The sequence below is a fragment of the Halichoerus grypus genome, chromosome 3, assembly GCF_964656455.1.
Source record: "Halichoerus grypus chromosome 3, mHalGry1.hap1.1, whole genome shotgun sequence".
Classification (NCBI taxonomy): Eukaryota; Metazoa; Chordata; class Mammalia; order Carnivora; family Phocidae; genus Halichoerus; species Halichoerus grypus.
Genome location: NC_135714.1, coordinates 182,918,184 through 182,990,093, shown reverse-complemented (window position 1 = coordinate 182,990,093; position 71,910 = coordinate 182,918,184). Strand labels below are relative to the sequence as shown.

The following is a 71,910-nucleotide window of genomic DNA, read 5'->3' as shown; positions in this document are numbered from 1 at the left end:
GTCAGCCTCCTCGCTGCTGCCCTGAAAGAAAAGGACAACACAAAGATGGGGAGACCCCAACCACCAAAAGGTGGGAAGCCCAAAACCCCCTTGGCAAGGGATAATGTGCCTACTGTAAAGAAAAAGGGCATTGGAAAAACAAATGTCCCAGCTGGGGAAAGGCTCAAAAGCTTAGCCACTAGAAGGAAGAACCATGAGAGGAGGACATCATAGGCCTTGCGGGAATGGACTCAGACTGAGGCGGACTGGGCTCTTTCCTCCTTGGCCCCCATGAGCCCACGGTCAAAATGAAGGTAGAGGGCCAACCAGTGACTTTTATGGTTGATACTGGGGCAGAGCACTCTGCTGTTACCTCCCCAGTGACATCTTTCAGCAAAAGGACTGCAACCATCCTCGGGGCCACCGCGATGCGGGTGATACAACAGCCCTTTTGCCAGGCTTGCTAGTGCAAACTCGGGGACCACAAAGTCCAACATGAATTCCTTTATCTGCCTGATTGCCCCATCCCTCTCCTGGGCCAAGACGTACTGTCTAAGCTTGGGGCTCAGATAATCTTTGAGCCCACTGGACACATTAACCCCCAACTGAACCCAAGGCAAGAGGAGATGCGGTCTCTAATACTAGCAATTACCATGCCAAGGGAAGAAAAATGGAGGCTATTCTGTGCCCAGGCCCAACCAAGCAGCCCGCCGGAGTTCAGACCCGCCTTCCCTTCAGTATGGGCTGAAAACAACCCACTTGGACTGGCCTGGAATCGGGCCCCTATCATTGTTGAACTAATCCCAGGAGCCCAACCTCAGAGGCAAAGGCAATACCCCCTTCCAGAAGAAGCTAAGATCGGCATCCAAGAACATCTGACCAAACTCGAAGAAGCAGGAATTCTAGTCAAGTGCCAGTCAGCCTGGAATACCCCACTGCTGCCAGTCAAGAAGCCAGGAGGGGGATACCAACCAGTTCAAGACCTGTGGGCCATCAACAAGGTGAGCATCTTTCTACACCCAGTGGTCCCGAATCCATACACCCTCCTCGGCCAAATCCCAGGGTCGGCCAGATGGTTCACTTGCCTAGATTTGAAGGATGCCTTCTTCTGCCTCCGCTTAGCTCCCCAGAGCCAGCCACTCTTTGCCTTTGAATGGTCTGAACCTGATACAGGCCGCCAGGTGCAATTGACTTGGACGCGCCTCCCGCAGGGGTTTAAAAACTCACCAACCCTCTTTGGGGAAGCACTGGCCATGGACCTCGCCAGCTTCCCGAGAGAGGCCACATGATGCACCCTCCTCTGGTATGTGGATGACCTCCTCCTCACCAGTGACACACAAGACTGCACAAAAGGCACAAAGGCCCTCATACAGCTCCTGTCAGACTCGGGATACCGAGCCTCATGGAAGAAGGCACACATCTGCCGACAACAGGTCCAATACCTTGGTTTCCTCCTCACCCAGGGGAAGAGAGAACCAGAACCAGAGAGGAAAAGGGTCATCATCTCCCTGCCACTAATCCAGATGAAAAGGGGCCTATGAGAATTCCTGCAGGCTACAGGATTCTGCCACACCTGGATCCCTGGGTTCTCGGCAATAGCAAGACCCCTTTATGATCTCTTAGGGGGACCAGATCAAGAATCCCCTATCTGGACTGAGGAAGCAGAAGCCGCTTTCACAGAGATAAAGACTGCCCTGGGGCAGGCTCCAGCCCTGGGCCTACCAGATGTAGAAAAACCCTTCAAACTCTTTGTGCATGAAAAGAAAAAAATAGCACTCGGGGTACTCACCCAGACTGTTGGACCCTGGCAACGGCCAGTTGCTTACCTGTCAAAGAAGCTGGACCCCATGGCAGCGGGATGGCCACCATGCCTCAGGGTGCTGGCAGCCACAGTCCTACTCATCAAGGAGGTGGACAAACTTATCCTGGGGCAAAAACCTAATGTCAATGTCCCTCATGCAGTTGTGTCCCTCATGAACGCACAGGGACATCGCTTCCTTTCCAACTCTCGGCTAGCACAATACCAAGGGCTCCTCTGCGAAAACCTGTGGGTCACCCTCGAAACAGTAAGGACATTAAATCCCGCAACCCTTCTCCCCACAGAAGAGGGGGAACCACACCATGACTGCTCTGAGGTGACTGATGAAGTCTATGCGAGCCGTCCAGATCTGCGGGATCGAGCCATAAAGAATCCAGAGCTCACGCTGTTCAGCGATGGCAGCAGTTACCTACAAGAGGGTGCCCGGAAGGCAGGTTATGCAGTAACCACAACCACTGAAGTCCTAGAAGCTGAGGCATTACCAGCTGGATGATCAGCTCAATGGGCTGAATTATATGCTTTAGTCCGAGCCCTCACCCTTGGTGAAGGCAAGCAAGTCAACATCTATATTAACTCTCAGTACGTCTTTGCTATTGTACATATACATGGAGCCATCTACAAGGAAAGGGGCCTCCTAACTGCAGCAGGAAAAGCTATCAAGAACAAAGAGGAGATCCTGAGACTCCTTGAAGCCGTCTGGCTTCCAAAGGAAGTAGCAATCCTGCACTGTAAGGGACACCAGAAAGGAGACGACCCCATAGTGTGGGGAAATCATCTGGCAGATGAGGCAGCCAAGACCGCAGCCAGTGAGGACATGGACAGAGCCCCTTCCCTCACCATGGCCCTGACACCCCCGGAAGAAGTCCCTCCGCCCAGTAACACTAAAAAGGAAAAGGAATGGGCCGTGGCTGAGGGAGCCACCCTGACTGAAAAGGGATGGTGGATGATGCCAGATGGGTGCATCTTCGTTCCAACAGCAACTGGAGGGCATCTAGTCAAGGAACATCACTGACTCACTCATCTGGGAAAACTGCATTAGAGGCCCTTCTCAAGAAGCACTACTACATCAGTCAGCTGCCGGCACTATGCCGAGCAACGTGTGCTAAAAATAATGCTCGGTCTGCACCACAGCCCCCGCCAGGTGTCCAGAGGATGGGAGCAACCCCCTTCGAAGATCTAGAGGTAGACTTCACAGATGTGCAGCTGAGCAGGGGGTTCAGATATCTCCTAGTAACAGTATGCACATACTCTGGGTGGGTTGAAGCCTTCCCAACCAGGACGGAGCAAAGCTGGGAAGTAGGTAAAGTCCTCTTGTGGGAGATCGTGCCCCAGTTCGGCCTGCCATTAACAATCCATAGTGACAATGGACCCGCATTTGTGGCAGACATTGTACAGGTCTTGACCAAATCTCTCAACATCACCTGCAGACTCCACACCGCTTACCAGCCCCGAAGTTCAGGGAAAGTAGAGCGAATGAATCGCACCCTCAAGGGAACCTTAGCAAAGTTTTGTCAGGAGACTAACCTCCCATGGCCAGATCTGCTACCCCTAGCTCTCCTGCGTGCTCGCTGCATGCCCAGGACATCAGGTTTCCCCCATTTGAATTAATATATGGATGGCCTCCCCCGTGCTTGGGAAGCCTTCCAGAAAACTTGCATCAGGTTGGAGATAAAGGGATAAAGGAGCAGCTTCAGACTCCGGGGGCCACCCTAAATAAATTACAAAAGTACACCATTGAGAGGGCCTCGATCTCCTTAGGGTCTCAGGTACACTCCTTCCAGACAGCGGACTCAGTTTGAGTCAAAGATTGAAAAAAAGACCCCCTCAAACCACAGTGGACAGGGCCTCACACTGTTGTTCTAACTGCCCCTACTGCCTCAAGGTCTCAGGTGTCACCCCGTGGGTCCACCACTCCAGAGTGAAGAAAGTTCATCATTCGGACAAGGAGCCGTGCCAGTGGAGAGTCCAGCCAGACCTCATGAACCCATTCCGGCTTCACCTTCGATGAGACCCTACCGACTGATGGACACCTGCTCACCGTGGTCCCTGGCTCTCATTGGTGTGATTTCCCTCATCTTGGGAGTCAGACTCTACACTGTTGCCCCTCCTGACTGGACTTTCTCCCAGAGGCTTACTATTGTCATTGCTTATTGGGTGTCCCTAGGGTGTATTACTGCACTCACTTGTCCACGGGTTTCATCTGCTGACGGGTTAGCCATGATGGCTTCCTCTACCTAAGGTCATAGACCCCACTTTTACTGGCCCTCTGCTGTGTACTCCAGAGGGCATTTCACCATGGTTTTCCTGGCCCCAGTCAGTCCTGGTCTTCTGCTACCTGGTGTGTGGTTCCTCCGCACTGCCTCTAGCTTGCCCGGCCAGGCAAGAGGGGCAAACTCTCATATCACCGTTACTGGCAAATGGACTTTCCAGCTTATCCCCTCAATCCTGCGCCAGCACCCCCACTGACTTCTTCCACCTGGGATGGGCACATACAAAAGTTTAACCTCCATTTTGATGGATGCCTGCTTCTTGGTACCTCCTGGGCACCTCATAGATGGTGTTCCTACCATGGCCCTCACTCAGGTAACTGGCTGGTAGATATCTACATCTGTGGGGGTCCTACACCTCAACAGCCAAACACCTGCCCTCAGTTCTGCTTGCAAGCCTGGGGATGTGAGTTATGGGTGGCGACTTGGCCAGGAATGGAACGATGGTCCACCAGATGGTGGCACCTCAAACAGCACAGTGACATCCGGATTTCCTTGTCACACAATGCCACCCCATCCTCTTGCTCTAACAATCACTGCATACCACTCACCCTTTCAGTCTTAGAACCCAATGCCTCATCATGGACTACAGGAATCATTCTCCTGTTGGGCCAATATCACCCTATGGGAACCAACCCCATGGCCAAATTTATGATTAAGTCTATGGTCACTCCAAGCCTTAGAGTCAACCCCCAGAGTCAGACAGAAAATAACTCGCCCTGGAGCATCCCTGGGTCCCCCATTCACACGTAGCAAGCATCTATAGCGCAACTGTTAGGTATGATTAACGCCTCCCACCAAGCGCTTAACCACTCAAATCCATCCCTAGCGTCTGACTGCTGGATCTGTATAAATCCCGGTCCCGTCCAATACCTAGGTGTCATCCTTAACCAATCTACCGTGTCACCTCCCACCTTGGCACCGGGGACCTCAGATTATCCCTTTCTGGCTCCGGTACCTCTATATGGCAATCTTCCTCTCCCATCACGGGCCACAGCCGGGTCTGTGCGCCTAACAACACTTTTCTGGCTTGTGATCAAGGTGTATACATCTGCATCACCCGCACAATCGATCATGCACACTTGTCAGTCTCTTACCTGATCTTTCAATCCTCCCCGGGAGGTCTCAGGTTCAGTACCAGGGGTTAACAACTCATGGTGGATTTTTCCACCCTCACTCAGTCGGCCCTGGCCCTGCCGCGCCAACTCAATTCACTGGCCTCAGTGGTCCTCCAAAGCAGGTGCGGGCCCGACTTACGGCCGAGCAAGGGGGGCTCTGCCTCTTCTTACAGGAGAAATGTTGTTTCTATGCTAATGAGTTGAGGGTGGTCCAAGAAACTCTGACCCAATTACAGGAACGAGTACATCGCCCGTGGGAATCACTCCAGCGGACAACTTGGTGGGATACCCTCTCACAATGGTTCCCTTGGTTCCGCCCCCTTGTCGACCCCTCCTAATGCTCCTCCTCATAGTAGCATTTGGTCCTTATATTCTTAATGCCCTTTCTAGGTTTATCACTACTCAAATTGCTAAAATCAGACTCCAGCACTCCTTACTCACTATTGCCCCTTAAAAGATGAAAATGAAGCCTCTAAACTAGGTGTTTAAAGGAGCATCAAAGGGGGGAATGATAAGGAAAATCTGTGACCTAAGGTGGCTGATGGAGCCAGTGAGAGAGTCCCAGTCCTTGCCCCTGGGTTCTTCTCCCGGCTCTGTTTCCCACGCGCACCAGTCCGGGTCCTTCTCCCTGCCCCGCTTCGCGCACATGCCCAAAGTGCCAAGTATGCGGAAGTAGAAGTGTATAAATTGTCCCCTTGGTTTGTGCTCGGGGCTCAGACCTTTGGAGATCACTCTCCTCTGAGTCTGCCGGCATTAAATAAACCTCCTGTCCTCCAAGATCTCCGGGTGCCGCTTGGTTCTTCCGTCAGGCGATCCAGCCCAGGTTCCATAACACAAGTGCTATACAATTTTGTGAGGCTTGTCCGAGTTCCAGTGGTTAGGACTCTAAGAAAATGACCATTACTTCTTTCAAGCCCTGACTCAGTACTGACTTATTTTGGCCATTGTTTCCTGACTATCACTATCTTAAGCCAACAATCTTTTCCTTGCTTCGATCAATCTCATGTATAAAAGTCACAGGATGTGGGCATGCCTTTGATCTCCAGTTTTTTCCCATAGGGCCACCCTGTTCCTTATATAAGGTTGCTGGACAGGCGGTTCACAAATGAGAGTTAGTAAGTCTTACCTGGGTGTAAAAGTGACTTAGGGAAACCTAAGATTTTCATAGCTCTTAGTAAGTGAACATTGCTACAAATGTCTATCAATCAATCAGTGATTAAGGAAATTGCTTAGGGCTCCGGACATCAAACAGTGATCACATTACAGCTCAGTAATTAACAGAGAGAAACTTCTCACCACTGAGTCCACTGCAGTCAGCCCCTGGCTCAGGATGCAAGGAATATAGTTGTTCGCAGCCAAAGTAAACACTTCCCCATCTGGGAGGCCCACTGAGTGACATGCAGCTTTGATGTAGACATCACTCCCCCCCCACCCCCCCACCCCCCCACCCCGCCCCCCGAGAGCTATTTGTTTGGAGGCAGGGGTGGGGGAGGGAAGATGTTTGTCTGCTAAGATGTCCTGCTAGCATATTTTTGCTTCCTGCAATGCGATCCTCATGAGTTTGGGTGGAAGTGATTACCCTGGCACTTTAAAAGGAAAGTTGCTTCTGAAACCAGATTCTTCTTGGCAGCGTCCTGACATGCCTTTATTAGGGCTGATGAAATAATCTGCTGAGGATTTAGCTCACTTTCACAGACCCTTCTGACCCGGAATGGAGAGAAACCAGACAGAGGTCTGAACTCCACCTGGGGTAACTGTCAGGGACCCTGGGATAGGTTCATGGGGTTTGTGGATCCCTTTATCCCAGGATAAAGGTACATTATTTTGGAAAACTGAATTCCTGTCATAAAAACAGAACACTGAGAAGCAGCTCAAAAACAAGGCACCCTCAGGCCATTGCCGAGAACGAAGAGTGTGTCTTAAAGCTCATCCAAATCTGGGGAAACCTAGAGTGCAGGGCCCCGTATAACAAAATTTTTCTCTCAACAACATTCCTGTAAAATCACTGACAAACATTTCAGTAATTCGTAAACTTATGTCCACTTATGGATTTAGGTGGTTCTCATGAAATTTCATCCTAATTTTTGCCTAACCATTAAAGGAAAATGTGCTTCTCATAGAGGGAGTCCCATGTACAGCGACTTCTGGTGTAGGGAGTTCTCTACTGCAAGTCACTTAGTAAATGTGCCGCACAGAGACCTAAGATCACAGTGTGTTCACCATGCCTTTCAGCACCGAGCCCCACTATCCAGAGCCCCATTGAAGAGGTTCAATTGCTGGGAATGTTGGGACAGCCTCATTACAAACCAGAGATGTCCCACCCAGCTGGTATCATACTAATATTCAGACTTAGCCTTAAGACCAAAAAAAAAAAAAAAGAAAAAACCAAACTCACAGTACAGAGTGAAAAATCAGCAGCTTGGGAAATTTGAAGATTCTTGCTCCTTTTCTGCCCCTGTAGCCTCAGTTTGGTGCAGAAAATGAAATTTCGTGTCTTATAATGGCCTGGCAAACAAAACAAAACAAAACAAAACAAAAAATAAACAAAAAACCAAACCAAACAAACAAACAAAAAATTTATACTACTTCCTTTGTCCAGCTGTCCTGCTTGAGGTTGGGCACCAGGCTGACAAGACTGAGGGAGGGAGACAGCTCAGGAGGGTGACCACGGAGTCACAGCTATTTCAATGCAGGCATGCTGCCTGGGGGCCCAGAAGCAGGGCCTGGTGCAGGGCCTGAGAGGGGCTCAACTGGGCGGTCACTTTGGACATCCCCCGTGTGCCCAACTGACAGGCCCCATGAAGCTTCCGCGAACTGGGAGCCGGCAGTTTGGCAGAGCCAGTGGCCTGGGGAAGAGCAGACGGTCAAAGAGAGAATGTGCTCCCTTGGGGTGGGGGTGGGGGGTTCTGCAGGAGGCATCATTACTCTGGGAGTGCATCTAGGGTAATTCAGTGGAAAATGGTTCTAATAAAACTTGTGTGCATCTGTTACTACCCACCTCATCACCACACATTTCAGAGAGATGGATGGTGTTTGCATGACATGCCTAAAACATATAAAATGTTCCTTTGAATTTAACTTTTGAAATTAATAACGGAGCACTACGCAGTCATTATTGCAGTGGAAGCTGCCCAACATAGGACAAACAGAGCAGCTTTGATGTGGAAGACAGAGACTGTGGGGGTCCCAGTGCAAAGGCAAGAGCACGGTCCTTCAGAAACCATGGGGTGGCTGTGTTGTGGGGGGGGAGATCGCTGGGCTTGAAGACAGATGAGCTGGTTCCAGTCTGAGTCCCGTCACTCACCAGTTATAAGGACTCTCTGGCAAATCACTTAGTCTCTCTGAAGCTCATGGTCATGCTCTGTGCTTGGGGATATTTATGACCCTGGAGGGGTGGTGTAAGGTAAGCTGTGTTAAAGTGCTTTACTAACTGTAGAGCCCTGTGTGATTTGTGAGGCGCCATCTTTCCAAAGTGGTGATCAGAGTCATCAATTGTAAACCATGCATCATCATAAATGTTATTGACACAGTTATTAAGGACCTAATGTATACAACATAAGGGGATAAGGAATGGGGAAACAAAGTGGTTTCAGACATGGTCACTGCCCTCAGGGGGCTCATAGTCTACTTAGTGAGGAAGAATACACTACACTGCCACTCTTATTATAACAAGATAAATATACAGTACTCATCTCCCCAAAACTGATCAGTAGTGGGTCAAGACCCAGAGTACTGGGTCAAGAATGACCTAGAAGTGAGTGAGCACAGAGGAGAAAGGGACCCTAACTTTCATGGGCAGGGTAAGACTTGAGTTGAACACTGAAGGACAGCCAGGATATTGATGGGTCCCCAGGGGACAGCTGACCACACACATGGTAGAGTGGTACTTGGTGGAGAATGGAAGGCATGCAGCCTAGACGCTAGTCCTGGGTTTACACTTCACCTATTAATTCATCTTTCCAGACCTCAATATTCTCTTAAAATATTGGTCACCTCTCTGGATTCCTACATATATCAGAGAAATGTTGTAAGAAGGTAAAGTACTATTTCAAATACCAGGACTTTAAGTCCTTTGGAACAGAGAAGTCAGGCAAACAAAAAGACTATTATTATGTCATTTGTTGTTTTCTGATATTTTCATTAGATGCCAAACCAGGGAGTATATAAAAGAAAGTTTGCCCATTATGTCAAAAGAAAGCCAGAATAGCAATTCTTGTATCAAACTAGATTTTAAACCAAAGACTGTAACAAGAAATAAAGGGTACTGTATTGTTATAAAGGGGACTGTCCAAGAAGAAGATCTAACAATTGTAAATATTTATGCCCCCTACTTGGGAGCACCCAAATATATAAAACAATTAATAACAAACTTAAAGGAACTAATCAATAGTAGTGCAATAATAGTAGGGTACTTTAACACCCCACTCACATCAATGGACAGATCTTCTAAGCAGAAAATATACAAGGAACCAATGGCTTTGAATGACACATGGGACCAGGACTTAACAGATATATTCAGAACATTCCACCCTAAAGGAGCAGAATACACATTCTTTTCAAGTGCACATGAAACATTCTCCAGAATAGATCACACACTAGGTCACAAATCAGACCTCAACAAGTACAAAAAGATTGAGATCACACCACGCATCTTTTCTGACCACAATGCTGTGAAACTTAAAAGTTGACCACAAGAAAAAATTTGGAAAGACCACAAATACATGGAGGTTAAGGAACATCCTATAAAAAATGAATGGGTCAACCAGGAAATTAAAGAAGAAATTAAAAAATACAAGTAAATAAATGAAAATGAAAACACAATGGTCTAAAACCTTTGGGATGCAGCAAAAGCGGTCCTAAGAGGGGAGTATATAGCAACACAGGCCTAGCTCAGGAAGCAAGAAAAATCTCAAATACACAACCCAACCTTACACCTAAAGGAGTTAGAAAAAGAACAACAAATGAAGCCTAAAGACAGCTGAAAAGGGGAAATAATAAAGATTAGAGCAGAAATAAATGATATAGAAATTAAAAAAACAACAACAGTAGAACAGATCAATGAAAACAGAAGCTGGTTCTTTGAAAAAAATTAATGAAATTGATAAACCCCATCACCAGACTTACCAAAAAGAAAAGAGAAAGGACCCAAATAAATAAAATCACAAATGAGAGAGGAGAAATAACAACGAACACCACAGAAATACAAACAATTATAAGACAATATTGTGAAAAACTATATGCCAACAAACTGGACAATCTGGAAGAAATGGATAAATTCCTAGAAACATATAACCTACCAAAACTAAAACAGGAAGAAATAGAAAACTTGAACAGACCAATAACCAGCAAAGAAATTGAATCAGTAATCAAAAATCTCCCAACAAACAAAAGTCCAGGGCCAGATGGCTTCCCAGGGGAATTCTACCAAACATTTAAAGAAATGTTAATATCTATTCTTCTCAAACTATTCAAAAATATAAATGGAAAGAAAACTTCCAAACTCATTCTATGAGCCCAGCATTACCCTGATTCCAAAAGCAGACAAAGACTCCACTTAAAAAAGAGAACTACAGGCCAATATCCCTGATGAACATGGATGCAAAAATTCTCAACAAAATACTAACAAACCAAATCCAATAGCACATTAAAAGAATCATTTACCACGATCAAGTGGGATTTATTCCTGAGCTGCAAGGGTGCTTCAATATTCACAAATCAATCAATGTGATACATCACATTAATAAAAGAAAGGATAAGAACCATATGATCCTCTCAATCAACGAAAAAAAAAGTATTTAACAAAGTACAACCTCCATTCTTGATGAAAACCTTCAACAAAGTAGGGATCGAGGGAAACTACCTCAACATCACAAAGGCCATATATGAAAGATCCACAGCTAATATCATCCCCAATAGGGAAAAACTGAGAGCTTTTCCTCTACGGTCAGGAACAAGACAGGAATGTCACTCTCAGCACTATTATTTAACACAGTACTGGAAGTCCTAGCCACAGCAATCAGACAACGGAAAGAAATAAAAGACATCCAAATTGGCAAGAAAGAAGTCAAACTTTCACTCTTTGCAGATGACATGATACTCTGTACTCTAGTACACTCTAGTATACTCTATTTACTCCAACAGACTCCACCACGAAATTGCTGGAACTGATACGTGAATTCAGTAAATTCACAGGATACAAAATCAACATACAGAAATCTGTTGCATTTCTATATATCCATATTGAAGCAGCAGAAAGAGAAATCAAGGAATCGATCCCATTTACAATTGCACCAAAAACCATAAGATACTTAGGAATATACCTAACCAAAGAGGTAAAGGACCTGTACTCTGAAAACTATAAAACACTGATGAAAGAAATCGAAGATGACACAAAGAAATGGAAAAACATTCCATGTTCATGGATTAGAAGAACAAATATTGTTAAAATGTCTATACTACCCAAAGCAATCTACAAATTTAATGCAATCCCTATCAAAATGCCACCAGCAATTTTCACAGAGCTAGAACAAACAATCTTAAAATTTGTTTAGAACCACAAAAGACACCAAGTAGCCAAAGCAATCTTGAAAAAGAAAAGCAAAGCTGAAGGCATCACAATTCCAGACTTCAAGTTATATTACAAAGCTGTAATGATCAAAACAGTATGGTACTGGCACAAAAATATATACATAGATCAATGGAACAGAATGGAAAACCTAGAAACGAACCCACAACCATATGGTCAACTAATCTTCAAGAAAGCAGGAAAGAATATCCAATGGAAAAAAGACAGCCTCTTCAACAAATGTTGTTGGGAAAACTGGACAGTAACATGCAAAAGAATCAAACTGGACCACTTTCTTACACCACACACAAAAATAAATTCAAAATGGATGAAAGACCTAAAGGTGAGACAGAAAACCATCAAAATCCTAAAGGAGAACACAGGCAGAAACCTCTGACATCTACCATAGCAACTTCTTACTGGAAAGGTCTCCTGAGGCGAGGGAAACAGAAACAAAAATAAACTATTGGGACTTCATCAAGATAAAAACCTTCTGCACAGTGAAGGAAACAATCAACAAAACTAAAAGGCAACCAATGGAATGGGAAAAGATATTTTCAAATGACATATCTGATAAAGGGTTAGTATCCAAAATATATAGAGAACTTATAAAACTCAATACCCAAAAATCAAATAATCCAGTTAAGAAATGGGCAGAAGACACAAATAGACATTTTTCCAAAGAACACATACAGATGGCTAACAGACACATGAAAAGATGCTCAACATCATTCATCATCCCAGAAATGCAAATCAAAACTACAATGAGACATCACCTCACACCTATCAGAAGGGCTAAAATCAACAACACAGGAAACAACAGGTGTTGGCGAGGACTGTTGGTGGGAATGCAAACTGGTGCAGCCACTCTGGAAAACAGTATGGAGGGTCTTCAAAAAGTTAAAAATAGAACTACCCTATGATCCAGCAATTGCACCACTATGTATTTACCCCAGGGATACAAAAACACTGATTTGAAGGGATACATGCACCCGGATGTTTACAGCAGCATTATCAACAATAGCCAAATTATGGAAAGAGCCCAAACGTCCATTGACTGATGAATGGATAAAGAAGATGTGGTATACATATATATATATATTTGTGTGTGTATAATGGAAAAATACTCAGCCATAAAAAAGAAGGAAATCTTGCCATTTGCAATGACATGGATGGAGTTAGAGAGTATTATGCTAAGTGAAATAAGTCAGGTAGCAAAACACAAATACTATATGATTTCACGCATATGTGGAATTTAAGAAACAAAACAGATGAACATGGGGGAAAAAAAGAGAGGCAAACCAGAAAACAGACTCTTAAGGATAGAGAACAAATTGAGGATTGCTGGAGGGGAGGTGGGCTGGGGGAGGGGAGAGGGACTGGATGGGGGATGGGTATTAAAGAGGGTACTCGTTGTGATGAGCATTGGGTGTTATATTTGAGTGATTAATCACTAAATTCTACACCTGAAACTACAAAAAAAAAAAAAATAGTTTGCCCATTAAGGCTTTCCTTTCTTGGTGCTCAGACCTCACAGGTAGAGAGTCAAAACTAGACAAAGCACCTGGATTACACGCCAATTTTTGTTCGCTAAACAACGTGGTGTCCATTTACAGACACACAGCAGAGCCAAGCCATAGGGTTCTCAGGGCTTGTGGCATGCTCTTAATAACATCACTCCAGGAATATCAAGTGTCTCCCTCCTACATCCTTTCTTTCCCTTCAAGGTAACTTTAGAGGTACCACCAAGGAGACATTCCAGACCTTACAAAGCTTGTCCCCTGGAAGGTGATAATCCCAGCCGCCTGGCAACCTGATCCTGGAGGCTTGCATGCACCCTTGTAAAAGTCCTTTTCAGGAACACTCGTGGGCTGGGTGTTGTTTAGAAATGGTTATCCTACCAGAGCTGCAGTCCCCATGTAACAACGCCCTTGGTTGTCTTCATTCCAGTGCTTTCTCCAGTAGGCCGTTGCCTTTTCAGAGTTAAAACAAAGGGGGCTGTCGGGTGATGAGCCAGGGCGCAGCAGCAGGCGCATGCCCAGCCTGTCTGCGGCATGAGGGCTGCTATCAAACGTGTGATTCATGGCTGGAGGAGGCTGCCAAACCCAGCTGCAGGGTGCAGTCGGCACTGACCGAGGAAGGCCCTCTCTGCTCTGCACCCTTGTGTGCCTTCCGCACCCCACGCCCCTCCCCCAACCCTTGACGTCCCAAGAAACCTTTCCACGGGACAAAACGCCCAGCAAGTTCCTTCATTCCACCCATATTTAATCAGGTACTTGAAACAGCGCATGACTCATGTTGGCCTCTGCCAAGACCAACAGCATCAGGCTTCTTTTGTGTAAGAGTTAACTCCAAGTTCCAGAACCGATTTCTATGAGTGGAGTCCTTGTTGCTTACATTGCAGCGCTCTGAAGTCAGGGAAAGGGAGGACCACACTGGAGTCCCCGAAAAGCCAAGCCTCGGAGAGTCACATTATCTCTTTCTTTTTTAAACACTTTCTGGGAGATTATCCCGGAAGTATTTTCCTCAAAGACCTGGCCATCGTCTCTAGGTTGGGTTTGGCCTAAGGGATCAACGCAGAGTTATCAAAGAAGCGTTAGGTTCCAAGGGCAAGGACTAGCAGAGTCACTCCACAGAGGCATAAGCTGACTGCAGTTTGGGACAAGTCTCAGGGTTTCCATCTGGGAGGAAAAGTAGTCCGTATCTCCCAAGGAAAATAAAATGGGTTGTCCTAAGACAAGGGGCAATACCAGTAAGGGATCATTAAAAGGTTGGCGAATTAATGCTCTCCAAGCAGTGCAAATGACGCTTTTACCACCTCGGGGTGTGATAAAACTGTGTTAATTCTCTGAGTCAAGCAAGAGATCGATCAAGTCACCTCCTTGCTTTAAGAAAATTTTTGTTGAGGGGTGCCTGGGTGGCTCAGTTGGTGAAGCCACCGGCTCTTGATTTCGGCTCAGGTCATGATCTCAGAGTCCTGGGATGGAGCCCTACGTTGGGCTCCACGCTCAGCACGGAGTCTGCTTGAGGATGCGCCATATCTCTCTCCAACTCCCTCTGCCCCTGCCCCCACCCTCTAAAATAAATTAATAAATTTTTTTAAAAAGATGAAAGTTTTTGTTGACACACTGCTAAGAGAGAAAAGCTAAGTGCTCTTCTCTCTGGTGTACCAACATTTGTGTAAGAAAGAAGAAATAGTCTTATATCTACTCATTTGTGCAAAAGAAACACAAGAAAGATAAAGAAGAAATTAGGGCGTTTGGTTACTACAGCTGATAGGCGGAAGCCAGGGAAAAGGGTGGGAGAAGGGGACTGGGTTTGGGGGAGGGATATTTCTCTGAGTATATTTTTTTGAGTAGTTTGGATTTTAGTGCCTGTGATGTTTTAGGTACTCAAAAGAAATGAAACCAGTAAGAGGGAGGGGTAGGGGAGAGGAAACCTCTGTTACTTCTTTAGGAAAATAGAAAATTGTCTCCATCATCATGGTGATGGGAATGGTCAGTAAAGAAAGGACATAAATAAAAGGTACAGTTCTTAAAGTCTTTCTGACTTCTTAAGGAATCTGTTACAAACTGAAACTGAACTCTATACCACCTAGAGTTCTATAGAGCCTCCACATCCCTGGAGATCTTTAGGAATAGAATAGAATAGATCATGTTGGATGATTCCAGGAAAGGGCTGATAAGAGTGATACCCTAGACTGAATGTTCATTCCCCCAAAATTCATACATTGAAATCTAATTCTCAAGGTGATGGATTAGGTGCTGGGGCCTTTGGGAGGTGCTTAGGTCATGAGGGTGAAAACCTCCCCGTCAGTGCGATTAGTGCCCTTAAAAAAGAGACCCCTGTGAGCTCATTTGCCCTTTCCACCAAGCGAGGACACAGCAAGAATATGGCCATCTATGACTGGGAAGTGGATCCTCACCAGAACCAGATCTATTGGCACCTTGATCTTGATCTTCCCAGCTTCCAGAACTGTGACAAATAAATTTCTGTTGTTTATAAGCCACCAGTCTATGGTACTTTTTTGTAGCAGCTTGAGCAGGCCAAGGCTCATGAATCCCCTTCTGGGGTTGTGGGAAATTATCGGGGATCGTGCCAGGAAAGTAGTAAAGCAGGTGGTTTGTCTCTGAACCTTGCTTTCTCATTTCCTGTCTTCTCTTCCCTCCTTACATCTCCATGCTTCGTTCTGTCAATCTGTTTTCATACCTAATTATCCCTGATAAGGCAGTAAGTCAGAAGTCTGAAGAATAAGCTTTAAGAAGTCCTAATATGAAACATAAATGTTTTCATGGTCTAAGCACATCCAGTGTTCAGGACAGTGGTTTTTGTTGTTTTTTGTTTGTTTTTGAAATAGCTATACTCGTTTCTGGTAAAGGATCTATAAAGATTTGAACCCAGCACTTTATAACGTATGATAAAACTGTATGTTCAAATTCCCACTGGTATAATTCAGTACCAAGCTAGTTTGTTGGCCTGCCGAAAGCTCCTGAGTAAGCTTGACTTTGCCTTCCCTACTCCAGAAAGCTGGAACCGGTGTCGTCAAGCTCTGGGAGGAAAGATATGGATCAGAGAAGACTGAGCATCCAGGACTCAGGAAGGTTCCAAATGGATCATGGAAGTTCTGGCTGGACCCCAGTTCTCTGTAAATAAATGACATCATTTTGGGGTTAATTTGGACTCCTTTCCTGAGGCTCTGGAACCCATCTGGCTACCTCCTAAATAACCTTCCAGAGTGCAAGTCCTTCCAGAACATCCTTAGTCTGGAGTAGGTCTCCTTGGCTGTCCCTTAACCCGCATTAATTAGCACTGGAAAAGAGAAGAGTAATTTAAGATATTCGCCCCATGGAACTTGCCCCAATCATTTTATTCTTGTCTTCTATTTTTAGCAATGACATCAGTCGGGTTAAATTTTGGTTTCTAATGAATCAATTCCATTCACATTGCCCTCTATTAAATATGCCAAGCAGATTTTACATGACAAATCTACTACTTTTAATGAGATTAATAAGCTTATCCTGAGATCTTCAAAGATTTATAGATAGTCAGCAGAGTGGGAAAGGCCTGCCTCATTTATTAGCTGTATATTTAAAGAATGGATTTGAGAGAAGTCATTAAAGTAACATGTGTCTTCCCTCTTCAAAATAGTTATAATTGTTTGTGTGCAAGTGCATATCACAAAAGAATTTTCTCCAGCCCCGAGCTCTTGAAAACCAGGAAGTGTTACACAGACTGGTAACTACAGCTCCCCGGAGCCCTGTCTTTTTAGATCTGAGCCATGTGTTATGATAAATAAATAATCCCCTGAAGTGCATATCTTGCTTCTGGTAAGGATATAACAATTCAGAAGTACGACTTCATAACGCCTACAGGAAAGAACTGAGGAGAAGAAAAAAGATTCCACATCTTGGCATGAAAACGGGAAAGGCCCCGTTAACAAAGATTACAAATGTGAAAAGGATATGGGGGCGACCTAACTCAGAGCTGGAAAAAAAAATTTGGAGATTTAAATACCAGTAGTTGGGTCTCAAGCCAAGCAAAAAGGAGATGATGAGTCCACAGATGCCAGGAGTATTGAATAGCCAAGGGTTAGGAGCCCGGCATTATACCAAAGTCCCTGCTTGTTCTGAACCTCAGCCCTGTGGAACAAAATAATGTTTCTGGATGTTATCTACTTAGTGCTTGAACTTTCTGGGAGATAAAGATGTGCATTGCAGGTGTATTTTGAGGCAAAAAAAAAAAAAACACACACACACACAAAAAAACACAAAAACCACCCAATTATATTGAGCCCCTGAATTTAGAGTGGCTAAAGCTATTTGCCCAACCGAAAATATGTATTCACATGACTTACCATTTATGGAAAAGGCCAACAACCCATGGAGATGAATGGGTGGCAAGTATCCTCTATAATCACCTCGATGGAAATAGGCTTGAATGTTACCCACTTGGATTTCACCAATAGTGAATATAAGAAATTGCCCTATCTAGGAAAATGTCTTTAAAAAAAAACAACAACCAAAAAACAAACACTGCTATTGGGGACATTATCCAGTGTCTTTAAACAAGGAAATCCTTGACAAATTCCCTTCAGAAGCACACACTGGAAAAAGGCCTGTTCCTCATGACGAACTGAACTGTCCCCTGAAATTCCACAAAGAATTCTGCAAGCCCCTGTTTTCTGCTTTTTCTACGTTGGTAGACAACTCAGAAGTAAGTTTGGTGTTTGTTATTCTTCTTCTCAACTGGACTATTTTGCGATCATTTCGTCTCACCTTTACTTTTGGAATCATTTTGGTTTTAAAACCTTCTCTACAATCTCAATTATTTTTTTTCCCCTGAAGTGGGTGGCATATATAAAAGGTGTCATTCATTCAGAGATTTAAAATGTGCCTCGAGACATGCGTTTCCAAGTGGCACTGCATTCCCTTGGCAGAATGTTTATTTCCTCCCTCCCCATTGTTTGCTTATTTACTTGAAGTGAGAAAAGACCAGAAAGCAAACGACAGCAAATCGAGGGCGGAGGGTGTGCCCGGAAAATTCCCAGGAATAAACCACTGACAAAATATCGCCCCCGAAACAGACAGGTCCTATGAAGAATTATGATTTCCATGTTCGAAGGCTCTTTTCTCTTGTCCAAATAGAGTTGGAAGCTGGCTTATTCAGTTCTTTCCTCAGTGCTCAAGCAGCAATTGACAAGGCAAGTGTGCTGCGCAGGCGCTCTCTTCACAGCTGTCGCAGGGAAATGGGGGCGTATTTACCTGTAGTCCGAAAGGAGTGAAATTAATATGCAGAAGGGGACCCGCGAGATTTCCCTGTCCTGGTTGCTAACCACATTCCCAGATTTCTAGGACATCCGTTAAGATCTTTGCATTTATTTTACAATTGTCCATAGTTATTAACAAGGTTTTAGAAATTAATTAGCTCGCAAGGTGGAAGATTACCATTTAGGTAGAAATCCGAGGGTCTTGGGGCTGTCTCCCTTCAAATGAGTAATTAGTAACATTTTGTGTGTCTAGTTTGAAGAGAAAAGATCCGGTGCTTCCTAAGTCTCTCCACGTGCTTTAAAGGCATAGTGACAAATACTGACCGCGGTAGGTAGTAGGTGCCAGTAAGCGTGTTGAATACGTGTTTTACAAATGGAAACAGGAAGGAGCTTAGGACAGCAGGGAAACTACTGGTCTGGGAGCGGGAACACCTCTGTTTTATTCTGGTACTGCTGTTCTCTAGCACAGTCCAGGCAAGAGGCAGCATGCTGCCCCCCCGCCTCGCCCCAGCCCACCCCATCTTTCCCCATTCCCTGCCCCAAGGAGGAGGCCATTCCTGCGGACTCCATCCCCTGGCCCCTCTTGGGCTTGGCCTGGGGATGACAGGTGGGAGATGGAGGGTGAATATAGCTAGTTCTTCCACGTCAGCTCCATGCTTTTGCCTCATCATCTTTCCTTTTTGCTCTTAACCCTGCCCACACCTTTCTAAGTGGCCCGGTTAAATTTTCTTCATTTGAACCATCTGGGGTGGATTCTGCTTCGGCCAGGACTCTGACCCATACAAATGGCAACCAGCTTTAGCACACTGGAAACGGAACCTCTGCTGGGCTCACAGTTGGGTCCGGGTTCTTTCTAAGAGGCTGCTGGGTGGGGAGGGGAGCAGGGAAGGTTAAGTGGTGGCCACACGCCCGGGGCTGAGTGGCCTGCTGCTCTATCTCAGAAGTGTGAGATACGGACCCCTCAAGTGGTCTTGAAGCCACGGCTCAGAAGCTTAGATGCAATTTAACCCACCAAGATATTAACACACCCGGGCACTTGGCGATAAAAGAGTTTTGCTAATGACTCAACCCCCAATTTTTTTTTAAATTCAGGTTTTTTGGTTTTTTTTTTAAATAGCCATTTGACCAGATGGTGAAGTGACCCCATGAGGAGGCAGCGAAGCCAGAATGCAGGCTTCGCTCTGTTGGCAGAACTGTCCCCAGGCCCTGGCGCCGAGCCAGAAGTGGACATGATTGCAGGAGGAAACCGGGGGGACCTGGGGACGAGGGGAGGCCAGAGTGGGCAATGACAGCCGCAGTCTTTCATATTTAGATATTTTTTATATATATTACATCCAAATATGACAGTCGTTTGTACCATTTCCCAGGGGGAGGTGGGCGTGTCCAGGGCAAGGTCGGGCGCGGGGGGGGGGGGGGGGTGCTCTGGGGTGAGGCAGGGAAGCGGGCCGCTCCAGGACGGGGCCCGGGGCTGCGCTCACAGAAGCTGCAGGAGCTTCAGCGACTGTAAGAGGGCCCCCGGCTCCGCGGACGCCAGATACTGGCAGCACAGCCAGTCCTCCAGCTCCACCCCGCGCCTGCGGTCCACCGCCCTCTCGGCAAACTTCATCATCATCAGCGCGCGCTTCATGTCGATCCAGTTGTGCAGTGTGCCGCACAGCACCTCCTCCGACGTGCCCGGCGGCTCCACCAGCTCCCGCCGCGGCCCCCACAGCAGGCACTGCAGCACCCGCTTGGCCTCGCCGATGCGGATGCGCTTGATGGGGTCGGCCTCCAGCAGCAGGTGCGCGAGCTGCTGCAGGCCTGGCGAGTAGAGGGACAGGGTGGGCAGCGGGGGCAGGTCTTCCTGCCGGTAGTCCCGTTCCCGCAGCTGCGCGCGCACCTCGAAGGGGTTGGGCTGGTGGAGCAGCTCGTAAATGAGGATGCCCGTTTGGAACTCATCGAACTTGCGGTACTGGGAGGCAGACACGATCTCGGGGGCCAGCCGGGCCTGGCTCTTTTTCTGCTGCAGGTTGGCGGTGCCGCCTGGCTTCTGCTTGGCCTTCAGGAAGTTGCTGATGATGAGCCGGGGCAGGTACTTCTCCCTGGGCCCTTCCTGGCAGGCGGGGGCAGCCGAGGGACTGGGAGTGACACTGGCGGGGGGAGCGGCAGCGGGGCAAGGCGAGGGAGCGGCAGCAGGGGAAGGGGATGCGGCAGGGGCCGGGGCACTGGAGGTGGCAGAGGAGACAGGGGGCGTGGGGGTGGCAGAGGCGGGGCCAGGGGAGGCCTGCGGGGAGCAATGCACCAGCAGCAGGTTCTCCAGGCACAGGTCCCGGTGGATGATCCCGTGCTCCTTCAGATGCTCTAGCCCGTTGCAGAGCTGCAGAAGCAGGAAGCACACGCGCCGCTCGTAAGCCTCCGGTTCGGACTGATGGCTGGTGGCTGAGTCCCGCACAAAGTCAGAGGCGGTCTGGTGGGGCACCTCCGGGGTGATGACCACCACGCAGTCCTGTTCCTGGGCAGGGGGGTGTGAGGGCAGCGCAGGCAGAGGGTCCTTGGGTGCGTCCGGAGAGGTGAGCATGCTGGAGGGCACCGAGGCAACAAAGTGGCCACAGTCCTGCTGGATGTTGAAATGCACGGGCACAGAAGGGCTGCAGTAGGAGGCTGTCTTGGGCTCAGGGGTTTTGCAGATCTGTGGGGAAAAGGCAAAGTCAGGTCAAGAGTGGACTCCATCATCCTGTTCAACAAACGGTGTTGGGACATTTGGGTATCCATTTGCAAAAAGGTGAACTGAAACCCTTACACCGTACACACAAATTACCTCAAAATGGATCACACTGACTTCGGTGTATGAGCCAAAAATGCACATTTTCCAAGAAAACACAGGAATCTTTGAGACTCTGGGTTGGGCAAAGAGTTGCCAGATACCATACCAGAAGCACGGTCCGCAGAAGAAAAAAGTAGATAATGGTCAAAATTCTGCTTTTGTGCTTCTAAAGATACCATTAAGAAAAGGAAAAGACAAGTCATAGGCTGGAGAAAACACAAAGTACATAGCTGATAAATGATTTTTTTAATAAAATTGAACAGAAAACTCTTACAACTCAATAATTAGGTGATAAGCTACCCGATCAAAAGTGAGCAAAAGATATTAATAGGCATTTTACCAAAGACATATATAAATGGCCATAGGCACCTGAAGAGATGCTCAATATCAGTAGCCATTAGGGAGATGCAAATCAAAACCACAGTGAGGTTCTAGTTGACGCCCACTAGAACATCTATAATAAGAATGACAGACAATAACAAGTGTCTGGAAGAATGTAGAGAAATGGGAACCCTCATACATTGCTGGTGGAGTGGAAAATGGTGCCATCACTTTGGAACACAGTTTGGCAATTTCTTTAAAAGTTAAACATAGGGAGTGCCTGGGTGGCTCAATTGGTTAAGCGGCTGACTCTTGATTTCAGCTCAGGACGTGATCTCAGGGTCCCGGGATCGAGCCCCAGGTTGGGCTCCATGCTCAGCAGGGAGTCTGCTTGCAATTCTTTCTCTCCCTCTGCCCACCCTCCCCCTACCTCTCCCCCCCGCTTGCTCACTCTCTAAAATTATTAAATGAATCTTTTTTTAAAAAGTTAAACATAAAATTACTACATAACCCAGCAGGAGTGGGGTTCCTGCAGAACGACATGCAGGGTGGCACCTGGGTATCAGTAGGAAGACATCCGTCTGCCCACGGTGTGGACTGGACAAATTCTCAGGAAGCCAGACAGGAGTTTACACAGGCTGTCAGCCTGACTCCCCATCCCTTGCGCTCGAAGGCAGCTACCTGACAGTGGAGATGGCTGACCACGGGGGTGCTCCCTTCTTAGGGAATCTGAGAGACAGAGGCAGGCCCCTCGAGGATGTGGCCAAGTTCCCTCAGGCTGCCCCAGTTTCTAGATGCCATGGCCTGCAGGGCCAGCCAATTTCATTGGCACTGCTAGAGGGAAGCCACATGCAATATCCTCCGAGGGTGAGTCACAGAGCCGAAAGAAAACAGAAAGGTCTCCAGGGTTAGGGATGCCAAAGAGCCCAAGGCACCCTCGAAACTGAAGGTAGGAATAAACAAGCAGATGATCTCAAACTCCTCTGGGGAATCCCCACGACCACCTCCTTCCTGCCTCTCCAACATCGTCTTGTACTAATGACAGTGCCAGCCCCCCTCCCCCCCCCCCACCGCCCCCAAGCATCTCGAGCAACGCTAACCCTCCTCTGGCTGCCACAACTGGAGAGTCTTGAGCCAGACATAATGGCCCTCGGTCAGGCCTCGATTTCCCTGTAATTACATGAAAGGGACAGAAGATGGTCTGTGGTCTCCTCTCTCCAAAGGATACAGTGCAGCCTCGGCCGCGCTTTACAGAAAGGTAAGGGTCGGTGTGCGATCCTGCAGAGAAGGGCCCCTCGCCTCTATAACATGTCATCCTGCAGACAACCCGGAATAAGCCTTCGGACTGCTGCGTTGCCACACGCGACGGACTACAGCAGTGTTTGTGAGGGGCCACCTGCTAACAGGGGACGTTTTCAGGAGTTCTGTCGCAAGCATCTTTTCACGGAGATTTATTTAGATTGCCGCCACACAAGCCTTCTCAGCATAAGAGAGTCCAGCCTCTGAGGAAACTTTTAAAAAACGATCATGGGGAGGGGGGGAAGGAAGGAGGTAACACATCAATGTAGTCATCTCTCTATTACAGAAGTAAAACAGAAATAAAATGGCAGCACATTTTCTCCCAGACACTGCTCCCTATTACACTAACAGAAATGACTCTGGAACACATATCTGAGGGGCATTGTTGCAGACTCCTCGTTCTAGTCCACCCAACTGTATTTGTTTTTTTAATTTTTTTTAAAGATTTTATTTATTCATTTGAGACACAGAGATACAGAGAGAGAGAACATGAGTAGGGGGAGAGGCAGAGGCAGAGGGAGAGGGAGAAGCAGGCTCCCCGCGGAGCCAGGAGCCTGATGCGGGGCTCGAGCCCAGGACCCTGGGATCATGACCTGAGCTGAAGGCAGACGCTTAACCAACTGAGCCACCCAGGCGCCCCTGTATTTGGTTTTTAAATGGCAGTCTTCTGAAACGCTATTAAAGGAAGGGAGGGGCACCTGCACCTTTTCTCTCTCTCTCTCAAATAAATTTTAAAAATCTTAAAAAAAAAAAAAACGAAAGGGAATTTACAGTCCTCGAAAAGTGGTCTTGCATCTCGATCCCAGCCACTGTGTACAGACCTGTCTGCCGTGCCACCTGGGGCGATGTGGGCAAAGCGCTGCTGAGGTCGAGGTCACTCTCCTCCCGTGAGAGCTGCTCGGCCATCACAGACACCCGCCTAACTTGCATGTGAGGCACTGTGCCTACCAAGCATTTTTCACAGTGTCTCGGTACATCTCAGATAACCCGATGAGGAAGGAGGAAGTACAGGCTGCTACAGAAGAGGAAACAGAGGCTCCGAGGGGTTAAATTATTTGTGCAAGACTGTACCAGTGAGATGTGTTCCAGGGGCCAAAAGTATGGGCTTGGGAGTGAAAAAGACTTTGGCTTAACTCCGAACTCTGCAAACACTGGCAAGTTGCAATCGATTCTTGTGATTTGCAGTAGTTATGTTCTATTAAGCAGCCACGAACACGTTATGAGTGAATACTGACCCACTGCTCCGAAGGGAAATAGAAGGCAGAGTTCTACAAGCGTCTGGTCACAACATTTTTACCAACGGGGCCAGTACAGAACCTCGTTTTGTGGGTGTTTCTGTTTAAAGACGCCTTAGCAGCAGATATTGTTGATTCGCTAACCCAGAACTCACGGCCGACGGCACTGTAACTCAGGCCCGAATGAAGCTTACCTAACACCCGCCCAGAAGCACATTGCAACCTTCTGGCACTCAGGAATACCAGGGAGCGCTCAGCCTGGTCATTTTCAACGGTGAAATCATCAACACAAACACAAACGTGGGAAGAACGAGGCAATCAAGATACCACAACAAGGACACTTGTTCACAGATGAGTGCTGAGACAGGAAGCCAGAGACTTGCCTTGTCGCACCTGGGCTGGGAATTCGTACCTCGGGTGACTCAAATCTCCCCCTACTCTGTGCGGGCAGCGACCACAGAAAATGATTTGGGGTTACAAATAAATTTTAGTGAGTGAATTCCAAAATACAGAGTCCACAAGAATGAGGATCGACCTGACGTGTCTCAGTCTGGTTTCTCCTCTGCAATCGGGGCAGTGATAGGTGCCCTCTCCCCCTGGGGCCACCGTGAGCAGTCCATGACACAAGGCAGGCGTGGCTCTCAGCCCAGTGACCAGCCCACGGTGAGCACTCACTGGACAAGGTTGCTATGGTGATTGTTCTGCAGGTCTGGCTGGAGCCCTGTGGTGAGGCCATCCAGAGCCGGCTTGCAGGTTATTGTACCAACCTGGATGGTACAGCTGGCCAGGGCCTGGGAAGTGTTTCCAAGGATCCCTTTTCTCAAGGCTGTCAAAAACCTGGGCCCAGCAAACACCACTGACAGTTTGCACAGACATGTAAATGAAGGAGCAGAGTAAATGGCAACTGGGCTGGATGCATTTCAAAATCAGTGAGCTGGTCCTCTGCTAGCAGTCGCAGCTTCCTCGTGCCCTGCATCTGAGAGTCAGCAAAGCTGGGGGGGGGGCCTGGGCGGGCTCCCCCTGAGATCGTTTTTAGGGTGCTGCATGGTGGGGGTGGGTAGAGGAAGGGGCGCAGGCGCGGGGAGGCTTCTTCTCCACCCTCACCCCCTCTACCTCATTTTCAGGGAGTGTGTGCTCGGGTTTTGGTGCAAGACCACACAAACCTTTGGTTCAGCTCAACTTTCAAACGTTTTGCTGAGCCAAGTCTCACTTTAAACTTTGGAGCCACAGCCTCATTCATGGTTAAAAATCTGGGCGAAGTCACGTTTGTTAAATAAAGAAGGCCCAGCTGGCTTAACGCAGGTCCCTAATTACCCAACTGGGGTTGGAGCTGACTGAGGAATAAAGCAGCTCTGAAAAGGCACACACAGCTGATGATTTTTTTCTTTTTCCCCTACCACGTATGCCCGGAGCAGGGCTTCAAGAGCTGGCTTTAATCTCCTGGCGGCTGCAGGGCGCTGAGCCCATAAACAGGAGGGCCCGGTGTTTAGTGGGAGCAGGTGCGAGCCTGCTTTGGCTAACGGGGACTCGCCAGCAAGGCTCCTGCTTCCCAGGCACAGATGAAGCGAGGCCCGCGACAGGGTGGCGGCGCGGGGGGGGGACCGCTCCGTCCCTCGGCTTCCAGATGACTGTATTCCGTCTAGACTGCAGCGCTAATGAAGTGGACCAGCTGCACGTGGGAAAGGATGCTCCAAAAGCCCCCGCCCCACAATTACCAGGCCAGGCGCGCTTGCAGATCGATACCCTTGTTCTCTAGACTCTGAATATTTGAAGCTCTTCTCCGAATTTCCTTTCCGTACATGACAGAGATAGTCCTTGAGCTGCCAAGTCTCCGGCAAAGTCAAATAGGACACCCGGGGACTTCTTCCTTAGAGGGCCAGGGCTATGTTCCTGTCTCCTTCTGGTTCACATTTCTAATGAAATGAGGAGGGACGCTTGTTTTTTTACCTCCTCTGGGAAAGCTGGATGTTCTGCTTTGTTCTGCAGAGAACATGGCTAACTCTGCATTATTATAGGAGGTCCTAGATCCGAGCTGCCCATGACAAGTACTTAGAAATATAAAAACCATGGGGTGGCTGGGTGGCTCAGTTGGTTAAGCATCTGCCTTCAGCTCAGGTCATGATCCCAGAGTCCTGGGATCGAGTCCCACGTCGGGCTCTCTGCTCAGCAGGAAGCGTGCTTCTCCCTCTCCCACTCCCCCTGCTTGTGTTCCCTCTCTCTCTCTGTCAAATAAATAAATAGATAAATAAATAAATCTTAAAAAAAAGAATGTAGCTGCTGGGTTTAGATAGAAAGAGATGATGAGATTCAAGAAATGCACAGACTCTCCCACAGGACGTTGGCGTTTGCCTCCATCTAGCGCCTGCCATCTTAGCCATTCCCGCCTCATCTTTGGGGGCCTTGATTTCTGGACCATCGGCTGGACCCTCCTTGTAGCCGTACAGCCCCCACCACCCTGTTTTTTCCTAGGAAGGCAGCAAATAACTATATATAGCCCCTGAACATATAAATCAGGGGTTACCCATCTATCTTTTATGGTTGTGTCACCAAGTTCTTCAGAGAAAAAGCTCAAAGTAAAAGTCACTGCCATTTTCCTTGGCCAATAATCGTAATATTAAAAAAAAAAAAACCTCCACTGGTAAGCAGGAAGCTACCCTTCCTCCCCAGACCATTTCATGTTAGTTCACTATTTGCATTTCTTTCTAACTGGAAATAAAAGAATATCTGGGGACAGGTGATAGAAGAAAAGAGCTCAGCATTTCCTTCCTTGCTCACCACAAAAGCTTGCATTTATAGAAGAGCTGCAGAACCACCAGGTATTCAAGGGATGCCAAAGAACATGAGAGAAGGGGCCGCCTGGAAGGACCAGAGTGTGTGTCGGAGACCAGAGTGGCCGGATGGGTGCAGACAGCTTGGCCAGCTTGCTGAGAGGCACGTCTTGAGAGAGCAATATGGGGGGGGGGGGGGGGCGGGTAGCAACAGCCCTGATCTGGTGGCAAAGATTCAGGAGCTGTGTTACCTTGGGCTAGTCACTTAACTTCTCGGAACTTCCTTTTTCTTAACTGACAGGATGGCAGCAGAGGTGTTGCGGGCAAAACAAAGCAGCATTCGCAGCCATCTCAGCCACCAGCTAGCCGTGGGCAGATCACTTAATCATTTTGCGCTTCTGATTCCCCACCTGTAAAACCTATCTGCGCTGTGACACCGTGAGGTCATGGAGGGAATACACCCGAGAGGCCTGTTGCATAGCAAATGCGTAATCGATGCAATTACTCTCATTGCTCACGATGATGCTTAGGCCTAGCTCTCTCCAGCTCTAACATGTGCAGAACAGTATCTTCATTGGCTATCTCCCTTCCTAGATTATAAGCTCCATAGGAACCTTACGTTCACCTCTATCGACTCATATCTTTACAAAATACCTGGCATGCAGTAGGCCCTCCGTAAAAATGTGATGAATAAATGAATGAACTCTCTGCTGCCTTAAATTTAAGTCAACTTGTTTTCCAACTAGATGACACAGGTTCATTCCTGAATGCAGAGGACGAATGTCACATTCACACTACAAATCTCACCACACTGGGTCCCAGGCCGGGCTGAGGGAGAAATCGGTGAGCACTAAGTGTTAGCAGGAAGCTCAGGCTTCTAGCCTGTGCCGACAGCCCGGTCACAGCTGGGGCCAGCTGGCTGCAGTGCAGAATGGAAGCAGGGTGGGGGGAGGGCGGGGAGGTACCTACTTTCACAGCGTAGGTGCTGCCGGGGTCCTCGGAGCAGGTGGCGCAGTAATAGATGGCATCCCCCGAGTCACAACAGGGCTTGTTACAGGTCAGTTTGAAGAGTGACCAGTTATTCTCGTTGAAGTGCAGCTCCTTTTTCTGGCCGCCCATGAAGAGGTCCTCGCACTTGGCCGCGAGGCGGACCAGGGACTGGGCATAGAGCCCCCCGAGCTTGGCATAGGTGCCCTCCTTGCTGCTGATGCTGCTCAGCAGGCTGTGGAGCTGGAGTTGGGTGCTGCTGGTGGATGCCTGGCTGGACACGCTCAGCTGGGAGGACGAGGCCGAGGGGACCCCTTTGCACTGGAGGCTGGGGCTCCCGCACCCGCTCTTGCTGCCCGCCAGCCCTGGCACTGGCACCCAGTGGCCGTTGCCTTTGAAAGTTTTCTCCAGGGGTTCAGAAGAGGAGATGGTATGATGATGGCGGCTCCCGGGGCTCGAGGAGTAGCTGAAATGGGGCTCTTCGTGGGCACAGACGTTGGTTTCTGAGTGGCTGAGGTTCAGCTTGGGACTTGCTGTTCTTGGCTTGGGGGAGCCCTGGGTCCAGAAGAAGCCGTCAGGTGAAGAGGCTGCCCGGCTCACTAACTTCTTCTGGGGGAGAGGCGGGGGCTGTAGGGAGCCGCTGGGGGACACATCCTCAGTGGAGCCCGAAGGGAACGGAACAGGAGCAAAGAGCTTCTTCCCACTGCTGGTGGGTGAGTGCGCTGGCTCAGATGGAGGGCCTGAAATTGAGAAATAGCAACAATCAGGCTAGAGGCCAAAGCCAATCAGTTCCGGGGCCCCGAGGTCAAAGCAATTCATTTTATTTGTATCCATTTTCTAGAGACAACAGATGCACAACGAACAAAATTCACAATGCAAGAAAGGTATACGGTGCCAATGAAGTCTTCCTCCTCCCCTGTCCCTTAGCACCCTGTCCCCCTCATCGGAGGAAACTGCGGCTGGTAATTTCCAGGGATCCTTCTGGAGATTTACCAAACAACCCAAACAAATGCACAGCACACATTTACACAAAGAAGATATTTCACATCAGATGTACAGATCTATCCAATTCTTTTTAACAGCGATCCCATAATATATCATCCGTGCAAGTATAATTTATTTAACCGATCCTCTCGTGATGGGCACTTCGGTTGTTTCCAACATTTTGCAAGCAATGCATGCAACAGCCACGGCAAACCTGACTGTGGGCTTTGAATGGATTTTTTAAAAGTCAGGTTAATAGAGGGTACAATTTACCGACAGCAAAATTCCCCCTTTTCAGTGTGTACTGCCATGAGTTTTGACAAACACCCTGGTGCCTTGGGGGGCAGGGCAGACCCAGAAATATCTTAGAAGGCGGAGGTACGTGACTTTATAAATGAAGAAACAGATCTCTAGGGAAAGCGAGTCTTTCCTAGACCCCCAGTTCCCAGAGTGGGGCACATGGATGCTGACCTTGATGGGGGGCAGGGTGGGGGAGACTCCATCACGGCCTCAGCCCCCTTCCCCACCCCCAGAGCATGGGGATGTTCAGAAGCATCACAGACGGTGAGCTGGAGGGCCAGTCTAGACAGGATGAAGACTGGACTTCACGCTTTATATCAGCATAGAAAATGGAGGTTTCACAATGAAACAGGAGTTCAGGTAAAAATAGGCAGGAAAAAAGGCAGAGCCACTGGGCACGGGAAAGGGCAAACTGAAATAGTCCTCATGTCCTTCACTCTCAGAACTGACTGGAGGATGTCCCCACTCTTTTGATAGCAGCTTTGAGGGCAATAACTGAAGTATTCATAGGTCGTAAAATGCCTCCCAGTATCCCGAAGGTTAAAAAGTGAGAGAAATATGGGTCTTACATTCAAGGACAGAGGCACGGGGACATGCGCCCCTCATGGAGTTCCCCAAGCTGTGTCATCCTAACACAGGGCGGGGCATGCGGTGTCTCTCTACACCTCTCTACACCTCTCCCCACCTCAGCAGAATGACCGGAAGGCAAGAGCTACAGCAAACATGGGTCCCAGGCACGCAGCGAAAGACCCCCAAGGAAGCAAACTGTGAGTTCTGTCTCAATGCACAGGATCTTTCTAGGGCTGCTCCCGCAGAGTTAACAACTTTCTCTGCCCACACTGAGGCCCCCTCTGCTTTCTTCAACCAAAGTGGGGACAGAAGGGGCCCCCGAGGAACAAGCATGGGTACCAGGCCCCTCGGATCAACACTGGGTCTCCTTACTTGGGATACCCCATAGGGAGGAGGGTCCCTCTCGGGGAGTAAGGGGCATGCGCACGTCATCAGGGCTCCCCTTGCCCTGGGCAGAGCGGGCACGGATGTCTGTGCCTCAGCTTCACTGATGAGAGCAGAGTCAGGGAGCTGACAGCAGAGGCCTCCCGTCCAGGACAACCCCAAACGCAAAGCTCACAGCACGGTAAGGTAGATGCATGCAGCTTGATGAACGCACGAGCCGGGGACCAACAGGCTCGTGCAGGGAGAAGCCTGCGCGGCACAGGGAGGCAGTCGGGCCCCACACCAACACCTTCCCTGGCTCTACTCCCTCTCTTCCCAGACCCCGGAGAAAGCACAGTGCTCCTCACGTTCCCACATCTGCACTAGGCAAGCACTCTTGCTGCCCAGTGGCTTCACAAGATCACAGTTTTCCTTCCCCTCACCCTGCGTTGCTAATGACAGGTGGGGCGCCTGCCAGCAAGGCTGAATGAGTGATTTATACCCTTCCAGGAGGCCAGGCTGATTATAAACCAAGCCACAGTGGCACGGTCAGGCCAGCCAACTCTACACACCCGTGTATTCTCCCCTCTCAGTCAGAAGGGTGGCAAGCGAGAGCCAGGCAGCCAGAAGACGGGAGATCCTGATCGCAGCTGATCTCAGCAGGTTCTGGAACCCTGGGGTCCTGGGTCCCCCATCCCATACTCTCCAGGAGGAACCTTTTCTCCTCTCAAGTGTATAGTCAGCAATGGGGGCAGCTGAAGTCTAGGGCTGTACATTCACTTCCTCTCTGTGCCTCCCTCTAGCAGAGGCTGAGAGAGCAGGGGGAGCATCCCTCACCAGCTCCTGGGCTGAAAAACGGAGGAGCAAGACCCCTTATACCTGGGGCTCTCAAAGGACACTAAGCCTCAGCCACCAAGTACCCAGGTGATGAGCAAGAGGGCAGCCAGGGGGAAACAGGTCCATCTCCTGGCCTTTCTGCATTCGGCACGGCGGAATGTGTCAAAGGGTCTGATTCTCCATTTGTTATCAACAGACAGAAGTGGGGGCGGGGGGGGGCAGGGGAGTGTGATCAGAGTCTCTGGTCAATGCTTTAAGCATTGTCTCCAGTGACAGGGACAGCCGGCCTATGGTGAGGATCCTTCTGGTCCCCAGGCCCGCTGGCTGGGGTGTGTCTGACAAATCAGCTTCTGGGCTAGCTGCTGCTTTAAGCCTTGTGCTAGTTCCCCATCCTTAGGGGTTTGCCTTCCTTGCTCTCCGTCACGGTGACACCCCCATGACGGCCTTTTCTGCCTCGACGGTGGTCTGAGGGCGGACAGCAGGACCAGCCCCGAGCTCGCCGTTGCCCTCACCCGGCTGAGTTCCCTCCTTTAAAAACTGACCGGATGGGGGGCGCCTGGGTGGCTCAGTTGGTTAAGCGACTGCCTTCGGCTCAGGTCATGATCCTGGAATCCTGGGATCGAGTCCCGCATCGGGCTCCCTGCTCGGCAGGGAGTCTGCTTCCCCCTCTGACCCTCCCCCTCTCATGCTCTCTCTCATTCTCTCTCTCAAATAAATAAATAAAATAAAATAAAATAAAAAACTGACCGGATGGCATCATGGTGAAGGTCCCTTCCGGCAGGAATAGTCTATAATTTTGACCACTCACTCCATTTTCAACCCCTCCCAATATGCATTTTGTCTCAAAGCTGCCGCCGAAATAAAATACCTCTAGACAGAAGGCTCTCTTCCTTCCACGGTTCCTCTACCTCTAGTTTCCTTAACTTTTCAATCTGTAAGGACAGCAGGAATCTTAAAAAAAAAAAAAAAAAGAAATCCTGTAACACTTCTTATTCCCTAGATTACCCCGGAGAATCAAAAGGTTCTGCTTTCACACCAAAAATAGCTTGTGTGTTCAGGCAGTTGGAAGGAAGTGATTTTCTCCCTTACCCTCCGGGTGTTCCCTTGCTCTCCTGTGGGAAGTGTGTTAGTCAGCGGCTTTGATCAGATCTATAGGTAAATCTGGCAAGGAGTACCAGGTATTCAGTGGAAAATGGTTCATTTTTCTTTGTTTCCGAGATGCTATGGGTCTGTCACCCAACAAAGCATGTCCTAACCAGAGGACGGCACTGCCTCCGAGTGCTCCCCGACCACACTCGTCTGCAGCAGGGCAGGGCTGTAGCTCCCCAAACCTCATCCAGGGAATGAGGCTCACCCGAAATGTGCACCTTACCCATATAATTGGGTATTATGTACACAGATGGTGATTTTGAGGTAAAAAAAAAAATGCCTAATTCTGTAACAGGCACAACCTGAGGCATCCTTCTTAAGGTTTCTTCCTTCCTTTCTTTCTTTTTCTTTCTTTTTCTTTCTTCCCTCCTTCCTTTTTCTCTTTCTCTTTCTCTTTCTTTCTTCCTTCCTTCCTTTCTCTTTCTTTCTCTCTCTCTTTCTTTCAATTTCTTAATTTCTTTACTAATTTCTTTCCTTACAGTTTCTTAAAGTTTTTCTCCAGATTTGGAACCACAGCTAGTGAGAAGACCATACTTCACCCTGAGAGCCCCTGGGCACCTCAGGACCACATAACAGCTCAGCTGGTAGCATTCCCGGGGCTACTCCGAAAGAGATGTCAATGTGTAGCCCTTCTCAATGAAACTGTGCTTCCTCTACCATGAAACAAGCAGTACCTATTTGCTTGGGACCAGAGTGCACCCCTGAAGACCCACTCTGATTCCACCAGTTTCTTCACTTTTTCATGGGGGAACCGCCTCATGAATGTGGCTGTAGGCAACAGAGCAGCTAGATTCTTACTACAGTTGACCCTTGAACAACATGGGGTCAGAATGAATGGGTCCACTTATATGTATTTTTTTTTAAATAAATACAGTACAGTACTGTAAATGTATTTTATGATTTTCCTTTCTCTAGCTTATTTTATTGTAAGAATGCAGTATATAATACCTACAACATACAAGGTATGTGTTAGTTGACTCTTAATGTTATCAGGCTTCTGGTCAAGAGTACACTATTAGTAGTTAACGTTTCTGGGGAGTCAAAAATTATATGTGGATTTTTGACTGTGCGGGGGGTTGGTGCTGCAACCCCTATGTTTTGCCAGGGTCAACTGTATTTTTTTTTTTTTTAAGATTTTATTTATTTATTTGAGAGAGAGAGAATGAGAGACAGAGAGCATGAGAGGGAGGAGGGTCAGAGGGAGAAGCAGACTCCCCGCCGAGCAGGGAGCCCGATGCGGGACTCGATCCCGGGACTCCAGGATCATGACCTGAGCCGAAGGCAGTTGCTTAACCAACTGAGCCACCCGGGCGCCCGGGTCACTGTATTTGCAAGAACTACCACACTCTGCATTTAGAACAGCCAGAAAGGAGAGGGGACAAATATGCCTTGACACCTAAAATAGTTGCAGAAATCACAGGCAAACCACTGGTTCAGGAAAATATGCCTAAAAAAAAAAGTCCTGAAAAAACTCTGGCCAACAGCCCATCTTCTCGGGACTCAGATTCAACAGCAATGAGAAGAATTCAAATATATCCTGGTTTTATGTTGGTGTTAGATCACCCCGTTTCCAAATTCTGGCTTACAGCTAAGAGTGTAAAAAAAAGGTGAGAATGGAAAATAGTTTTCTGGGAAGTTTGCCTCCATCGTAGTTACATCATCAGTAGGTTTTTAAATGACTTTTCATACTAATTGGTCCAGAGAGCTCCAAACCCCTGTTCCTAAGTTTTTCTTCCAATTTCCAATTTGGCATATAAAGCCAGTAGCCAACTACAGAGTAGAACACCTCTGCATCACTTTAGTGTGTCCGTTTCAGGGAAGAGAAAGTGTTTCTGGTGGAAAAGCCACATATCACATATGGGGCACTGGGTGGGATCTTAAAAAGACCAAGGGGAAGGTATACTAGCTTGGTGCCATTATATTTATTTATTTATTTTTTAAATTTTCTTTGTTTTAAGATTTTATTCATTTGAGAGAGAGAGAATGAGAGAGAGAGCATGAGAGGGGGGAGGGCCAGAAGGAGAAGCAGACTCCCCGCCAACCAGGGAGCCCGATGCGGGACTCGATCCCGGGACTCCAGGATCATGACCTGAGCCGAAGGCAGTCGCTTACCCAACTGAGCCACCCAGGTGCCCTGGTGCCATTATATTTAGAAAGCAGAGAAGAAATCAGGATTTCAGTGGTTGGGATAAGCAGCTTAAAGCCAAGGCAAAAATGCAGGCCAGAAGTTCAGACGTAGTACTGTGATGTTTTCTTTATCATAGAGTCCTCTCTTCTTGTGGGGTTTTAATAGGTACCTTCATTGTTCTCTTCGGCCAAGATGAGAGGTAGGCTTAAGGAGGAAGTGGTCAGTCCAGTTTTGAGCTCTGTGAATGAGCCCGTCTGGCTCCCTCGGCACACAGCTCTGCCTTCTGACAGCAGACGGCCAGAACAGATGTGGAGGCCAAGGGCAGAGTCAGGGCCAGGAGTACCCAAGCTCCAAATTCCCAGCTTTTGGGTCTGGCTATTCTCCAGCTGCAGGTAAGGTAAAGCAAACTGGATTTTTTTTGGTTTGAAAAACTTGGGAGTGTTCCATGGATCATTTTCTTTTTTTTAATGAGGATATAGACTATAGAGCTGGAAATGGCTGTATAGATTTATCCATTCACTCAGTTAATGTTTCCTGAGCACCTACTAAATGCAAGGCATAGGGAACAAAGCAGATGGATCAAACCTCTCCTACAGCCTGCGGCCTCATTCAAAGAAAGCCATCTATGTGGGCACCTTGCCAATGGCACACAGAAATGGCACTCTGGCAGGTTTCTGCCAAACCCCCTCTTCCCACCCCGTGAGACCCAGTGAAGTGGGTGGCGGAGGGGATGGTCTAGCCTCACGTGTAGCTTTTTCCTCCAAGGAAAAACTGTGCAAACTCTTGTTTGGTCACACAATCAGAAAGGCTCAACTCGAAGTGTTTTTTAAAAAAAAAAAGCAGGCAAGTATCCCTTCAAAAAGAACCCTTGCTTTCTCAAGAAGGTAAACGTGGTCTGAAAATGGAAGCATATTATTAACATTTTACAACTGGCAGGAAAATGTGGCATTTGTGAGGAGTCTCCCCGGAATACTTAATCATCCCAAGAAACAATAATCGAGATGTGAATGCAATTTACATGCAAAAGAGGAGAAGCCCTGTCTCAGTTTGGAAACTGGCTCATGGCGAACATTCCATGCCCACCACCCCAGTGTGGCTGCGGAATCCTGCACTCTCCATGTCCTGTAAGAACACAGGATCATTTAGGGGTTTTCTTCCAAATTAACAGTAAAATTAACAGTTAGTTCAAAGCACTTTCTCATGCTGTTGATGGAAGCGTAAATTGACATTTTACAGGATAATTTGGGAACGTCTATTTAAGATGTATATGTTTTGACATATCAATTCCACTCCTAAGAATTTATCTTACAGATATGTTCACCAAATTATCTTCAAGTGTGTCACGGGATCTTACTGGAGACTGGTAATGAAAATCACCTAACCATGCATTGTTAAGAGAGGGGTTTAACCACTTTGCACAATGACAAAATACACAGCATTAACAAAAATGAGATCAATTCAGAGGTTCTGATTTGAAAGACTTCAAGATATATTAAGCATAAAAATGTGTCGAATTGAGGTTTATGACATTTTAAATATGGATAAAAGGGGCGCCTGGGTGGCGCAGTTGGTTAAGCATCTGCCCACAGATCAGGTCACGATCCCAGGGTCCTGGGATCCAGCCCCACGTCAGGCTCTCCACTCAGTGGGGAGCCTGCTTCTCCCTCTCCCTCTGCCTGCCACTGCCCCTGCTTGTGCTCACTCTCTCTCTCTCTGTGAAATAAATAAATAAAATCTTAAAAAAAATAAATACGGATAAAAATTTCTAGGAAGATATAGAAAAATATGCTCAAAATGTGTCAAAGGCAGGAGCTTGTTTAGAGGGTATCTGATGACTTTGTCTTTTCATTTCATATCTTTCCCCATCATGTGAATTGTTACCAGAGACATGTACTGACTTTATTGAAGTAGTAATATATATTTTAAAATTCAGCTTAAAGGGAATAGTTTAAACTAAGGTAAAGCTTCACTTTTGTGATATTGTAAGGGCTCAGGCCACAGACATTCTGAAAAATGAGTATCTTTTCCTTTGGGATAGCTCCTTCATCCTTCACTAATCCATCTCCCAGAACAGAACCCATGACTCAGTCTGTCTCCATCGGGGCAGGGGATGAGGCAGGCCTAACTGCAAAACACCAAATGGAATATATTAGACCAACCCGGCCAGTTTAGGATCAAGTGCTCTGACAGCCTGTTCGATAGTCAGAACACACTATTTTCAGCTAGGGAGTTTTAGATGCCTTTTTAAGGGCCACCTTTTCTTCTTACAGAGTCTCAGTTAACAGCCTGAGTAGGGGAGCAAATGCTCAGTGAAGGTTAGGCTGTCACTCCTGACTGACCTCTGATCTTTGTGGACTTACCGTCTCTCTTGACAGATCCACCCCCCCCCCCCCCGCCCACTTCCTGGCTTGATTTTTCCCCATAGCACTTACTGCCATCTGACGCACTGGCTACTTTAGCCCTTTATATCTTTCTCCTTCTCCATCTCTCCCCACTGGAATGTGAAAGAAGGAACTGGGCATTTTTCTTGTCATTGCTGTATGTTCAACATCTAAAATTGTACCCAGCACAAGGTTTGGATTCAACAAATACCTATCAAGTCAATGACTGAACTAATGTATATATTTTAAAAATCCTCTTGTAGGGAGGGCACCTGGGTGGCTCAGTGGGTTAAGCGGCTGCCTTCAGCTCAGGTCATGATCTCAGGGTCCTGGGATGGAGCCCCGCATCGCATGGCATCGGGCTCTCTGCTCAGCAGAGAGTCTGCTTCTCCCTCTCCCTCTGCCCCTCCCCCACTAGTGCTCTCTCCTGTGCACGTTCTCTCTCTCTCTCAAATAACTAAAATATTAAAAAAAATCCTCTTGGCATAATTACTGAGGAAAAGAAGCTGACTACTATCAAGATATTTCATTAACTTGGCCATATCTCTGGTCTGCTAACCATAAAAATACGAACACTTACCTGGTACATACCTTCATGTGAATTCATACCTACATTCACTGTGTGGCCAGACCTCTTATCTATTGCTGGTGCCAACAGCTTCAGTTCGACAGAGCTCTTTCTAATCTCCTCTACTGTGGGAACCTGGCATCCAGGATGTATGTTAAAGTGTGGCACTGAATTTTAACGTTATCCTAAATCAAAGAGGAAAATGATTTTCATGTGACATTAGGTTCACCTATTTAAAAGGAACCATTTAGGGGCGCCTGGGTGGCTCAGTCCTTAAGCGTCTGCCTTCGGCTCGGGTCATGATCCCAGAGCCCTGGGATCAAGCCCCGCATCGGGCTCCCTGCTTGGCGGGAAGCCTGCTTCTCCCTCTCCCGCTCCCCCTGCTTGTATTCCCTATCTCGCTGTCTCTCTGTCAAATAAATAAATAAAATCTTAAAAAAAAAATAAAAGGAACCATTTAAAGCATGAGAGTCTTCTGCTGCCCATCTGTGGGGGTCATTTAGCTGACCACTGTGCCTCATAGCTATTCACTACAGATCACCTCTTGGCAGCATTCATGGATCTGTCCTGACACATGCAGTTTGTCCCTCCCAAACCAAGCATAAACCAAACAACTGCTTACATGGATTTTTCCTTCCACTGAGTTGACTCACTGTTCAATTGAATTGCCCACATGGACAAATGGGATAACAGATGTGCTTTGAGGGGTATGACATGCAATACAAGCATAAAGAAGTGAAGTTAATATTGATATAAAAATGATACTTTGTAAACATAAAATTTAGACACACTGGTTTTTAAAATGCAACAAAGTTATACATTTCAATTATGTTTGTTTTTCTTATAAATTTTTTTTTAAAGATTTATTTATTTATTTGAGAGAGAGAAAGAGAACGAGGGTGCACATATCCATGGGGGAGAGAGGGAGAGGAAGAGGGAGAAAGAAACTTTAGCAGACTCTGCACTGAGCGCCGAGCCTGACGTGGGGCTCCCCCTCAGGACCCTGAGATCAGGACCGGAGCCGAAACCAAGAGTTGGACGCCTAATGGACTGCGCCACCCAGGCGCCCCTTTTCTTATAAAATGTGAAACTTTTTTTTTCTTTTGGCCACAAAACCCAAATAGTAGAAAACTAACTTTAACCACTAACCGTGATAAGCTTCCAAGAAATTTACACAAACTACTATTATGACACTGGAATGACTTTGTCCTCAACTCACTCAGATCAGCCTTTACTGCAGATAGGAAAAGTCCACAAAAGGCATCTCTTTTCATTAGTGAATTCCTCCTGACCAAACAAATAGTCTAATGATATCTTTACATTTAATATTAGAGAAGTAGACACGACATTCTGGTCTCCAGGAACTTTAGCTTGAACTAACTCTACCTCTCTTATTCAGATCCACTGTCTCAGCTTCAGTACTAGATACAAATAGTCACAAAAGGTGTGATGGATAAATACTTCAACATTATTTTTATGAGGTAAAAGTGAGCAAGAATTCATGGGATTGAAAGATAACTGTTTAGGAACAGATCGAAAGCAAGCCACCTCGGTTAGTGAAGAGAAGCGGACTGAAGGGTTCCTCACATTTCATGACCAGTGTGGTTCTAGATAGTCTCCAGACTAATGTCTAATAGACGTGACAAAGGGAGGGTGGAGAAAGAAAGCATGGTCTGGGGTACAGAGCCATAAGCAGGAACAGCAGGTAGAAATTGTTCACTCTAAGGACCCAAAGTCTAGTAACAAAGTATACACTTTTTGTTGATCTAGGAATTCAAATTTTGAAGTGCATTCCCATTGAATAACTGGCTCATGATAAAGGCAGAACCATGAAAATATACTCATTTTAATTAGAAAATGTCTGAGTTAGGTGTCACCATCGTACTCCTAAATCCCCAATGGCTCCATTATTTCCCACTTCTGCACATTGGTTTTGAGAGCTTTGTACAATCCAGCCTCTACCTTCCCACCAACCTCTGGTCCCATTTTCCCCTTGCCTGCTTCCACTGAAGTGTGTCAGGTGGTCCTGCCCTTTTCCCAGCATGCCCTGCTAACCCTGTGCCTTGGCGCCTCCTTTGTTGTTTCCGTAACCTGCAGAGCCCTTTCCTCCCTCTACCTCCTCAATTGTAACCACACTTGAGACATGAGTTGAAGTGCCATCTTTTCCAAACGCCTTCCCTGAACCCTTCCACAGCCCTCATTGATTCCTCTCTCTTCTGGAAGCCTTGATAAACATTCATGTTCTGGGAAGCCCGATCTCCTAGCTTAGACCAGCCACCTGTGTGTCACGTGTTTTAGGCTTGTCTTCCTAGCTAGACCTGAAGAGTCCTGAGAGCAAACATGATTTGCCGGTTCTGACTAGCCCAGTGCACAGACAGTTAGGTAGAGTTCTCATCAACATGAGCTGGCTGGTGGCCAGTGGGGCTCCACTGTACACTGCTCCCTCAGAATTGGTCACAATCCCCGAGAGAGCACATCAGGGCACAGGGTCCAACCGTCTACGAGCCCAGCCCACCTCACTGTGGAATAATCCACCTCACAGAATTTTTGCACAATTTGATGGGAAAAGGAAAAAAAATGGAAGCCCAGGAAAATCTGCAGAGAAAGCAAGCCCTCTTTTGCTACATCCCACCCCAATCAAGACTAAGAGATTTCCTGTTTTGAAGTCTGAGCTATCAGAAGTTTCCCGTAAGAACACACCGCAGACTGACACAACATATGCTCTAGACTTAGCAGTACTCATCTTTCCTATCGAAATATGCTGGTGATTGTGATTTTACAATGGAAGCCTCGACTCCAAAATTGCCTACTGGGAAGAAATATTTCCATAGGAGTGAGAAAAGGTCGTCATGTTAGCACATGTCGAAAACTAACGTGTTAAAGCGAGTTTAAGAGAAATGCAGAAGACACACACGCACACGAAGAATGTTGAAACGGTGAGAGGTTTTAATACTACCTAGCACAACTACAGAAACACAAGAGTTCCTTCTCAGGAATGTGCCCAGTCAGGACATACCCACATAGTATACCTTAGAGCTTTCTCCAGGGAGTGGGACGGATGGTAGCCTCACGAAGCCTCCATGCTTTAATTCAACAAACATTTATATAAGCACCTGCTGTGTCCAAGTGTGTGTGTGCGTGTATGCACGTGGGTGTGCACTCATACACATGAAGGGGCGAACAAGATGGCGGAGAGCGAGAGAGAGAGAGAAACATGGAGGGTGAAAACTTGTGGCTGGCAGTACCTAATCCCCTGAGAACCAATCCCAAGGACAGAAATGGAGGACAGACCTATACATAAATGGCTCATCACCCCAGGAATCAGTGGACGCACTGTGTGTCAGTGGAAAGGGCGCAGAATGAGGCGCCTCATCATGTATCCAACAGGGCATTAGTGCCAACTGTTCCTGGGTGGAGTCTACCTCATGGGCAAAGCGGGACCAAGACGGTAGGTCCAGCTCAGCCATTCCCAGTCGTGGCAGTGAGCCCAGGGCTGGCCTTCCAGACCCGGGAGAATCTAAACCTCCCCGTCAAGGTGAAGTCTGTTACCTCCATCGCTGCAGGTCCTGGAGTCCGAGGCCAGGCTGTCTGTGGAACCCGTGGTGAAGCTGACGGGGACAGCCCTGCAGGGAGGGCTGAGGCTCTCTGCAGAGCCCTGGCTCACTTTCTCCAAATCAGAGCTGCTCTTGTTCATCTTTAAAAGGTGCCTGGAAAATGTGAGAACAAACAATAAAAGCAATTAGCTTGGTTTCTCTTAAAAAACCAGGTGATGGGTCATGAACCTACTATGCTCCCGGAGCCTGAACAGTACCAGCAAGTTTTGAAAAAATGATTTTGGGAAGAGAGAACGGGCACTCTTTTGAAACCTTGTGCACGTGAATGGTAGGAGATTTCTCAAGTGTGGTTAGGAGGAGTGAGTCTACAAAATTTAGACAAATGCCAAAATCATGGTTTGGGAGGAAATATGCCTTCGTATGCTGACCCTGTTGGCCATAACATTTACGTTACCTACTATATAACATCTCTATGAAGAAAAACACAAACATTATCGTAAGAGTCAATGTATAGAGATATACAGAGATTGGGTAGCTTTTGCAAGATCACAGGGCAAGTGAATTGCAAATTAGGACTAAAAAGGTGGGATTTCTTTTTGCCTGGCATTCTCTTGACAGAGCTTCAAAGGGTCTAGGTCGTTCCTTGGAATTAAGGAAAACTTTATATCAATTTAACCAGACTTCTAGTGCAATGCTCAGAAACATGTTAACATAACCCTTCTTCCTGAAGTACAGAATCTGCCCGTAGGCTTTCTATGAAATCTTTCGTTGCATCTCTAAGACATCATTACCAATATATCAAGGACTGGAATACCAAGTTCAAGAGAAAAATAACTTGCCTTGGAGGAAACACTGCCATTATCAGGTAGAGCGGTTAGCTTATTGATTTCTCCTTCCCTTTCTCCAAGGACTACATGAATATTCACTCTGACCTGACATTTTCACCACAAAATGAGGCAGACCACAATCAATCTAGCTCTCTCCCTGTTGGTGGTAACCCAGATTTGTCTGAACTGATATTTCCTGATGACATTCCTGTTCCCACTAGAGCAGATCTATATCTCAATATCTGCTGTAGGAAATATACAATGCAGTATTGATTTGGCATCAGAACTGCCTTATTTAATGCACATGACCTTACAGTCAAGAATTTATCGATTGTTCTTTGTGTTCAACATTGCCAGGCCCTGCATTGGTCTTTGCAGTCCAGGGGATCCTGTGCTGATTACCAGAAAAGTTTAGAGAAAGTTTGTTAGCTACCATGAAATACTCTTTAGGAACACATCCTTCTCCTCACCCCCAATTCTTAGAACCACATTGAAAAATATTTTACAGCTGTCAAATATAAGTTGTGATAGTGATGGCAAGGTTCTGACTAATACCATTTCTTACATTTTAATGTCACTGGAGGGCTCTGGGAAATATCAGATCCTTAAGAAGTGCTGTGGCAGTCGATTATCTTTATTTTACCCTCTGGCAAAATAAAATCATAGAAAGTTTTGTAAAATATTTTTATTCTCATCAGATCCATCAATCACGGCTTTTGCAGATACAGCCTAGATATGCAGTTGTAATGACAACTCCCCAGTCTAGGAGAGAAGCCAGCTCTGTGGCAATGCAACGACCCAGCCCCCTCCAAAGTGGCCTCTGGAGTCTCTCGCTCCTCAGGTCCAGAAAACTGCCAGCACCAGAGTTCCAGCACCAGAGTTGCTGAGCGGACAAAGCTCCCCATTCCGTAAACCTAGAGAAACACTGAATGAAATGTATATAAACAGATAAAGCTAAAAAACACGTAAATAAGTGTATGTGTGAATACACACACACACACACACACACACGCCTTGGATATATTCCTTGAGCAATGTTATTCAAATCACTAGTAGTGAATGAATGGCTAAGTCAATTTAGTGAGTCATGGCAGTTTACCAGCAGTTTATTTTAACAAAATATGCTGCTATGGGGCCAGAAAACATGAAATATTATAGTAAGGATTTTTGAAACATTGTTTTGTGACACTTGTTTCAGGTGTGTGCTTGTCAGATCATGATAGTAAATATATTTCTTATTGTGGGTCATTGTTAAAAAAAGGCTAAAAATCATTGCTTTAGAATCGGTGGTCAACAAACATTTCCTTAAAGGGCCAGATGGGTGATATTTTAGGCTTATGGATCATATGGTCTCTGTTACGACTACTCAATTCTGCTGCTGGAGCAGGAAAGCAGTCGTAGACTCTACGCAAATGAATGGACATGTTTTCCGATAAAACTTTATTTACAAACACAGATGACCACACTGTAGATGGTAGATTACTGATCCCTGATCTAGACCAGCCTTGTCCAACAAAATTATAGTGCAAGTCATGTATATAATTTTAAACATTTTAGTAGCCAAATTATAGGTGAAATTATTTTAATAATATCTTTTATTTAATAAAATATATAAAAATATTGTCATCTTAATAGGCAATGAGTATAAAATCATTAATGAGATATTTTACATTTTTTTTCATTCTAAGTCTTCAAAGTCTGGTGTGTATTGTGTACTGACAGCACAACGTAATTTAGACTAGCCACATTTTAAGCTACTGGCTATTGTACTATTCAGTGTAGATCTAAAGAAACTCTCATACATGGACAAGGCTCTTCATGGTGTTACTAACAGCAAAAACAGAATCATAAACAGTCCAGTGTCCATCAATAAAATAATGGATACATTGTGGTATAGTATTATAATGGAATATGATATAGAATTCAAAAATAAATGAACTTGATTTTAATATACTAATATTGAAATGACTCTTAAATGTTGATGTTAAAAGCAGCTTGCTGCAAATCAAAACCGCAATGAGATAATCACCTCACACCAGTCAGAATAGCTAATATCAAAAAGATATGAAATAACAAATGTTAGCGAGGATGTGGAGAAAAAGGAACCCTCATGCATTGTTGATGGGAATGCCAACTAGTGCAGCCACTGTGGAAAACAGTATGGAGGGTCCTCAAAAAATTAAAAATAGAAATACCATATGATCCAGTAATTTTACTTCTGGGTATTTACTTGAAAAAAAAAAAAAAAAAAAACCACTAATTTGAAAAGATATATGCACCCCTATGTTTATTGCAGCATTATTTACAATGGCCAAGATATGGAAGCAACCAAAGTGTCCACTGATAGATGAACAGATAAAGAAGAGGTGGTACATATATACAATGAAATATTACTCTGTCATAAAAAAGAATGAGAACTTGCCATTTGTAACAACATGGATGCACCTAGAGGGCATCAGGCTAAGTGAAATTCGTCAGACAGAGAAAGACAAAAATACCCAATGATCCCACTTACATGTGGAATCTAAAAAACAAAATGAGCAAAGAAACAAAAAACAGAAAAAGAGACACATAAAAACAAGGAATAAACTAGTGGTTGCCGGAGGGCAAGAAAGTGGGGGGAGAGTTGAAATACGTGAAGAGGATTAAGAGGTACAAACCTCCAGTTATGAAATAAATAAATAAATCACGGGGATGAAAAGTACAGCATAGGGAATACAGTCAATCGTATTATAATCACTCTGTATGGTGACAGATGGTAACTACACATCGTGGTGAGCATTTCATAATGTACATAATTGTCGAATCACTACGTTGTGCACCTGAAACTAATATAATATTGTATGCCAACTATACTTCAATTTAAAAAAAAAAAAGTAAGTTGGAAAAGGTCTCAAGTACACTGTGATGCCGTTTAAATATCTTTTAAAAATACATAACGATGCTATAATTTTTTTGTTTATCATATATATGTAGTAAAATGGAAATAATACCCATCACCTTCAAGATACTGAATACTCTGGGTAACAATGGGAAAAGGAAACAGAAACTAAATACGAAGTGATCTTCCACTGGACCTGTAATGTTTTATTTTTCAAAATCTAAAATGGCAAAAGGTTAATAATACTTGAAAAATCTTTGGAGGACACATGACAGTTAAATTATTCTTTGAACTTCACTGTAGGCTCGAAATATTTGATAAATCGAAAACGCACATTTCTAGAAGGACAGAAAGTCACTAGGGCCTGCAAGAGCCCAGGGATGGCCACTCTTCTTGACCTGCTACAGAGCCGCTGAAAGGCGAGGGACAGAAAGGATGACCCAGCAGGATTTCCACCAGGCCGCACCGTGGGACAGGCAGATTCAGTGAAGGTTAGTAATAACCACAGAAGAGCCTTATAGCTGGAAAAAGTTATTTCTCAGACCTAACCACTCTTCTGAGACTTCAGAAATTAGTTCTTCCGAATCTAGTCACTATGAGGGAGAAGTCACAGTTTTGAACTCACCAAGTGAATGCAGACAAAATTAGCTTATTCTTGGGGTTGCAGCATAAATCTTCGGCAGCTTGCACATGTGTGTATGTGTAGGGAAGTAGGAAGCCTCCAAAAGTAGACCTTGGTAAATCTCAGTATTTAAGCACAGGGGGAATTTTCATGTTTTCATGGCTCTGGGAATATTACTCTTTCTCTACTAAAAGGGCTCAAGAAGCCCAGGCTCCCACCAGGTAACAAAAGCCCAGTAAGCATTTGGAATTCTCTGGTGTAAATGGGGAAGAAAGGAGTAACCCTTGCTCATAATAGCGAAATCTTGGGAGTGATGACTCTTTTATATGAATTGCATTAAAAATCTTTCTTGGAAGCCCGTGTAATCTGCACTCTTAGAGAATTGCCATTTTAAGTAGGCAATGAGCAAAACTACCTCAGATTTCATAATGAAAGGGGAAGCTTATCATCAGAGCAGAGACTGACAATCAAGTTGCTCTCGTGTGTTCCATCTATGCATGCAATGGATTTCTTAAGAATCCCCGGAAAAAGGTGACTTTTCTGAGCCCTACTGGATTGTTCTATCAGACCTAAGGCCAGATGACAATCCAAGGGCACCCAACGATGCACAGCAAGACTCTACTGATTGCTTCTAAAGGCGCTTTCCCCTCATTAATGATAGTTTGATCCGCTGTTCATAAAACTGGTGCCAACCATCTAAAAGATGCAATCTGATGTCACGTCATTTAAGGAAGTGGCTTCAACGGGCTGAAACCACATACTCCGGTCTTTCCTCTCTGGGTGGTGAATAACATTCTTATCAGCTGCACGGACAGCATGGTCTGCACAGATGTCTTTGCTCACACAGCGTGATAAACGACTTGTTCTTACTCAGACTTCCTTCCCTGCCTCCCGTTGATTAGCCAGAGTCACAGGAGAGTAGGATGAAATACGCGGCCAGAGGCCCGGTGTCCTTAGAGACTGAGCCCTGCAGCTGCCGCCCGGTGTTTTCAGAATGGCTTTTCCCCCCATTGTCCTTAGAGAAAGAAGCCCTGCCAGAGTTTTCTCCGTACTGTATTGGTAGAAAGCTGGAAAAAAAAAAAAAAATCCAGGCGGAAGAGCCATCTGCCAGACTTCCTCATTCATAGGAACAAGCCTCATCTAAAAATACCCCCAAGCTTTTAGAATGTCCGAAATTCTTAACAGATGCCCTGCCCCAGCAGGACTGCATCTCAAGCTTCCCATGGCCGCCAGGATCCTCATCAGATGGCACAGTTTGTAAAGTGTGACGGAGGCCAGGGTTCTTTCTCACTGCCCTGACTTTTGTTCAGTTCACACGCATTCGGTTGAGAGCCTTTTGCCTCCGGAGCAGAAGCTTATGAAAACCCAAAGAACACTAGTGCTGAAATTCAGTCTCGGGACTCTAGACCCCGGTACAGCTGCACACCAAGCCTTCGCATTGATCAAATTCACTGCTGAGTTTGATGATGACTCGGAGAAGACCTCTGAGCTAGCTCGGAAAGCACACACAGGTTAGAAGATGCTACACCCATTTTTTAAGTTGCCAAGAAGAAGTGAAAACAGACCAGCTGTAGATGCAAATAAGTCAAGTCATGCCTAAATCAAAGAATGAGAACCCCTTACCATCCTAGACGTGGCCCGTCACGCCATCCTCATTGGCAGGGCCCCCCAGAGCCTGGAGACGGGCTGGGCCAGTGACTGTGGGGTCCCATGGAGCAGCCCTGAGGAGGAGGGCCAGCTTCGGTGATGGTGGCGGAATGCCTTGTCAGCCAGCTGTGAATTCACTGCTCAGAGCTCTCCTTTCGCCTAAGTTCCTCTCTGACTTTTCTATAAAATGCACTTCCTCCCAAAGCACAGGAAAATAGGGACGGCTCTGCCTCTGACCTGCAGCTTTCAATCTCCGATTGTCTTGTTGGGCTCCAGTGTTACCAGCAATTCAAATATACTCTGAAACACAGTCAGCCGCACCCCACTCATTCTCTACTAGGTAGCCACATCCTAAGGTCAAAATCATTAAATGATTCAAGTTGAAACACTGAGCTTGCTGGTGAATAAAAGCACCTCATTTTTTACTTATCTTATGCCTCTATTACCTGCAGTGTGTCCCCCATCCTGTCTGTCCTGAAGAGCATTCCCAGGTTTTTGTTTTTTTTTTTAAGATTTTATTTATTTATTTTGACAGAGAGAGAGAGAGACAGCGAGAGAGGGAACACAAGCAGGGGGGAATGGAAGAGGGAGAAGCAGGCTTCCCGCCGAGCAGAGAGCCCGATGCGGGGCTCGATCCCAGGACCCTGGGATCATGACCTGAGCCGAAGGCAGACGCTTAACGACTGAGCCACCCAAGCGCCCCGCATTCCCAGGTTTTTTAAGAAATAAATTTTGACTGCCTGCTCTGTGGTGAGCACCGTGTTAGGTGTTGGGGATACAAGAGTGCATAGAGATGATGCCATCCTTGCTTCAACAAACCTACGACCCAGAAGATAAATACTTGTCAAGCTCCCCTAAAAAAGTATATGGAGGGTTCAATCTATACCTTCAGGATAGATTTGCAGCCTTGGGGGTTGAGCATCCTGACTCCAAATCTTTCTAAAACATTGCTCTCATAATGATGGTTGACCCTGATGAGCCCTATGCAGAGCTCTTGTAAGTATTCTTAACCTCGGCCACCATACTGGATCTTGGGTTCTCCGTGGTGACTGAAATATTCTTTGCCAATCTCAATTTCAAACATTTTCCCCCACTGTTTATATATTACAACATATAGCTAGACTTCTCATTTGGGAAGAAAAATGATCACCATTTTGTTTTTATACTACTACTTCTCCTCATAAATCCTTTGCTCCAATTGGGCTAATTTCTCATTGTCTGCAAAGCACTCTGCATTACTGTCCCCTCCCCATCCTAGCTCTGAAGAAACAACTGTCTCTCCCTTTCAAACCTTTACACCCTCAAAACCCAGGGTCAATATCACTTACCTACAAATCCCTCCCAAACCATTGCAGTCTTTTCTGACTGATCCGTCTTCTCTGGAACGCACACCAAATTGAGTCTGATTCACATCACTGAGCATTAGGTTATAATCTTGGTTAGATTATTCTAATTGTTTCATGTGAAATAGGCTTGTTACCACGCCCAAATTATAAACTGAGGAGCTGTGTCACACTCAGAATATACTGGAACACACAGTAATTACTAAATACTTCTTGACTAAGTTTATCTGCCTCTGTTTCAATAACTCGGTGGCATCTGGGAGCATAAATGTTTCCTTTCAGTAAAGAATTACACTTGTCCAGCAAAACTTGCAAAAGGCAGGAACATTGAGCAAACACCCCTCAAAAAAGCTGGATTCAATAGCTGAGCCTTTTTCATATTTACAAAATACAGCAGTTCCAAAATATCCTGAATTTCTACAAATCTTGTAGTTAAAAATTTTTTTTCAAGAGATGGGATGAGAAAGGCAGATAACTATGCTGAAAGGTTTTTATTGTTTTTATCTTTGATTCTCTTTGATGAAAATGCTAAGGGAGTTATTTTCCAAGTATCTTAGTGTCACCTGAAAGGGCTAATAAGTCCAGTCTACTCTGGGGGCATATTTCCCCCCTGATTTCTTAGCATGTATAAAGATAGGAAATCAGTTTCATTTTCGGTCAGATGACCTCAATGTTCCCCACGATGCAGGCCTATTAATTTGCATTTGCAGTTAATGCGCTAGTAACTTCCATAGCTCTACAAGCTGAAAAACCCTTTGGTTCAACCTGACAATGAATGCACTTTGCATTCAGTGGAAACCACTTAAAAATAGGAATAAAGCCATACTTATTTTTAAAGACAGGGATGTGCACACGCAAACATTTAGGTCGGTCGTTACTTTTAGGGAAGGATAAGTGCTTGAATTGGTCAAATGGAAATCTGAAGGCATTTGCCCTGACTATATACAGATCTACTTTGGCATTGAGAGATTATGAATGTTTTTTAAAGATCACCTTTTAGGTCTCAGAAAATTAAAGTTCCTTAATCTGTGGCCCCAGGCAGCATGGTACTCTTTTGTGTACATTCCTAGAGAAGTTCTGGGCTGCCTGGTGCCGGAGGAAGGCAGGCAGAGGTTTGGAGGTACCTGGCCTGGGGAGCTTTGAGCTGAGGCTGACGACAGGCCAGGAGGGTCAGGGAGCAGGTAAGGGAGACCCCATCACCAACGTACTACACTTTATCTCCAATAGAGGTAAAGAGGCCCCGAGTCCTGGCCTGGAAAGTCAAGGAAGAAGCTCTTACAGGTGTTCACATGCAGGTGGAAAGGAAGAGAAGATGGAAAGGAGATGAGGAACAAATGGACGACCAAGCAGTTGCAATCCACAGAGGGGTACCCTGACTGCCGGCCCGCCTCCAGCCCAGCACAGTGTGGGAGGACCTGCAGGAGCCGCTGGGAAGAAGAGCCGTGCAAGCATTTCCAGAACTTCCCAGACGGATTTCCGAGTCCTCTAGGAAGGCTTCTTGATGGGGTGGTTAAGACCATGAACCCGGGAGCTCTGCTGCCTGGCTTGGGTCCTGGCTCCACTGGTCTCTGGCCGGGTGCCTGATAAAAGGCACTTCAGCGATCTGTGCTTCAGCTGCCCATCCAGCCCATTTCTCCTAATGCCGATAACAATCACACTTATCTCATGGGGCTGTGGGCAAGATGCAATGAGTTAATGTTTGCTACGTGCTGGAAACAGCACCAGGTGCACAGAAAGATGGATGGATGGATGGATGGATGGATGGACGGATGGACGGACGGACAGACAGAGACAGAGGGAGGACTTCAGCAGCCTCCAGTAAACTAATTCTGCTACCTGGATAGAAGCAGAAAAGAGCACAGGGGTTCCAGATTTCACTCTGATATTTCTACTTTTCTTATGATACTGGATGGAGACTCAAAGTGGGCGCCTGGGTGGTTCAGCCGATTGGGTGTTTGACTTCGACTCAGGTCAGGATCTTGGGGTCCTGGCATGGAGCCCCAGACTTGGGCTCTGTGCTCAGCAGGGAGTCTGCTTCTCCCCCCCCCTTTGCCCCTCCCTGTTTGTGCTCTCTCACGTGCATGTGCACTTTCTCTCGCTCTAATAAATAAATACAATCTTTAATAAAAAAATAAAGAGATCAAAGAAGAAAGTTCATCAGGATGATGCTTTGAAGATACGCATTATTCTAAAGTAACTAGGAAGCACTGATCTGTCCATCAACCAGACCTCAGTGTGATCTAGGATTCAAGACATTGCTAATTTGTAGGGTAGCCCCAGGCTCAGGGCTGACGTACTCCACAGCTGACCAGATTGATTAGCTCCATTATATACAAATTAAGAAACAGAAGAACCTCTTTTACAGTATTAGCTTGCCTCTCCTCTGCAAAAAAGAACCTCCCATGATTCCTACCCCCTTCACACCACCTCTCCACCCCCAACGGAGGGCTCTGGTGATTGAGTAAACCAAAGCAGTAGCAAATTCTTACTCACCAACTTGGGAATTACTGCTCTTCTACTCCTGACCTATCCCTCTTGGAACCCATCCACCAATACAATCTGTGCCTGACCAGAATCTTTCTGTTTCTAGACTACTGGTTTTGGCAACGACGTTTTCAGAATTATCTTTCCCTCTTTCTCTTGATTCAGCAAATGCTCCAAGTCCACTTTGTTGACCCAGTTTCTGAGCCCAACTATTGGCTTAAGAAATCTGTGTGTATTTATATTAGATGTTGTTCCTACCCTCCTGGCTTGGGAGAGTCAGGCTATTTGTAACAAAGCCACTAGATGATCTTCTCTACTCCCCTCTCTGGCCCAGTCTGTTGCCCAGAAAGGATGAGGTTTCTTTCCCACTCCCAGGTCACTTCTTCAGCCCTCTGTTAGCTGTTCTCTCCCATCTCCTTTAGTCCTGGCTGAAACCTCCCCCAACCTGGGTAAGGGTTCTGGTCACCCAATTCCAACGTGGCGGTGGGCAGGGGGCAGGGGAGGTCCCTACACCACTAATTCTCACCAGCTGGGTGTCCTACCATACAACTCAATTCTGACACTAAGGACCCGGAGACAGCATCAGATCGAAGGTTCCAATGACCTCTTCCTTGGGTCCGATTCATTTGCTAGAGCAGCTCACGGAACTCACAGAAACATTGCACTTACAGAATATAACCCAGGAGCAGCGAGATGGAAGAGACGCACAGGGCAAGGTGTGGGGAAAGGGCGCGGAAACTCCATGACCTTGGCAGGTGCACCACACCACTCCACACACATCTCCACAGGTTCACCAACCTCTTAGCTCTCCAAACGCCATCCTTTGGGGGTTTTATGGACGCTTCATTACAGAGGCACAGCTGATTAAAGCATTGGCCACAGAAGACTGATTCAACCTCCAGCCCCTCACTCCTCCCCCAGAGGCTGGGGGGTGGGGCTGAAAGTTCCAACCTTCTAACCACAGGGCTGATTTCCTGGCAACCAGCCCCCATCCTCAGGTGGGTTCAAAAGTCACCTCATTAACATAATAAAACACGCCTTTATGGCTCCTAGGAAATTCATCACTTAGCAAACTCCCGGGCTTTTAGGAGCTCTGTGCCAGAAACAGGGATGGAGACCAAAGGTTTATTTATTATAAATCACAATAGCATACTAGGTAAGTTCAAACATTTTCTATCTTCACTCCTGCACCAGGCAGCCTACTGCTTCTCTAGGAAAGTGCATAACCATGCAGCCTGGGGCCACAATTAATACATGATTCCGGCCTTCAGCTAGCCCTTGGGGCTCCCTTGCAATCCTTGCACTTGACCTCCCACTCTCCAAAGCAGCTATTTCAAACATTCACCATTTTTCTTGATATTCTTAGTTGCCATTCTTATTTCTTGCAAGTAAGTCCTCTTTCTCCATGATTCGGTCTTTCTTTATGTTCTTATTTACTTCAAGTGCAGAGAGGTGAAATCACCTTCTGCCTCGATTAATGATACACCTTCACACTGATCTGCATTGTTTTAGCTTTTCCCTTCATCCCCATCTCTACACTAACTCTCCATTTCCCGATTTCCCACTTGCGGGTACTCACTGTATTTCCTTGGATATATATCCTTGGATTTATCTTTTAAAAAATGCTGTCACTTTATGTGTTTTCAATTTACAGCATTACATTGTGTTACAGATCGTGTTCTGTTTCTTAGTTAGTTCACTCAAAGCCAGTTTAAGGTTCATCCATGTTTCTGTATATATATCCAGTCCATAATGTCTGACTGCTATTAAGTATTTCATTTCATACTCATGACATTTTAGTTTTCTGTTTTCCTAGACACGAATACCCGTGATTGCACCAACTACCCTCTACTGTGAACAATGTTGTGATGATCTTCATCGTATGCGTTCCCTTATTGACCCAAGTGTTTCTCCGAGGCAAACACTGAGGAATGGAGATTGTAGGGGCATAATGTATTCTTACACTGAATCTTACTCAGTAACTCATATTAGCTCCACCTACACCGAATCCTCAATATTTAGTGATTAAACGACTGTTAAGACCAAGAAAACTTCAGACTCTGAACTGTAAGAAGAAGAGTCTCTTTCATTATGTTTCTCTGCTTTTAGAAGAGGCACGGGACAAGCATTGAAAGTAGGATAAGAAGTAGGATCAAGGGGCTGGATTTAGGATTCATTGGTAGAGACAATTTCTGTTTCAAGTTTTAGAGAGGACATGAAGATATAGAAGGCACTTTGAGAGATCTGAAGGGAGGTCACAAAGTAAATGTGACAGATCAGTGAGTACTCTTGTCCTGGGTTTCTTGTACTTGCCCCTCGGGAGACACGCTCTGTCCCCAAGTTGAACATCTCTGAAACAGACAACCTAGCTCATCACCAGTCCAGAAGATGCAGAAAAATTATATGTACTATGTATTATGAAAACATATATTTATATTAAATTTATATGATAAATTTATATTACAATATTTATATATTTATAATATGGAATTTTCATTTTCAAACTATCCCTCTAAAAGATGAGACATACTTCCTGCCCCCACTCCCTGTCTCTGCCATCGGGAAGCATAGAAAGCTGGTGCTACAAACCAAAGAGGGTAAGGCTAAGTGAACATACATCATTTAATGGGTAACAGACGTAACGGTTAACTCTTCCTTACTCAAATACAGATCTCCAAAAAGGTTACAATTCATGGGATATTCATAATCACTCATTAAGAGAAAACAAAACCTTTGGCCTTGTAGTCTGAACTTTGAGGTTATAATCAAAGAGAGGACCACAGTCTGCCAAAGTTTGCTTAGGATGGCCTGGGCTGGACAGAACACAGATCCTCTCACGGGTATAAAACCCTTGAACTGGACGCCTGGGTGGCTCAGTTGACTGAGCTTTTGCCTTCAGCTCAGGTCATGATCCTGGAGTCCCGGGATCGAGTCCCACATCGGGCTCCCTGCTCAGCGAAGAATCTGCTTCTCCCTCTCCTCCCCACTCATGCTCTCTCTCAAATAAATAAATAAAATCTTAAAAAAACAAACAAATAAATAAACAAAAAAAACAAAAATAAAACCCTTGGATTAGTATAGGGAATAGTTACTGACGATCAATGATTTTGCATTATAGACGGTAAATTTTAGATTCGAAACCTAGATTGATAAATATCTGGCCCACGTGTCTACACTCTCCACGGGCATGACCTGCAGACAGTACTAATTGATCGCGGTGAACCTTCCTGCAGGGAGGGCACATGGTCTCCCTGTTTTCCATGTGGCGCTTCAGGCTGCTACTCCCATTGATTGGAACTGGTGTGGAGAATGCAACCGAATTGCCCTCATGGTTCAAGAACATGTTGTCACAAAATCTTCCTTTTGAGCTATACGTATCAATAAGCATTATTTTAAGTGACATCCCCACTATGACTAGTTTTAAAATTCCAAAGACTTCCTCCCTTTTTTCCTGATCTTCAAGGTCATATTACTTACTAATATATCAAGTTATCCCAACTATTCTTGTGTTTATCTAGTGTCGGTATATTTTTGCATTCATTTTGACGGCTATATGGAGCTCTCTGAAGAGCAGGAGCCATTCTGAAGGGTGTTCTACAACCCAGGAATGTACATGGTAACACTGCCCATTATTTGCCTAGGTTTTAGACTTCAGATAAGTTTTCATAGCACAAGCATGAATGAGCACGAAGTGGCCAAAACCCAAACTACCAGCAAGTCAGGGGATCATCTGACAGTGATAGGTCCTGGACAGTAAGATGAGTAAAAAGGGAAGGATTTCTTAAAGCTGTCTTCAATCTGGAAGTTCCCCTTTCCCCCCCCAGTGAAGAACAGTTGCTTCCGTGAGTCAGCCCGTTAGAGAAGCACAGAGAGTAAGCCATCCAAGGCATTAGACAAAAGCTCATCGAAGCTAGGGGTTCTACCAACTTGTACAGAAATAGCATAAACACCCTTTAACGACTGACAGTTCTAGGGATGTGCCCAAGAGTCGATATAAAGAAACTGAGCAATTCTAGTACAGGGGATGAAGACCCATCTTAAACTCTGAAGGTTATCAGCTGCAGAAAGGGCCGCCGAGTGTTCTCTGCAGTTGGTCTATCAACCCTGATAAAAGGAAGTCCTTTTGTGAGCACATCGAGGGTCCTAACACAGTAACAAATGACTCACACCACACATAGATAATTTCTCACCAACTGGTGAGTTCTACACCCAAAAAGTAGGCTGGCTATTTTAGGAAAAAGTCCCTTTGATCACTTAATCGACAATGGGGGCTCGAGCATATGGCCCACACTTGGGAAAAAAAAAAAAAAGAGCAGAGTATGAGCCCAGTTGCAAAACTGAAATGTATAATCATTGGAGAGAAATTAATCCATGAAAGGATACATTGTGCCTATCGGGGTGTTTGCCCACCCTGAAACATTAATAATTATTAACTTCGGCTTCTTTTACTCAAGGTGATAATGTTCTATTGAGCAAGGCTAGGCACAGAATTGTAATGGGATGTCCAGTGAAAAATCAGGCCAAGATCTGTAGTTCTCTCTGGCCTTTTGTCCCCCCCTAGTTCAATAAGCCTTTAGTGAATACCTACTGTGTCCCAGGTACTATGCTAAGATATCCTATGGGAAAGTCAAAGAAAAATACATGAAACATGGTTCCTGTTCTCCTAGGAATTTACAATTTCTTGAGGAGATACAAATATGGATCCAATTTAACAGGGTGCAAGACATACTGTGGTAACTGCCAAAACAGAGCACTGGGGCAATCCAGAAACCTGGGTTTCAGAAAGATACTTGGATACAAGAATTTAAAGCTACTTGTTCCTTTCTCAACATTTCCTGATGTGCGAAGCATAGTGCTTTTGGAGAAAGTGAGATAAGACGAGCATGGTCTCTGCCTACAATTCAACAAGTCTTTCTTGAGCATCTATTATGTACCAGGCACCAAACAGGATACTGTGTTATTATAGACGGCTAAGCGTGCTCTTGACCTTCAGGGAGCATCTGCCTCCCCACCCCATCCTGCCTTTCCAAAAATAAATGGTTATCTATATACCTATACTAACCTTGGCCTTGAATCAGGTCACAAGACACTTCAAGGAAGGACTATTCTTGCGTTCCTCCTGGACACTGAGCTGAACTTACCTCTGTGTTACCCAACAGAATGAGAATGTGCTGAGAATCCAGTTGCTATGATAACCAATCTAATCAAAGGGAATCAAAACAGGGCGAGAGCCCATGGTGGTCATACGACACATCTGCTGATTTAATTTATACCCACTCAACCCTCAGGGGCCTTAAGGGGCAGAACCCAGTCACTGACGTTTTACCACCTTATACAGAGCATCATGGAAAGTAGGCACTTAGGAGACACCTGATGAATTACAGAAAGAAAATCGAATCCCTACCCTTAGCCGTGGATGTATGCTCCAAAACGGAGAGAAGTTCCAACATATTTGATATAGACTACTGTTCAACTCAGTGATTTTTCTTTTTTTAATTACAGACTAGAAATATAGAAATCAATTTTGATTCTCCCTGGTCCAGACAGCATCATTCGATGTCCAGTGTTTTCAGGTTCTATCCACAAACTCAGGGGAAGAGGCCAACTATTAATTTGCCCCTGGCAGGGAGCAGAATATAAACGTGCATTGCTGACGTGCTTTGTTCTGTTTGCCAAACTCTGTGTGTACATGCGGGAGCAATCTCTCTCCCTGAAGTATCCCCAGGATTCAGTCTTCCCTGGATCGATCCGACCACCAGCCAACTTATTTCAGCTTTGTCAAAGAGGCTAAACATAGAGAAGATTCTCAAAGCACATAGAGTGCTTTCTAATACAAACTGTGATTTTCAAAATGCCACACAGAAAAGCCCCATTACACATCAAGACTATAGGATTTCCTAGTAAACTGTTACCATTCTACCAGAATCCACTGTAGCAGAAAATGCCTCAAGAATAAAGCATCCGGAGCTTAACTCAGATCAGATATGGAGTCTGGAGATAAATAGCAATCTCTATCATTCTACTCCCATCCTTGGGGCTCATGCTGAGAGACCATGTTACCAAGAGACCACACAAAGAAGTCATTTTGATCTTGATTCCAATGGCCCAGGGGCCACTTCTGTGGACAGAACAGCTCCATCTGTGACCCTGTCAGCACCTGTCTGCCGAGAAGTGACGGGGGAGGGTGAGCGGGGCATCAAGAACGAGCAAGAGACCAGAGATAGACTCGGTCTCTGCTCCCCAGAATCCCCGCAGAGGATCGGGAGAATGTAACTAAGTAGTGGGTTAAAATTACGATGAGCATGAGTGACGACTTCAAAAGTAAACCTCTCTCACTTTCTTGGGGAAACTCTTCTCTTTTGGTTAGCCTCACCTGAGGCCAGACCTTTGGCCTCTGAAACCATAGAAACCGGTCTTAGTTCTTATTCACCTGCCATGCTCTCACTCCTCCTCTGAGTTCAGGCCTCTCATCCTAATTTGGGGTTTTTCTGTGAAATTCCTGTCCGCACTAATCAGAGGAGTCTCCCTCAACTGACCTTGTCACTCAAAAGCCGAAGTCTTTTAAAACCAGGTTTGCATCTGCGAAGAAATAAAAGGCAGAGATAAATTTGATTCTTCTGCATCTTAATTATCTCCCCAGGTGCTGCCGCTCTCAAGAAACTGCCTTTAAGTCTTGAATGTGACATTGAAACTAAGAAGTCCACGCTTGTTTCCCCGTAGGTTTTAGCCTCCTAGCCAGCAGGACTTGTCAACCCTCACCTCCGAACTCTGCCCTAAGTTGGGGCACTAAATTGACCCAGAGACTCGGTGATGTCCGTCAGTCTAAGCTGGTGAGCCCGAACGTGTAGGTGGATCCGTGGTGGCCCCAGACCATGCCTCACCTGCTAGGAGGTACACTGAGTGCGCTTAAATACCTCTGAAGGGTATGACATGGGCATTGAGAGCCTCTGTCCTTCATGGCATTACAGCAAGAATCTTCTCCAGACCCCTAATGGGAGCTTACAGAGGACAGTATCTCAGACAGAGAAACTACTGCCAAACATCCAAAACAACACCATAGGAAAGTCACGTCATTCTCAACATCATTTTTTTTTTTTTTAACTCCGAGCCACAGTCAGTTTTGTAAAGCAGGACCATTAGGCAAACCAGAAAATGATTCTTTGTTCTTCCATAATAGCCCAAGAAAGCAGAAGGATCTAAGTGCATGTAAGTGAAAAGTAACACTGTCCTGCATGTAACAACCCCTTTCTCCAGAGCGTTGAATGTACTTAACACGCGTCATGAGAGTCGCTATTTTTGTTTGCGGGTGAGGCTGAGTCTTCGAAATAGGACACACAGATGGGCCGTGCAAAGAAACTGAGTTAATCTTCAATGTCATTCAAAGACCTTCTAACATTTTCCATCTTGGAAAATTGACATCAGCCTGCCATAGTTACCAGTGTGGTACTGGTATTGGTCCTGGGTCAACTGTGGGCTGTGTTCCCATGAACAGTCCAATTTGCCATCACCCTGACCTGCTAGATTCGAAGACTGTGGGTTTCTGGCACCTTCCTCAGAGGGATTCAGTAAGTACTGAGTTCCAGAATTAAAAGTCAACTTATGGTCCCAAGCCCGCCCTCATCTCCTCACGAGGCAGATGTGATGATTCAAGAGATGTCAATAATGCTTAAAACATCTTCCCCAAATGAAAATATATATGCGTTTGTTTTATTTTAAATAGTGCCAGGTGCTCTTTGCTCTTTTCTGGGTTCCCTTAAGCTAATTTTATTTCCCAGATTTTTTTCCCCAAAAGTCCTGAAAATAAGAACTTTTTTGGTTTGCTTGGTTTTTGTTTGTTTGTTTGTTTGTTTTTAAGAGTTGGAATCCACAACCTCTGAGATTCCCACCTGGTTTGAGCTACATATATAATCCAATGGTTTTATCATAACAAACCGGGCCAAAAAACTCTGATCTCAACCCAGACGCTAATGCAAACCCTACCTGAGTCAGGTTGCTGTGGTGACTGGGGTTCCTCCAAGCCCTTAATTCTCCCATGAGAAAGGTTTAGTTTCTTCCCGGAGGAAGTAGGTGGTGTTCAGGTGGTAGGCCTAGGAGTGGGCCAGGAGGTTCCCATAGGGTGCGGGGGGGGGCCCTTGCCTGCATAATGAACCCCTCTACTGGAGTCTGTTCCTCTCACTTGAGTCTTTCAACAACAGGGTGTTATAAAAGCATTGTTATTCCCATGCGGTTTCAGGGAGGCCCGGTCAAGATAAGTGGCTTTGCTCAAGATCACTCAGCCCATAGATAAGACAGATGCAGCATGAACTTGATTTTCTGGTCAAGTTCAAAGCCCATGCTTCCCACTAACCTACCCAGGCCTGAGGCAGACAGAGCCAATGCCCATGTTTTACTCTCATGCCTTGTTCACTTCCTACACCACCTGCTGAAGTGCCCTATGTGTTCAGGAGCAGAGCCGGCCAGATACAACGGTGTGACCTTGGCAGGTGACTTCAGCTCCTCCTATCTCTGTTTTGTCTTCTGTAAATTGGGGATGGTAATTCCTACCTCCTGGGGCTGTTCTGAGGATCAAAGGAGTTAATAGGTCTAATTCCCTTAGATCCACAACGGGCCCACAGTGAGCGCCATATAAATGGGACCTATTCTTAGCTGCTGGATCCCTCATTCACTCGGGAAGTTAAAACTGTAGCCAAAAGGAGTCTGCAAATCACCTGAGGATCTGGAGGGTGTCTACGCCGCATGGCAGGTGGCCAGTGCAATACCAGAACAAAGCAGTGGTCACAGAAAAAGCCCACGTTAGAGAGCATCACAGCCTGAGACGCCTTGATGTTCAAAGTCAAGTGTCACAGCTGCATGTCTCTGTGGTCAGCTCCCTGCTTCCGGCAACAGCCCCGAGGCACGGGAGCTGAAACAGAATCACTGGAAACGGCACAACTAGAAAAAGTCTGTTGGAAAGGCTGTCACTTAAAAAACAAAAACAAAAACAAAACACACAGCAGGTTTCTCCTTTCCCTGATAGCAATCCATTTTGCTGGGATGAGAGGGAAATCCCCCCCCCATTTAAATTCCATGCACAACGCAATACCTTTAAAAACGCACTTATTTTTCTTGGGCCTTTGGAAGGTACTTTAAACTGGCAGGAGACAGCAGTGAAGCAGTGGAGAAAGCTGTTGATTTCAGCATATGCGAAAACGAACTCCTTCTCCCCCCGCCACCCCGGTAAAAACCCACATCTGAAGGTTACTAACCCCGTGCAGGGCCTCCCACTACCCTGCTCTTGGCTCCAAGGCCTCACTGTTTCTGGAGCAAACATTTGGCAGCCCGTGGGCCTCCCCGTCTCCTTGCCTCTCCAAATGCCGCAGGACAACCTTCCCTGGCCTTCTTTTGCGTGTCTAAATAAATGGTGAATCTCAGCGTTTCCCCGAAAAAGCCTGCTAGGGAGACTTCAGAGAGACGGGGAGGAAAAGAGTACCAGCTTGGACAACTCTGAGCACCAGGAGAGAGGAACAGCTTGGCAGTGCTTCTTGGAAAGAGTCATTTCAAAAAGCCAATCCCGGGCAGGGCACCGCTTGGGGGCTTGTTTGCTGAGCATGAACACGAACAACCCAGAACTTACATAAAGGCACAAGGGCCTTTGGGCAGACGCTGGTGCCCAGAGCGCAGGACTCAGGGCTTGGGCCTGAGGGCTTTCGGTAGAGGGCAACAGCAAAGGTTTCTGGAAGGGCCCCGAGTTACACACAGACCATCATACTCACCGCGACTTCGGAGGCGGCGGCGGAGGTGAGAATACCTCAATCCCACTTCTGTCCTTGGGGAACTCAAAGGCAAAAGAGGCCGATTTGCTCATCCCGGTGCCCACTTTGCTGCTTTGCCCGGAGCAGCCGTCTGCGGGGCGGAGACAGTGCCACGCGGAGGAGCTGGAGCGGTCTGCGGCGCCGTTTTCCATCTCCCTTCCCCAGCTTTGACTCAACAACTCCTGTTCCACCTCCTCCTCTTCCTCTATCCGGCACTGACGGCTCCAGGCCCCCGTCTGGTACCGGGGCCTCCTCTGGTCCAAGGCTGAGGCGGTGGCAGCTGGGGGGTGGCACCGGACAGAGTCACCGGCGGCGACGCCATTGGCCCGGCAGGAAGAAGCAGAGTCAGGGGGGCCCCTGGAGGAAGTCTGGGGCCCCGTACCACCAGCAGAGCTCCCGTCGCTGAGGTCAGACAGTGGGGATGCAGAGGGGGACACCGGGGACCCTCCGGGGCTACTCTTGGACAGCTTGGGGGGAATGGCAGGCTTCCCCTTGGGCATGTTCTCACTCGCGTCGGGACGGTGGCTTTCTCTGGAGCTCAGCCCCTGCCCAGCTGCAGCCTCCTCTTCACCCGCCTCAGAGTCCTGGCTCACAGGCCCGCGTGGCCACTGGACCCCCACGGCGGAGTCGGGGCTGCTCAGGTAGATTGTCCGGTGGTCCTCTTCTGGATGGGCTGCCATGACTGTGATGGTGGCTGCCACCTGGGGAGCCATATCTGGGCCTTCCCTGTCCCGGCCCCAGCCAGACGCTGCTTTCTGAGCCCAGGCATTAGCTGTCCGTACCTGGCCCTGGCCCCGAGCAGCGGCTGCCTGTTCCGCTGTGGCCTGTGGCTTGGAAGGTGCTGGGACCGCCTTCTTCCTCTTGGTGCTCTCGGCATAGATGGGTTCAGGCTGTACGGCCTCCCTGGGGTGGGCTGGAGGCTGGGGCTCCCCCGTCAGTCCAAGGCACCTGTTAGAGGTCAGCACGTGGCAGCCCGAGTCCTGCTGCTTCCCCGGCACAGGCTCCTTCACGAGGGAGCAGTAATCACTCTCAAGATGGGGGGTGAAGGGGCTGCTGGCCCCACTGCTGGCACTCCCACAGGAGAGGCCATCCGAAGAACTGGCGGCCTCTGAGGTAAGGGACAGCTTCTTGGGACCCAGGCGGGGCGGGGTCTCGGCTGGGCCCTGGCTACAGCACTCCCTCGGGAAGCTCAGAACCTGCTTCTCCTCCTCAGGGGGGCCCCCACACACCCCCTGCTCCCAGCACAGTGGTGAGCGGTCCCCTCTGCCAGGTCTGCCCCGAGAACTCTCAGCCTGTGAGGTGGCCGTGCCAACGGGGCTCCCGGGGCAACAGTCCAGGATGGAGCAATACTCTCCCCCTTCGCTGTCCCCCGAAGGTGAGCACCTCTGATCGCTGTCGTCCTCCGAGGGCAGGGACTCCCGCAGGGGCTGTGGAGAGGGGCAGGGCCCGGGGCCCTTGTGACAGCCAGACGTCATGCCAGCAAAGGCAGCTACCTTCTGGCGGAAGCTCTCCTGAGCGGAGGTCAGCTCTTGGTAGGGAAACATGGGTTTATCTTCTCGCCCAACCTTCTCACTGGAGAAACTCACTGGGTGGAAGGCAGTGTTCCGCTGCCCCCGGGCCTCTAGGCTGTGCAGGCCCACCACGGCATAGGCCGGGGGGCAGCGAGCGAGGCCATCTGTGGAGGCAGAGGGCCCGGCCGGCTTCTGGGCACCACGGAAGCTGCCCAGGTAAACTAGCGGCACGTCGTCCTGCTTCGGGAGGGGGAGCTTGCCGGGGGCTCGTCTCCAGATGACCTACACAGCCCCAAGGTTAAAAGACTTACATTAGACCTTGTCAGAGAAAAAAGGAAGAGAGAAACCGTGAGAGGAGAGTGCCACGACATTGTCAACGGTCTTCCATGCTGCAGGGAGGGAGCCCTGCAGCACGCCTACCTTCTGATCTCCCCACAGACTCTCTTCATTGCTGGGGACCCCCCCCACCCCCCCGGAGCCAGCGGTCTTCCCAGACACTGAGCTGCGTTTCCCACCCAAGGTCTGGCTGGCTTAAGTCTGTGAGGTGGGGGGGGAGAAAAAACAACAAACCTCTCAAAAAGAACATTCTGCCTTCTCCCTCAAAATGGCCCGATGAGATAAATTCTCCTAAGAGCTTCGAAAACAGAGTGTTGAGTTTGGTTGCATTTTTGTTTTATGTTTGTTAGTTGTCTTGATAACCGTGTCACAGTACAATCCTGAAGAAACCAAAGTCATGGGGCTTTTTAAAACAGCTCGGGTGGGCGCTGGGGCAGGAGAGTGAGGGGTGGTTTCTGAGCTGGGTCCCCAGCTCCCTTGCTGCTCCCTGGGCCGTGCCAAAGAGCTGCTCCCTCTCCAAGTTACAGGCAGTGACCTCAGCCGGAGCCTGCAGAAGTGGCTGGACTAGTTGAGCCCTGAGACAAAGATATGGGTTGGTCATGGGACGCCTGGGTGGCTCAGTTGGTTAAGCATCCAACTCTTGATTTCTTGAGATCAAGCCCCATATCGGGCTCTATGCTAAGCACAGAGTCTACTTGAGATTCTCTTTCTCCCTCTGCCCCTTCCCCCACTCGTGCACACACTCTCTCTCTCTCTAAAATAAGTAAAATCTTAAGATGTGGACTGGTCATTCCCATCACTGAAGTCATGGTCCCCTTGTCCTTCCCTTCTAAAGTCTCCCCCTACCCCGAAACTTTTAGAAGCAGCCTCAAAGTTGGGCCGGCATTCGCCTCCTTTCCAAGATGATTCTGAGCTGAGGGAGTCCCTAGCTTACGTCTGTAAAGACCGAAGGTGCTGAGCACAGCCTGGTGAATGGGTGTAACCAGCTTATGACCAATGGAGCGGTTCTGGAGGAACATGGAGCTAAGCAGAACCACAGGAAATGCCTCTCCTCAGTTAAGCCTCCTCTAATTTAAAACTGACCTCTGATTTCACATAGGCTCAAACAGCCTTCCTGATCCACTCATCATGATGGTTTAGGAAAACTAGAATAGGCAAAAGGGTCAAACAAGTCCCAAGTAGTTCTTAGATGTCCTAGACTTCCAGCTTCCTAGACCCTGTCTAGAGGCAGCAGGCTCCACATGCCCTCTAAATAATTATACCTTTGTAAGGAGGACCTGTGGGAGATGAGCAGAACGGTCTAATCTCTAGGGATATAACTGTCTCTGGTGATCCCAGTTCAAAGCTGCTAAAATCCAAGCTTCACAACTGGAAACATGAACCCCGGCTGGGAACTGGATATGAAGAAATTATTGCTAACACGTTAAGTGGGATCATGACACTGTGGTTCTCTTTTTTAGGAAGACTTTATTTTTTTAAAGACATGGATGGAAATGACACGACGTCTGGGGTTTGCTTTAAAATCACAGGGAGGGGAGGGTGGGGCTGGGGGCAGAGAGGAAGCAAGACGGGGTCACGTGTTGATCTGTGGACACTCATGGTAATGGGCCGTGGACACAGAGCATTTGTTATGCAATCATTGCTACTCGTGTATGCATTTTAAACGATCGATGAAAAAACTTTAAAAACCTTTTTTTAAAAAAAAAAAAAAAAGCTGCATGTTTGCGTGCCTCCAGATATATAATTAAGACAATCTCCGATGCCACTGGAGGGACTGGACTGATGGTTCTCAGCCTGAAGGGACAGATGGAAGGGAGGGCAGATAGGAAAGGAGGGCAGGAGTCAGGAAGGAGCAGTCGTGGGGCAGGCTGATGGGAGACCGTCCCGCGGGAGCCGTGCTCTAACAGCCCTCCCTGGCTGCTGGCCAGCCACCCAGTGTTACAACAAGAGCAGCCCCTGTAAAAATACCACCGGGGTTAGTCAGCCTCACCTGCGAGACGTCGGCGCTCAGGTTCGCCTCTGTCCACACATCGGAGGTGTCGGGGCTCATCATGGTGGGCTTCACGGCGATGGTGGGCTTGGAGTAGGGCGAGCCGTTCACGCCTTCATCTTCCAGGCGGCAGTTGTCGGGCCTGGGGGGCAGGCGAGGCGGAGGGGGCAGGTGGCCGGGCGCCAGCTGGTGGTCACTCCTCAAGCAGAAGCAGTTCTTGCAGGACCCGGGCTTCCAGATGTGTTCCACAAAGTCACCGCACGCAGACATCTTCGGGCTCTCGGGGCTCAGTCGGACGGTCCGGTGCATCTTGAGCCCACGGCGCGCTGGCTCATCTTGCGCTCGGCTCTCCGGCGTGGTCTCCTGGGAGGCAGATGCGGGTCGCAGGGCGGCTTCCCGGGACAGCAGAACACTGGGCCTGTCAGAGAGCTGCCCGACCTGAGGATGGCCGCACTACCAGCGAGAGGCTGAGTCTTCCAAGGGGGAGTAGTACGTGGGGGAAGGGGGAAAGAAGGAGAAGAAAAAGGTAGAGATTAGCATTCCATGTATTCGGAGGCCCTCACCTATTTGTCATAAGGCTCTTAGTCACCCTCCGGTGGTGCGGCCTTATCAGAAGCTGTGAAAACTAAACACAACTCTGTGACGGGAGTACCGAGCAGAGTGGGCATTTCAGTCCCCAGGGCTGAAGGGGTCTAGAGCTTGGGACAAGAACTACAACGTAGTACAGCAAATAAAAATGGTGGTTTCCAGAGGACAAGCCACAGCTTTTCACCAAGGACTGTGTGAGGGGGCAGGTAGGCCTGGGCCCTGAGCCCAGTGCTAGAAGCCATACTTCTGGCCAGGGGGACACTCGATGGATGAGAAAGGGGAGAGGGGTGGGGCCAGCCTGCCCCTCAGGGGAACCGTGTCAGGAGGTCCAGCATCTTGAGAATCCGCCCTCCTCCCCTTACTTCATAGACGTTATTCAACCCAGTGCTCAGTGAGGTCAACAGAGCCAGGGCTGTAGGCCAAGGAGGGAAACAGAAAGAGAAATGCCTTATTACCACAGCCCTCTGGTCTAAGGGTGGCCGGGTAAAATATAACAGAAGGAAGAGATTATCACACAATTATTTTCCCCTACGATAGCCCTGGGGGTAAGGCAGTCTGCTTGTTGAAAGAGTTGTCTCTGACCGTCCAATAGGGAGCAGAGAGTTTGCCCAGAGAACCTAGTAAATTCACCTGTTGAAGATGAACTCAAAGGGTTGCACATATGAACCAATTAGCCTGAATAACACCCCGGCAGGTAGCTGTTATCCCCATTTTAGAGATGGAGAAACAATGGCAATGACATAACTAAGACCTGTCCAGCAGACACAGGGAGTTCGGTGGCTGTAGAAGGCAAGGCCAGCTGTGCTCGCAGCCCCTCAACTCATCACGTCATTCATTCTACAGAGTGGCTGCCCATCACCTGTTTGCTGCTCGTCGTTCTTCTTTCCTCATTTAAATGAACTGACCTCCTCATAAGGAAAATGTCCATGAGAAAGTCATCTCTACAGACGTCAGGCGATCAGATTCTCATCAAAAAGGGAGCTTTGCCCTGGGGTTTGCTCTCCACTCTCCTCCAGTGAGAACTTGCTTTGGGGCAGATGCCCTCTGAACGATCAACAGGGCTAACCGGGTGGAGTGAGCCAGGAGCCCATTCCAGCATCTTTGTGGAGAGTGCTCTCTTTCCAGTGTCCCACACTCGCAGACAGGGGTGCTTATTCCACAAGCACCGGAGCTAAATTTACCTCCTCTCCCTCCAAAGGTCACCGTGAAGCCACTGCATCCTGAAGCTAAATAAACACTCTGAGAAAAAGACAAGTGTTTGTCTTTCCGCAACTGTCAGTAGGGGCTTATGCATCCCTCTCTTCAAGATGATTGTGGGTTAGGTTCTTCTCCTCCCCTAAATACAGCCAAGTAGCAGGTTCATGCCTCACCAAGTTCCCCAGAAGAGGTCACTAAGCTTCAACAAGCAGAGGAGGATAGCAAGGATTTTTCTTCCTCCCACAGTCTCGAGCCACGGAGAGCTTTAGGCTCTGCTGCTAAATTTCGGGGGGAGGGGGAGTGGAAGAAGCACACTGGTATTCAGAGAGCAGGGGTCCATATCCCTGCCCCAAGGTGGGGAGTTGGTCCTTTCCTAGAGAGCTGTTGGCTTCCTGACCACAGGGAAAGAGAGGCTCCCCTTTCCTGCAGGCAGAGGCTCCGAGCCCCCTTGATGGGACGGGGAAAGGAAACTCAGAAACCCGCTCCGTGTGGGCCTTTCACGTTCCTGCAGCTCCTTGTAAGGCTGAGCTCTCCGTGGAGCTGGGTGTCCAACCACTTCCTCGCGCTACCAGACACACAGAGAGGCAGTCTGGGGTGGCCACCCACCCTTCACTGCCTCCCCCCACGGGCAACCGAGAGCACACACTTGTCATGTCTGCTTGGTGCCAGAGCACCCCATTCTTTGTCCCCGATGGCCCACAAAAGCCCTGGGACTTTGGGTCGGCTCTGGATGACTGAGGTATGGGAAGCCTCCTTCAGAACCTTCCCCAGCTTACGCACACTCTCTCTGCTCCCATGCCCAGCTCTGAAATTCTCTGACGTGGGCACAGCTCTCCACACGACGGCTCAGACAGGCAAAGGGTTTTAGGGGAAGGCTTTGAATAAGAGAACAGAATGAAGCGCTAGCCTTCCACCATCATTGACTCACTGCATCCTGTTAAAACTGGTTTCTCAGTCACAGCAAACAGAATTTACCACCACATCAAGCCAGAAAAGATGCTTTTCCAGTTCTGTCTAGAGAGCTCTATGCCTGGAATTATCTCCTATTTGTTTTCAGTGAGAGATGGTGAAAAACTCAAGTGGCACACACAAACAGCAGCAGTACTTTGCCTACCAGTGCCAACTCTCCACAGCCTGGGAATGGTACCTTCCAGCCCACATCCCTTACCTCAGAGGGGAGGCAGCCCCCAGAATTATGCAAATTCCCCCATTTCAGTGGGAGGCAGCAGTGTAAGATTAGAAAAAGGTCCCAGCATTCTTTCTGATCCAAGTCATGAAAAATAGCTTTGCCTCTGCAAACTTCTGCACTAGATTTGTGGCTACAATTTGCAAGACTGAAGTTGTCAGACTCACTCCCATCCCATTTAAAAAGAATCTGAAGAATGGTGGCCAGATCCATAAAACTAAACCTTTTGGCTCAAAATGCCCCTTACACTTGCATCAAAGGTTGTTAATGCCTTACCCTGAAGGGACGGAATTCCAGAAAAGACTCATCTAATAAATAAATATATATGTATGCATTGTTTTATATATATATATATATATATATATATATATATATATAACAATTAAATTAATGCAACACTGAAAAAGAAAAGTACATATGGAAAATGTCTGGATTTCAATACTCGACTGGTAGGGGTTGCCCAGGCAGAAAGAACAAAGTGACAACCTTAACACACCTCCCCAACACCCGCCCAACACACACACACCCAGAGGGTATCATGATATTCGCCCAACTTTTTATTTTATTTTTTCCTTCTCCAATGCAATGTAATCTAATCTCAGCAGTAGGAATGTGATTTTCATGGGTTAGACCTCCTACAGCCTAAACCAGTAAGGAGGATAGCCGAATTCCACAGGATCCCCTGATAACAAAGTAGCTGCAGAATTCCCCAGGGCTTCCTGTCAAATTTCCCTCTGAAAAAGGGGAAAAGGCTGCTACCATTGTTTAGGCCAGTGATCAATAAGGTCCATGGAACCTGACTCTGCCCTGATCTCATTGCAAAACTCCTGGCCCGTAGACCTTTGGGCTTCCCTTTACAGCTCTGCAAAGCCATGCCCTCGCTGGCTGAGCTCTACCTGAGAAAAATAAACACATTTAGCCGGCCCTGCCTCCATTCCCATTTACAGGACCTGAAAGTGGAGAGGTGGAGAGGTTCTATTTTCTGAGTGTGTGTGTGTGTGTGTGTGTGTGTGTGTGTGTGTCCGGCTGGGGACACAAGCAGCACACGCAAAGGTTAAGAACGTGCCCACAGTACGCCTTTCAGAGGGCTCAGCCGGGGCTCGGGAGAAAGGCATCATCTTGTTCCCTCTGGGGGCTCAGAGGCTGCCATCTAACTCGGGGCAACACAGGAGGCGGCTACCCTGGGGCCCCAAACCATCTCGCCCCCGGGATCCCGGTCCTCGCAGCCCCGGCGGCCTCTCCCTCTCTGCTCCTTTGACAGTACTCCTGCCGCAGAAATGAAGTCTTCCCCATTAGCAACTCGCAAAGCGCTTCAGTCTCTTGCCCCAAACAGAACAGCAAGCCCAGCAAGCCCAGCTGAACAGTCGGCTTCCCCTCCCCGAACTCGAAGGAAAGTTTCCCCCGTTTTAAAAAAGCGCGATTCTCAAATGAATCGAAAACACCCCTCCGGCTCCCGCGTGCTCCAGGCTCAGCGCCTCCAACCTGGAGCACAACCCCGGGCGCACGCGGTCCGGACGCTCCACCCTCCGCCAGCGGCCGCCTGTCACCCCGGGGGACGCCGACAGGGGGGTCGCCCTCTCGGCGACCGCGGCGCTCCGCCGGAGCTCCCCTCCGCGGCCACGTTCGCCAAGACAAAAAGAGACTGGGTTTGGAGAAAGCGTCGCGCTGGCTCACCTCGGGGCCGCGCTCCCCCGGCCTCGCCGTCGGTCGCCGAGCCGCCAGCCGCCCCGCCGGGCGCCTCGGAGCATTGTTTGGAGAGTGAGTGCGCGCGGTGCGTGCCCGGCGGCGGGCGGGTGTCCTCTGCCGGGGCCGGGAGGCCGGGTGGCAGCTGCGAGCGCGGCTCCGCCCCCTCCGCCTCCGGTTACGCCGCGCGCCCAGGCCCCCGCCGCACCTCCGCAGTCCCCGCCGCCGCCCCGCGCCCCCCGCGCCCCCCCGACCGGGCCCGCGCGCCTCCGGCTCCCTGCCGGCGGGCTGCTGCTCTCCCGCCCCGAGCGCTCCAAACTCTCCCCGCCCCGCCCCGCCCCTCCCCTCCCTCGCCCACCCGCCCGGCCTCTCTCGGCGGGGAGGCCCCGCCCCTGGCCCGGGACTGGGCGCCTTCCGACCCGCGAGCCGAGCCCGCACCTGCGCCCGCCCCAGAGGCGGCGATCGGTGTTCGCAGCCTTCCTCTGACCACAATGCCTGTAGAGGTATCATAGGTGTCCTGCCTCCCTTCGTCCAGCCGGCTCTGCGAGACCCCGGGACGGTTAAAGCCCGAGAGCTGGGGCGGGGGAACGAGAAAGCGAGAGGTCGGGAGTGGAATAATGAGGTCGGGAGCCGAGCCGGGTCGCCAAAGCTGCGTGGGCACCGATATTGTCCATTACGGTGGCGGGGGAGGAGCGTGGGGCGCGAGGGAGCCGGACTGGGAATCCCGACGGCGGATTCCAGGTCCCGCTCAGTCCTGGGACGGAGCGTCAGGCAAACTGCTTCACCCCCAGGAACTTTAGTTTTCTGGATATAGAATGAAGGGTTGGACTGGAGAGAGCTGGTCTTCCACCTCGCTCGGACCGACATCCCGGTCCTCCGCGGGCCAATTTACACCTGTGTTTACAGTTTCCCCTATCTCACTCACAGAGATAGACTGAGTTCGAGATAGTCCCTGGGCTAAACCTCTTGTCACGGAGAGTATGACGGCATACTACCTAGTCAGTCGCCTCCCTTCCTCCAGCTGCCTTATGACAGGCTCGCACCTTGACCTGGGTGTTTCCTCAGAGTTAGCGAGCGCCAGAGTCACCACCTTGAGCCTCCCTGGGTGGGGGCAATGTAGTGAAAGGGAATGGGAAGAAGACCCTGGAAAAACACCTCCTCTCTGCCCCTCCTGCTCCCCAGAGAGGTAACTCCAATTAGGTCCACTGCCTTTCAGTCCACAGGACTCAGTCCACTACAGTCCAATGTAGTGAAAGGGAATGGGAAGAAGACCCTGGAAAAGCACCTCCTCTCTGCCCCTCCTGCTCCCCAGAGAGGTAACTCCAATTAGGTCCTCTGCCACAGTCCCCTGAGCCTCCACCCAGCTGAGAGGAGGAAGATTGGTTTCCCTTGAGATTCCTGTGCTTTCCATGAGCTCTGGCAGTGACAGCGGGACTGAGGGGATGAGGAGGTAGGTGGAGGGGAGACAGGGAGAAGACCTGTTTTTGAGGTTTGGCTTGGGTGTGAGAAAAGGGGAAAGGTAGAGGGATATAAGGAATACTTCCTCATGCTCCAATGTCTGGATTTCTCCTTACTATGAATAGAATTTGGGGGAGGGGGGCTAACACTGGTTAAGTGCCTACCCTGTGCCAAGCCACCCCATGAGAGGGACATCATGCCCATTTTATAGGGAAGAAAGCTGACATGCAGAGGGCCACATAATTTGCCAGGGCCCATCAGCTGAACAGTGGCAACACTGGGATCAGAAGCAACAACCGCACTGCTCCACCGGTGGACAATCCCAGTCTGCCGTGCTGCCCTCTCCGAGTCCTGGCAGTCCAGCCCTATTTTTCTTTCTTCTCAAAGTGAGAGGAAACCACGTGAACAAACATGGAAGGAAAACTCTTGCTAGCCTCCATCAGCATCCAACAAAACAGAAGGGGCCAGGCCTCTCTTTACTAAGACCCGGTGGGGAGGAGGGTGTTGATAAGCAGATGGGTACAAAGTGGTCTGCACTGGAGAAATACAAAAATGGCATAAGGATGTGAGTGCGGTTTAGTTACAGTGGGAGATGGTGCACGCCTGGGATTCGAGAAGTTCCTGGTTCCCATGATTCAGGCTAGACGCGACTGTTCTTCCTCTCTGAGGCCTGGATGGGGACACCCACCTCACAGGATTGAGCATATAGAAGGCATTCTTGTTCCCACTTGATCTTCCTCTCTTTACTGAATGTATCCTTAAGGCACAGACAGGCTGAAGAAGTAATGATCAGAAGCAAAGGCAACAGTGTGACAAGATTGGCAGTTCTGTGGCATGGGATGGCAATTGAAGGGTTAATTTAGTCTTTCTGCGAAATAAACCATGCTCCCAAGTGTTTTGCTGTGCTCACACAAAATAAATGCATATACTGTAGTTGCTGACATGTCATGTGCATCTTTTTATGCCAGCGACATGGCCTTAAAGGTGGCTTCATCTTGCCTAATGAAAAGAATCAAAAAATACTTCAAAAGACCCACGTAGATCCACATAAAATAGCCATTCTCTTATGCAGTGCTCCACCAGTGACTGTTAAGTATGTTATCTCCTCAGTAAAGCTGCGGTAAGCTTATGCATTTTAATAAACAATTCTTGCTCGAACTCCCAAACTGCATCCTGCAATGCAACGTCATTTGTGTGTACACAGCGTTCTGCTTCTAGCTACTTATCAGTCCATTTCATGACACTTTTAACTGCGGGGCTCGCGTTCCCCAATACAGATCAGACCTTGTAGAAGAGCGAGTCGCTTCAGGGTTTTAGTCCATGAGCACCAGTCTGTTTAAGAGAGCAGTGAAACTGGGGGGAATTAGGACAAAGGCCGGGACAGGTAGTGCTTTGGGGGTAGGTAAGCTAGAGTTGTTTGAAATTAGAAAGGCAAAAAGGCAGAAGGAGGAAGTGTCCACATTAAAATATACTGAGAAGAGGCTAGATGGGGTATTGGAGGGGTTGGACAGTGGGAAGATTGGGCCAAAGTAATCCCATGCCTGATCTCTCTCCGGTCGGAGAATAGACCCCAAACAACAGAGAGGTGTCTCTCCCCTTAAAGGG

General features: G+C 47.7%; 1 protein-coding gene across 1 annotated transcript; it reads right to left on the bottom strand.

Annotated features, from left to right (window-relative positions):
* Positions 1–19,832: 19,832 nt before the first annotated feature.
* On the bottom strand, positions 19,833–69,040 carry PRAG1 (PEAK1 related, kinase-activating pseudokinase 1). The gene is made up of 6 exons (XM_036070061.2): positions 68,839–69,040; positions 64,194–64,666; positions 60,318–62,149; positions 40,757–40,914; positions 27,910–28,667; positions 19,833–21,182 (listed from the first exon to the last, which is right to left on the bottom strand). The coding sequence occupies exons 2-6, from the start codon at positions 64,500–64,502 to the stop codon at positions 19,989–19,991; spliced, it is 4,251 nt and encodes a 1,416-aa protein (XP_035925954.2). The 5' UTR covers positions 64,503–64,666; positions 68,839–69,040; the 3' UTR covers positions 19,833–19,988.
* Between the last annotated feature and the right edge of the window lie 2,870 nt (positions 69,041–71,910).

Coding starts and splice junctions, on each gene's coding strand:
- PRAG1 (XM_036070061.2), bottom strand. CDS start 64,502: ATGCACCGGACCGTCCGACTGAGCCCCGAGAGCCCGAAGATGTCTGCG. Junction 28,668..40,756: donor CAGGACCTGCAGCGATGGAG/GTAACAGACTTC, acceptor TCTCAATTTCAG/GCCCTCCATCTGAGCCAGCG. Junction 21,183..27,909: donor GCAGCACCTACGCTGTGAAA/GTAGGTACCTCC, acceptor TTTTCCCCACAG/ATCTGCAAAACCCCTGAGCC.